The sequence below is a fragment of the Nicotiana tabacum genome, chromosome 23, assembly GCF_000715075.1.
Source record: "Nicotiana tabacum cultivar K326 chromosome 23, ASM71507v2, whole genome shotgun sequence".
Taxonomy (NCBI): domain Eukaryota; kingdom Viridiplantae; phylum Streptophyta; class Magnoliopsida; order Solanales; family Solanaceae; genus Nicotiana; species Nicotiana tabacum.
In genome coordinates this window covers 55,271,627-55,343,715 of record NC_134102.1, presented here as the reverse complement: position 1 = coordinate 55,343,715, position 72,089 = coordinate 55,271,627, and the positions used below count along the sequence as shown (strand labels likewise).

The following is a 72,089-nucleotide window of genomic DNA, read 5'->3' as shown; positions in this document are numbered from 1 at the left end:
ACAAATAGAAAGCATGAATAACTAACGTGGTAGAAGGCTTATAAAAAAGTGCAACAAATGAGAAACGGTATGGATGTAGATATAACAACAAGAAGGAGAGCATGATATTTGCAAGTTAAATAGATAGAAGGCATGGACAACACAACAACAACTAAGTTAGAGGACAAAGACAGAACAACAACGACAAGTCACATAGAAAACATAGGTGCAACAGTAACAACTCAAGGTAAAGGCACGAATGTATACACAAGGAAGCGATATCACAACATAATGCATGTCCCTCATCCACGCCTGCACGGAAATACCCTCCGTGCCATGAACACGTGATAATATAAAAATATGATAGTGTAAATGAAATGGCACGACGTCACCCTTTATTCTTTTACTCTCATCCTCATATGATAATGTAAATAAAATGGCACAACATCACCCTTCGTGCTTTTACTCTCATCCTCACATGACAATATAAATGAGATCATGATAATGTAAATGAAATGGAACGGCATCACCCTTTGTGCTTTTACTCTCATCCTCACATGATAATATAAATGAAATGGCACGACAGCACCCTACGTGCTTTACACTCTTCCTCACATGATAATGTATATTCAATGGTACGACATCACCCTTCGTGCTTTATACTCTTCCTCACCAATCACATGTATGTAAATGACAAGCAAGGTAGGAAGCATGAATAACATCAAGGAGAGTGTTGCACCCTATTTTGCACTAGTCAAAACAAGATTCAACTTGTGGTTTCTCTATTGTTGATGAAAGAGAGTCACCACCTAATATTTAAAGGTATACTAGGGTCCCTTTTTTTTTTGCAAATTATACTACTGGGCGGTCTTCCCAGTAGCTAATTTATCTATAATAATAAAATAAAAAAAACCACAAAGGAAGAGTACAAGTAAGGGGTGCAAAAGCTACAGTAGTGATCTCCAAACACATATTGAGCTAGACCTTACCTTACAATTCCTATTGAGTCATGAACAACCTCATCATTTAGCAAGCATGTAAAAAATAAGAACTCGAAAGAAGTAAGTAATCTATGATCATCATAGAGTTTATAACACACTCTACGATGATATTACATATGATAATGCTTAGAAAATGATAAAATAAAACAAGGTAGAAATTGGATTCTTTCCCCTCATTCATGATACTTGTGAGTTCTTCAAATTATAGTTCCTTAAAATCCTCTTCAGCTATCTTCAATACATATTCAAAATTCCTCATTTCTTCTTCGATTGATTGGAATTTGTAGATGTGGTCGGGGCGGCCCCTTTTCTCTTTGCTTCTCTCATTGGGAGTATCCTAAGTGTTACTCCTTCATTCACTTTACCATCCCAATTATTCTCCCATGTGTGTGTCTTATTCGTTTTTCCACTATGCGTAGGAGATAAATCTCTACATCTAGAAACCTCATCTCGGCAATAATCAAGCAAATCTTCTTCCTCGCTTTCTTCCCAAATTTCAACACGTAAGTTGTTCTCTAGTTGTTGAATAGCACATTTCTGTGCAATAATATCTAATGGTTCATGCCTATTCACAACCATGATATTAGGTTTTGTTATGGAATCTTCCAATTGAGCAGTTTTGTTCTTACCCAATTTTTTTTGCCCATTTTCAGCCATCTTTGAGGTCACCTGGAATTGAACATTATTGATGATTTTCTCCACTTGAGGACTGGAAAAATGCAACTTAGGTGTACTGGACCGCACTACTTGATCAGTGGTTTTGCCTGAGTCTTGAACTCCATGACCAGGTATTTCCTCAATTATGCTAATGATGGACAGTGGTACTTGCTGCTGGGGCAAAGCACTGGAGGAATTTGCCTCCGTATACTTCTTCTTATGCTGCTGTTTTGCACTGTCTGGATTGTTGTTTTTTCCATTGATTAAGATCGCATCAACATTCAATTGTTGCACACCCTTCCCATGTTCCATCATAGAATGATTCTGCTCATTAATAAGAACATCTGGTACTTTATTTGCCTGACTAGTTTTATCATCAACAATTACGGTCTCAAGTCAATCACGTATGCCATTTGGAATATTTTGATGCTTTTCAGCAACTGTACAGCAGGTTTTTCAGCTACTGATCTTTCCTACATCATCCAGCTGCTGCAAATCCTTTTCAGTAGCTAGCTTAGACTGTTGCTGCATTTTCACACTTCCTTGAGGGGTGTTAAGTCGTGCTTTTGAGACCTCTTGGAAATCAATTAGTTCGAGCGACTTCCCAGTACCATGTTCCTGCAGTCTAGAACCTACAGTCTTGGAGTGTTGCGGCTCTTTTATACTGCTTGTGTAGCTTGTTTGGCCAAATTTTGAGTCTGTATTGGCACCCACAAATTTGGACTTCTTAGCACCATGATTCTTGTCATTCATAACCTCCACTAGATTATTATGCAGCAAAACCTCATAAGAGTTTAGAGTGCACAACGCCCTTGCACCTTCAATTTGTTCACCACGCCGCAACTTATTGCCAACAACAATATTTTGATTCGTAGTAGTCTGTTTGCAAGCTACTTAAGTCAAGCCTTGCTTCATATTTATCTCCGCATTGTTGCTCAATTTATAGGCATTCAAGTTAGCTATAGATGCACCAATATTCACAGAACTGCTCACGAGTTGTTGCTCTTGCCTATCTTTTGAACTTGTACTGACCTCCTTCTGCTTCGAAATCCCCACAGCATCTTCCTGCTCATTGTTCAATGTTTCAAATGTGTTTGAGCTTCTGATTTTCTTTAAATCATCATATCGTTCAACTGATGAACTTGATGCAATAATATGATTTGTATTCCCTTGTGTTTTTGCTGTGCTAAGTGGCGTATGAGCTCGATTAACAATTGTCCAAACTCGATCATCAACCCTTGTTTCAACTCGCTCCACACCTACTGCCCAGACTTGAGAATCCTTCACTAGAGCTGCCTCACCACTCTGTTCACGTCCTAACACAGGTCCAACACTAGGGTACCTATTTAATTACTAAAGGTCATATTCTTTATTGGTCTGCTAACCGGTGAGACTATAGGCAAGGGTTCTTATTCTTCTAAGGGGAAGGTGTTAGGCACTCCTTAAAATCTACCTAAGGTAGCTCCATAGGACTAATTGCTTGTACTATGCCTTAACTAGTGTTCAAAAGAGTGTAGCTTACCATATATTAAGGCGTAATACCTAATGGAAGAGTGTAGTTGAAAGAGGATGGATATTAAGGAAAAGCCTTGGGAAAATAATGTTAGTATATATTCTTGAAAAGGATTTTGAAAGATAGGATGTTTGTATGAAAAATGTATAAAAGAGAAACTAAGTTAAAGCACTTTGTCTCCAAGAACATGGCAGTTCATATTACTCAAATAAAGAGAAAGTGTTATGAAAACGAACCTAAGATATACCTTGGTTTTAGATAGTAGACTTAAAGAAAACTGTTTGAAAGTCTTTGTTTTGTGGTGGCAGTATTTTGATTTTAGAGAGGAGTCGATTCCTTTTAGAAAAGTTAGACTTCGTGATTCGATTCTGGTTTTTTTTTTTGAAAGAGAGACTGCCACCTTTGTTATGCCTTTAGGATTCAAAAATATTTAAGAAAAGAGTTAGCAAAGCATATTGAATTAATTACAGTTCATAACTAGCAGATGTAGAATTAATTACTAACTAATGCTTCTGTTAATCTTAGGTTCTTTTAGGCTTGCCTAAGTCACTTTATATGAGTTAAAAGATAAAATAAAGCATTCAATCCAATATATAATTGTCATATACATGTGAGATAAAATAACAGGAACATATTAAAGAGTAACGACATAGTGAAACTGTAAAATAACGAAAGTAGTAAATAAAGGAGTGAAGGGAAAGAAAGGACTCTGGGGGGGTTTGGTCCTCAAAGAGGTAGGCCTAGAAATAATAGGGACGAGCAATAGCTGGCTCTTAACCTTCTAAGACATAGCAGGGCTGGACTTGGGTCTGAGTTATTAAAGAACTCAGCAAGCCCAAATCATAGTACATGTTCAAAAAGAAAAGAGAAGGTTATTAGAAAAAATAGTACTATATACATGCCCATATATGAAATTTGCAAGCAAAGAATAGATGAAAGGAACATTGCTAGTATTTAAATACTGAGAAAGACACACTAATGTGGAGATTATGTATAGTAAATGATCCACATTGAACATATTTCGTTGTCATTAAACACCAAACCCGAGGAGAGTAATAAGTGTCAATGAATTAAGGGCTAAGGAGAGAATTCTATTCAGGGTTGATGCCCCCTTTGAATCCCCTGACACTTCAAAGTTTCCAAGTGTCTCATGGCCCAGGGCAATGCTTGTGTTGGGGAGAGCAGTCCAACCTAGATTTAAACTCTACTCCCAAATACCTCTAACCACTAACAACCCATTCATCCCCTTAGGGTTGAATGCCAATGAGGCTCTTTCAATGCAAACCAACTACTATGACATTTCCTACCACACAAGCATACTTTTTCTTAACAGGATAACATAGGAAAACACATAGAGACAGTTTGTTCTTCATGAATATACTTCCAGTATTAATTGAATGAAACACATATTAAACAGGTTTAAAAGTCAAGTTTCTAAGCACATATAACAACAATAACACTTATACTATTATTGCTAAAGACCCAAACAACTGGAGTCATACATCACACAAATAGATAAAGCACAAAGTTTAGAGCTGTAACAGCATATGCTATTTTCTTAATGGATCGATCACAGAATAGTCCTACACCAGATATTATCATGAGAATGCACATAGATTGATAACACTACTTGAATGCTTCGAAATTCTTAGCCAAGAATCAGACAGCGACATAGGCAAGTTATTGTGCTCAATCAGTAATAACAAAAGGCTTCTCCAATACCAGATTCAATCTAGATTAACAAGGGAAAGAGATGACTGGAGGCAGTTTCAAAATAGTGTTCAAAAGTATGAAGTCATGACGAATAAACAGAGATTCATGCCAAACTTCTACACATATAGAGATTTCAACCAAAGTTATGACCTCACAAGATAAGATGAGTCTCAAATATTACAAAATTAGATTATCAGTACCATTAAGGGCTTAAGAACAGGAGAAACATTATACTAGACAGGCTTAACTCATCTATTCAGACTAAGGTTAATAGCTAGGCATGGTGGAGTTGTATTCAAGTTACAGAAACAGTTAGCATTCAGCCACAACAAACACAACTGCAATCTAACTCAAAAGAGGTAGGCTGATCATAATAGAATATCATTGATGTTCACAGAAAGTTCATCCTAGTAGGATTGTTTATAACTAATAGTTAGACATCGATGTAAAGCATTGATAGAGAGGACTCAAAGAACACTTAAAGATTAATAAATATCTATGTAAGGAAAGGAAAGCATATCGGATACTCAGACTTCACAAGCCTTAACCAAGTGATGCAGGGTCATACTATGTACTTTCATGTATGTTCTAGATAGAATCATCTAACATCAACCCAAGTATAGAATAACAGAACTCAAAAGAATATGGAATGATAAGCATGAAGACTATAATACCAACCCTAAGTATATAATAACAGAACACAAAAGAATACATCATAATAAGCATGAAGATTATAACAGAACATTAGAGGAAAGTCTAAAGTCTAGGTAGATATGAGAATCATTAGCGCAAGTTATGCAGCTTAATCACATAGGATATTCAATACAGAGATTGAAGTCATTAAGATCACACATCCACTCAATCAATATTAAATAAATACTACAACTCATAACAGATCATCAGCAGGTCATGGTGAACAAAAATAAATAATTATGGTTGGTAACAAATATTATAAACAAAACAGTTAACAAGAAATAATAGCATGTTCATGATTTTCAAATGAAGCAATTAAACGAGAAAGGATGGAGGTGTACTGACCTCCTCTTGAGAAGAAAACCAAACAAAAGACTTTTATCTACCCGTATAGAATCAAGAACTCACCCTGACCAGTGGAAGACTTAGAATCAAAAAGAAATTAGAAGCTAGTTAGAACCCTAGCTTGATTTTTACCACCTAAGACTAAAATTGATATTTGCTAAGTGATTTCATGGTGTCTTTGTTGTATCTTTTCCCTGTGTTAGGTATGTTAGCTATGTTAGGTGAGAACATTAAAAGCCCTTATTTATAGTGGCTGTGAAGTATTAGGGTTCCAAATTCAAATCGATGGTAGCGAGTGACAGATTGATGGTGATGCAAGCATAATCGAGTGAAAATCTTAGAGAAATATAGGGAAATCAGGAGTTAGGGTGGATCGCCAAAGTGGAATAGAGGGTCTTTTAGACTGGGTCAGATATTGCTTGGGCTTGGGTATTTGGGCTGGAATTGAATTAATGAATAGTTACTTTGTATTTAATTAAGGAATTGCAATTTCTAGCCTTTTAGATTTTAACCCTTTTAAAATTAATTTAATTAAACTTAATTAATTTCCAATAAAATGTAGTAAAATTACAATTATCAAATACACTATTAATTATTGTAATTACTTATTTATAAAATAATTTGTTTTCTAATTATTTATTTATAGACATAGTAATCAAAATTTGAGAAGAAATTCGTAAATTAATTATAAAACCTCTATGGTGTATTTTTAAAAATATTCTTAGTAATAGTCAGCAAAGTTACATAATAATAATAATAATAATAATAATAATAATAATAATAATAATAATAATAATAATAATAATAATAATAATAATAATAATAATAATAATAATAATAATAATAATAATAATAATGCTAACCTTTTTGTGATCAAATGATATTTAATGAATTTGTAAAAATAGTCAATTACTGATAGAAAATACTTTCAAAATATTCATTGTAAATACTTAAGTATAAATAAATTAATTTTAAAGGGAGGGTCAAAATTGGCCGTCAACAGCTGCCCCTCTTTGACCAGAGACGATGAAAGAGTTTTTGGGCAAAGAAATTGAACCAAAGCCAATTTTGTCCCGACTTTAGACATACATTGTAGGAATGGCATATGGATTTAAGGAAGATTATGGATTGCATGATTGAAGATTTCGGGAAGACTCTTTGGGAAGTTGGGTCCAAATTATGGCTTTGAATTGCTTACATACCTCGGGCTTAACGAGGATCAGGTCTCATGTAGTTCTGGAGTGAGGATTTTGAGAAAGCGATACTCGCAGGAACCGCCCCATTATCGTATTATGATGATACGGCGAGACGAAAGATTGGGCACTTGTGATAACTTGAATTTTGCGGCTTGACTTGAAGGATTTGAAGATTTGGAGTTCCATTGGTCGTTTTGTGCTTGAACTTCGATCCTTGGCCCACTAATGAGTTTGTTGTCCCTCGTAGCATTGTAGATTGGTTTGCTGCTTAGAAAGAGTTCCGCGTTGCGATATTTGTTCCTGCAAAAAATAAAATACACATATACCTATATATTGCAATGTAGAGTATATTATGATGTGATGTAAATGATGCAGGAATGATGATGCATAGCTGCTAGTGAGCCGTTATTTGGGATCGGGATGATAGGATACTTGAACTTGACTCAATTTGTTAGCCAGGTTGTGTACCGTTCCGTAGCTGTCGGAGCATTGAAAAGTATCTTCCCTTGTTAGGAGAGCTTGACTTGTAGAGTGCATTTCCGCTTGCTGGGAGAGCTTTGCACTGAGATAATCTCTCCACTTGTTGGGAGAGCTTGATTTTTAGAGTGCGTCTCCGCTTGTTGGTAGAGATTTGCACTAAAATGTAAAGTAATCTCTGCTTGGGAGTGATTGACTTAAATCGTAATCATGCCTGAAGTTGCATGAGCAAAATGTCAAAATATTCAAGGTAATAGTAAAGGAAAGAAAAGCATGCCCAAGATATACACTTGACTGCGAAGCTAGGTTGCGACCATCGATTGGTAGAACGTCGGCGACAAGGTTTGCGACTTTCTATTATGGCCTCCATTGTGGCGGTGCAGATTGTTTTGCTGGCAGAATGAACAGCTTGCTATATATAAGGATTCGATTGGCAAAGCCGACATTTGATCTGTACAGGTTGCTCTGATCGATTGAGCTGATGGTTTGCTATATACAGGACACCAATTCGTGAAGCCGATGGCTCATTTTGTACAAGGTGCTCTGATTGATTTAGCAGATGGTTTGCTATATACAAGACTTCAAATTGTGAAGCTAGTGGTTCATTTTGTACAAAGTGCTCCAGTTGTTAGAGCAGGCGGTTTGCTATATACAGTGTTCCCTTTCCGCATCAGCAGTCTGACTCCAAGGTACGTACAAAGGATTCAAGGATTATCTTTAGTTGTACCAGAAAAATTTAAGTAAAGGAGAAAGGATGATAATCCTGTGAAAGTGGTGGATCCATTATTTGCCACAGTGTGGTCCCAATATTTTTCCTTGCTTCCTGTTAACCCTGCACTCAAAGAAAAATTCTTAGTAGGAGCGAGAGGGGGAGGGGGGTTGATTTGTGTCGACCACAGTGTTGGTCTGCCCCGGCCTTTGATATGGTTATGCCACGAAGTTCGGTAAGTGGAACCAATTACTGTATTTGTTTTTAGAAAAAGAAAAGCTTTGTTTTAAGACAAATGTCGCCATTCCGGATTATGACATGCTACTAAAGGTTCTCCAAACGCAAGTGTTGCTTCTTGAAAACTCTCTCTCATTGATGTCGATCCTTTGTGATGCTCTGACGTGGCATCTTGCTATTGCGACTGCACCCTAATTCGAACTATTGCATTACATAGGATTTTCCTAAGGTTATGACCGAACCCTTTTAGGTTGCCTACGTATCCAAAACGGAATCAGGTCTGAACGTAGTTCATGGATAATGATTAAAATATGATGAAGATGACCGAGCCTGACTTAGGCAGCTTACGTATCCAAATGGAATCAGTTCAAGGCTTAGTTCAATTACAATAAATGCAAAATGATGAGATTAAGAATGAAATGGTCGAGTCTGACTTAGAGTGCCTACGTTTCCAAATGGAATCAGCCCAAAATGTAGTTCAATTACAAAAGACGATCAAATCCAATAAGGATTGCCTACGTATTCCTTTCTGAGGAAAATAAGTCGGTGTAGTTCCAGAGCAACATACAAAAATGATGTTTGGAGTTTCTATTAAGATTGAACGTAGTTCAGTTACAATAAAACCTAACTCTATTTGTCTTCAAACACGGTATCTCTTGAATGCGTCTGAGTTGAAGGGCTTCATGTTGATTCTTCCATCCATTTCTTCCAAGATTAGAGATCCACCTGACAACACTCGATGAACCACGTAAGGGCCTTTCCAATTCAGTGCGAACTTTCCTTTGGCTTTCGCCTGGCGGGGAAAGATTTTCTTTAGGACCAATTGCCCCGGAGTGAACTGGCGAGGCTTCACCCTTTTGATAAATGCACCGGCCATCCTGTTCTGATATAGCTGACCATGGCATACTGCATCCATTCTCTTCTCATCGATGAGTATGAGTTGCTCATGTCTGACCCGTATCCACTCTGCATCATCCAACTTGGCCTCTTGAATGACCCTTAAGGATTATATCTCGACCTCTGCAGGTATCATAGCTTCAGTGTCTTATACTAACATATACGACATTGCCCCAGTGGATGTTCTCATGGTGGTCCGATAACCCAGTAAGGCAAAGGATAGTTTCTCGTGCCATTGATTGCGATTGTCCACTATCTTTCACAAAATCCTCTTGATATTCTTGTTGGCTGCCTCGACTGCCCCATTCATTTTTGGTTTGTAGGCTGTGGAGTTGTAGTGGACGATTCTAAACTTCTCGCAAATTTCTCTCATGAGGTCGCTATTGAGGTTAGCGGTATTGTTAGTGATGATCAACTCCGTTATTCCAAATCGGCAGACGATGTTGTTGCGGACGAAATCCACCACTCCCTTCTTTGTGACGGCCCTGTAGGTGGACGTTTCGACCCATTTAGTGAAGTAGTCGATGGATACCAAGATATAGTGGTGCCCATTTGATGCATCGGGCTCTATAGATCCAATCACGTCCATGCCCCAAGCGGTGAACGACCAGGGCAAACCCATCACATTCAACTCATTTGGCGGATCCCGGATGAAATCCCCATGAATCTGTCACTGGTGACACTTTTGTACGTAGCGGATACTATCACTTTCTATAGTCATCCAAAAGTATCCCGCTCTCAATATCTTCTTGGCTAATGTGACTCGTTTATGTGGGGTCCGCACATTCCTGCATGTATTTCTTCCAATAACCCGGTCGCCTTGGCGGCATCTACACATCTCAACAAACCCAAGTTTGGGGTCCTCCTATACAGGACTTCCCCGTTAAGGAATAAGTGATTCGCTAACTTCCAGAGGGCTCATTTATGACTGTTAGTAGAATTCTCCGGGTACTCTCTGGTTGCAAGGAATCTCCTGATGTACTGACACCATGGTTTACCATCTAGCTCTTCATCTACATGGAAGCAATAGACATGTTGATCCCTGATCCCTACCTCAATAATGTCGATGTAGTTCTTGTTCGGATGCTGAATCATGTATGATAGAGTTGCAAGGGAGTCGGCGAACTCGTTCTGAATCCTAGGGATGTGCTTGAACTCAATCTTCGTGAACTTCTATCATAGCTCTTTTACACAGCGCGGGTATGGAAGGATCTTGACATTTTTGGTGGACATTCCCCTTGTACTTGGCATATCAATAGATTGGAATCCCATATGACCAAAATTTCTTTTACGTTCATGTCAACTGCCATTCTGATCCCAAGGATACACGCTTCATATTCAGCTAAATTATTGGTACAAGGGAATCATATCTTTGCCGATGCTGGATAGTGCTGTCTGAATTTCAAATTAAGGACTGCCCCAATTCTGACTCCTTTGAAGTTTGTTGCTCCAATAAAAAAATATTCTCCATCCATGGTATGACTCTGCAATATCTTCTTTAGCAAATAATACCTCTTCATCAAGAAAATACATAGTGAGTGGCTTGTAATCCCCATCCACTGGATTCTCTGTGAGGTGGTCGGCTAAATCTTGCCCCTTGATAGCCTTCTGAGTTATGTACACAATGTAAAATTCGCTGAGTAGAATTTGCCATTTAGCTAGCTTTGCGGCAGGCATCGACTTCTGGTAGATATACTTGAGCGGGTCGAGCCGAGATATCAGATGCGTAGTGTATGCTGACATGTAATTCCTTAGTTTCTGGGCGATCCAAGTCAGAGCACAACAAGTGTGTTCTATCAAAGTGTATTTGACCTCGCATGGCGTGAACTTCTTACTTATTTAGTAGATTGCCTGCTCCTTTCTCCCAATTTGGTCATGCTGTCCTAACACACATCCGAAGGAATTATCCAAGACTGATAGATATAGTAACAATGGCTTTCCGGGCTCAAGGGGAACCAACACGGGTGGATTTGACAAATACTCCTTAATTCTGTCGAAGGCTTTCTGGCACTCTTCCGTCTATTTTGTGGCAGCATCCTTTTTCAGCAACTTGAAAATAGGTTCACAGATTACCGTGGAGTGGGCTATGAAACAACTGATGTAATTCAGTCTACCCAGGAAACTCATCACATCTTTCTTACTCTTGGGTGGTGGCAATTCCTGAATGACCTTGATTTTTATGGGTCTAGTTCTATCCCTTTTTCTATTTACAATAAAGCCCAATAGTTTTCCAATAGGGACCGCGAATGCGCATTTTGCCGGGTTTAATGTCAAGTGGTACCTCCGCAGGCACTCGAAGAATTTCCTTAAATTGTCCAAATGCTCTGAACTCTTTCGAGACTTGATGATGACATCATTCACATATACTTCGAAAAACTTTTACAGTTCCATACTACCAAGACTCTCATTGAACCAAGGATGGACTGGCAGTCCAATTCCGCAGCTCTTTTCCTGATTCAGCATCCCTAATGGTCGGTGTCTTGATGTTTGTTCCATCACAGTATTTTCCAATCATATTAACTAACAGCTTTCCCATTACATCGATGATATCATCTTTTGGTGCTAAACTCTGGCCCGTACCCGAAACATGCTCTGGCACAAAAACCTTTTTTCCAGAGCTACCGGTATTAGGTTTTCCCATCGGAGGGTGATATCCTATGCCGGCCCTTCTTTTCTGCCCATTAGGTTCAAATGGATCTGTGATCCCATCTGACCTGGCTCTTAACCCAGTTCCTGGTTTATATCAATATTTCATCATCTCCCTCATAGCCATCTTGGATATATACGGCGACTGCATGCCCAAGTTTTATTCAGTTTATTTTGATAGCCTGTATGATTTCCACTGCATGGAAAGTAACTATGTCTAGCCCTTCAATGAACAGAACGACATGCTCCAAATAAGTTGATTGTCCCTATTCGCGATGGACCATGATCTCCTGACATCCCCACTCAAATTTCATGCATTGGTGTAGGGTGGACGGGACGGCCCCTGCCATATGTATCCAGGGCCTTCCCAGCAGCAAATTGTACGAAGAAGAAATATCCATTACTTGAAACAATATGGGAAATACAACCGGCCCGATCTACAAAGCCAAATAAATTTCTCCGATAACATCCTTCTACAAAACATCAAAAGACCTTACCCTCACGTGGCATTCCTTGACTTCCCTCAAATGGATTCCTAACTCCTGCATAGTAGAGAGTGGACAACTGTTGACTCCTGACCCTCCATCAACCAGCACTCGGGACACCATCTTGTCCCTATATTTGACAGTGATATGAAGAGCTTTGTTGTGACTTACGCCTTCAACAGGAAGTTCGTATCTTCTGAAAGTGATCATATTTGCTTTGACCATTTTCCCAATTATTACGGCCAGCGCCTCACTAGTGGTGTTGTTTGGCACCCTTACCCTACTTAGTACTTTCATCAGGGCATCCTTGTGACTGTCGGAACTCATTAGCAAGTCCATGATTGATATTTACGCCGGATGTTTTTTTAGCTGCTCCTCCACGGAGTACTCTTTGGTCGACATTCTCTTCTAGAATTTTGCGGCTTCTGGGTTGGTTATGTTCCTTCTTTGAATCTGATCTATTCCCAAATTCCCTCGATTTGCATCTTCAGGAGCGTAGCATCTCCCCGACCTAGTCATATCGTGGACTGGTGTAGAGTCTGTCATCTTGGCCTTCCCCTTTTGTTGGTACGTCCATGGGACAATTTTGTATTCCCAACTCTCTTCGTCCCTTGTAGCAACGATAGGTTGTCATTGATATGTATGAACCATCACTGTAGGTCTCACTTGCATTGTGAGTATTGGAGTCCTTTGAGGTGGGATCCTTGCGGCCTCTGCATTTCCTATTGTGACATCGTTCCTTTCAAATAATATTCTTCGTCCAATGTGATCATGTTGACCCCTAGTTTCGGTGATTTAGCAGCAGTTTGCGATTCACATTGGGCGGAGCAGGAGTGCACTGAATGGATCCGCTCTTGATCAGTGTTTCAATCTCATTTTTCAGCTTAAAACAATCTTCAGTATCATGCCCAGGCATGTTTGAATAGTACACGCACCTTTTAGTTGCATCAAAATACTTAGAGGGAAACTCAGGAACCCTTTATTCCACTGGATGTATCAATCATGCTCTCCTCAATCTATCGATCAATTGGTCCAGAGGCTCAGCAATCAGGGTATAATTTCTGGGACCCCTCTCTTCAAAATTAGGATGAGGGCGTGGTGCATAAGTGGGTCAGTTTTTGTGGGTAGTGGTTTGGATAGGAGCATATGGTCGTTGTGAATTTGGGTTGTTGTGGGCTCGGGGAGGGTTGTATTGAGGTTAGGGGTGGTAGTATGGCTAGGTGTTATAGACGGGAGCGTAAGCAGGTGGTGGTGAATAGTTGTTTGGGGAATAGGAAATGTTTCCATGATGTGGTTTGGGTTAATAGTAAGGGATGACTACTGAGACTTCTTCTTTCTTCTAATTTCCGCTACCGATTAACCGTGATTGGATTGCCTTGCTGGCCGCTTGCAGTGTAGCTATGGATTGTACTTTTGCAGATTTTATACCTTCTTCCAAGAAATCTCCCATCTTGACTAGTTCGGGGAATTTCTATCCCATCATTTTTTCAAAGTATATTCCTTTCTGGCCCTGACGAAATACTTTGTTAATTCACTGTTATCCAATGGGGGTTGTGCCCTAGTAGATTCTGACCTCCACCGACGTGCATATTCTTGGAATGACTCGGATGGCTTTCTCTGCAGGTTGACTAGTGCGAACCTATCGGGAGTGATCTCCATGTTGAATCGAAAGCGATTCATAAAATCTTCTGACATATCTTGCCAGGTTCTCCAGTTTCGCAGATCTTGTCAAGTATACCAGGTAAGTGATTCTCCCGCCAAGCTCCTTATGAACAACTTCATTCTTAGTTTCTCGTTCATTCCTACTCCGACTAACTTGTCACAATATGCCCGTAAATGTGTGTGGGGATTAACCGTCTTGTCGAAGATATCAATCTTTGGAGGCTTATACCCCATTAGCATATCCACATCCGAATGGATGCACAGATTCTCGTAGTCCAAACTTTCACTTCCTCGAGTGACTTGGATGTTCTTCATTTATTTTCTCAAGATTTGTAGATGCTTAGACACTGACTCCTCTTTCTTACTCCTAGCTTCCCTCTCCATCTCAGTGTATTGGTCAATCATATAAGGCACCATGACCGTGATAGGCACTATAAAGGTAGGTTTAGAAATGGCATATACAGGAGGAACATATCACTCATTGGCGGCGGTATGTGCCATGGGTATGTGCTGATTTGGGTGAGTGGTAAAAGTGACTCCATCATGAGGAGGGTTGTGAGTTGCATTAGTGGTAATATGAGGGTTTTGTGGTGTTTGAACGTACTATTGTACATAGGGAGTGTGGATAGGATGATTTGGTGGGTTTGCGGGGTTACTGGATGTATGACTTGAGTAGTGGGAACTAAAGTTGGGGTGTTGTTGGTTTGGCATGACGTGGAAGGAAAGTAGTCGGGGATTGAATCCAAAGAAGAAAAGCGAGGTGCTTGAGGGAGCATTGTCACAGCCAGATGTGCTAGTTCCCTGATATGTTGTACCTCCTCCCTTAAAGACTCCATCTACTGGGCCATCGTGGCCATGTGTTCTTCATTCCTGGTATCGTCCTTCTCTCCCGATCGCCTCGAGCTATCGGCTATGACCAGAGCATGTTCAGTTTGGTTTTCTATAGCAGACATCTTTCCTTTTGATCTTAGATTGTACGGTGGTTCCGCTAGTTTCGGGTCGACACAAACCAACTTTTCTTTTGGGGGAGTATTAATAAAGTACGAAACAAGAAGAAAGAAAAAGAAAAAGAAACAGAAGCCAGTTTCTTCATTTATACAAGCAGGAAATCACATAGAGCAATTAATTCACATATTCAGGCTAGCACATTTTCCTAGAATTCATGGGAACTCTCACTGCTGAAGGTAGGCCTAAGTCGCGAATGTTTGACAAATAATTATACTTTACACATTTAGATCCGAAGCAAGTTTTGTTTTTATTGATAATGTTTGGACTGAGATAATTGGGAAAAAAGGTTAGATCATTGTTTATGATATTTATAGAACTGCATGGGCTTAAACAACTCACCCTTTAGGAAAATAAGAAAACTGGGGATAAGGGTACAAAGTGGGACAGAAGGGGAAATCAACCAACTTCTAGTAACCATCCCCGGAATCATTCCCCATCTCCTCTTATTCTTCTAGCTCTTCCTCCGGATCTTCTTCAAACTCATGTTCGTCATCGTTGAACTCAGACTCCTCTCCCAGATCTCCTTCCGGCTCTGTCTCAAATCCTATCTGGATGCATTCCACTATTCGGTCATCATCTTCAGCAGGTGGCAACATGTGATCGATGGATCCTAGGACCACTTGATGATACATTGAGGTAGTCACAAGGTACTGTGGCAGGATCTCATGGTAGATTTGCAAAGTAGCCATTGTATCCTCCAGCTAGGTTATACCCTCTCTACTTGGTCGGGCTAGCTCATCTTCCTCGTTGATCCAGACATTATACTCCGGAGTGCACCACGAGTTTTGACCCATCAGCACTGTGACCAGATCGTTCCATTCTTCTTGGAGCCTTATTATCCTATGGATTGGAATATGTCTATTGTACTCGTCCTCATATAGTGTTGTCCTCGTCCATAGAGGCACATCCTGGATCATCTCGAAATGACTGAGAACCCGCCAAGGTAAGTATGGTTAGATGCCCTTAAGTCCGATCAGCTCAATGAAGTATTTCTTAGGAGTCCTTAAGATTTCCCTCCTACCTAACCATGACATCTTCCAATTGACCCATTCTCCACTTAGATTAGTCAGCATTTCCCACCACTCTTCTTGTCCATTTGGGGAGACCTAATGTCTCATCCTCTCGTTGTAGATGTGGATCATGTTGATGACGCCCACAAAGTAGTCAATGTTGGCCTCTCGCTGGAAGAAATGTTATGTGGCCCAGATCTGAGATAGGAAGTTACATCCCATAAAGAAATCATACCCCCGTGCACAGGCATACAAATCCCTTAGAATATGAGCTAGCACTATCGGCACCAGAGTAGCTTGAAGGTTACCATGAAAGATCGCCAGAACCACGGGTAGTTAGTTGATGTTGATCCGACCCCTTCTCTGCGGGAAGACCAACAATCCCAACAATGCCAATGAGAAAGTGATAGGCCTGAGACTCTCCCATGTTGCTTGATCACACTGAAATTCTCCTGTCTCATAGCTTTCACGATGTACAAATCTATCGAACAACTGATCAAGGCTCACACATCCATCCTCTATATTTCTCAGACCTCGACTGTTAACTAGACCCAAAGCATCCAAGAACTTTTAACCGGGCAAAGTGACTGGTAGTATCGGTTTCCTCCCTATGAATTGCATCTTCATGAAACTAGTAACTGATCCACGTCCAATCCGCACTCAATAGTGAGTGGAAACGGTAGTTGGAAGAATAATACCCCACAAGAGCCGAGGTCGATTTCCATAAGGAGTTTAATATGGGTGTTAGGTGTATACACTTGACGAAAGCAAATGGAACAACTAGATTGCACTTCCAAACAAAGGGTTTTGATTTCTACTTCTAATATTACTCTTAACAATTATAATCTAAGAGAAGAAACTAGAAAGCGAATGATTGTTTTTGTTGCTTTTCCAAATAGTTAAAAAGCCTAGAGATGTGACCATAACCTAAGTATTCTCCTAATGGGTTAAATACGTTAACATTTGTTTGTTGATTGGGGTGTATTATAGCTCTCAACTCTAAGTTACCCACTAAATACCTCTCGGTCATAGAGTGATTTTGCCCAATTTGGCTTTCTCTGGCCCAAATGGGTATCAAGCTAAATAGTTGATATGAGCTCAAGTTGGGTTCTCCCTATCTCTAGTTTAAACCTTTTAATTAGGCTAATCGAACCCTTAATTAGCCTAATTCCTTGTTAGCCAAGTTATCCTAGACTAGGTCCCTTTTTCTCAAGTAAAGACCAAGTCAAAAAGGAATAATCAATGTTTGCAACCATTAATTCTAAAATTAAAGTATAAACTAGGTAAATAATCAACAACCAATACTAAACAAGTATTAAATTAACTACCCATAAGGTTTACATTCTAGGGTTGGGTCACAACCCTAGTAAGAATCTAGCTACTCATAGTAAAAAATGAAGAAAACAAAGAAGAAATACTAATTAAACTCATAATCTAAGATTAAAATGATAAAATATAATGTTTAAATCCTAAAATAGTCACAAACTTCCTAAAATAGCAAAATACAACGGCTACAGCAGCTCAAACTTCGAAACTTGACCTAAATATATGATTCTCGTCTATTTATAGTGGCCCAGAATTCACTGACAAAAATACCCCTCGGGAGGTTCTGTGGCTGCACAATTTCATGTGCGGTATGCAGATTGCTTCAACTTGCAAGGACATGGATTCTACTGTCGTACAATTTTGCTCTGCGGCTACAAAGCCTCTTCTGCGGCCGCACAATTCTTGTGTGGTCCGCACTTCAGGCAAGGCTTCAAGTCTTGGTCATTTGCACACTCTCTGAACTTTGAATCCTTTGCCAGTGCAGACCTTGTTCTGCGGCCGCACAAATAATGTGCGGTCCGCACATCAACTAAAACTCTGCTGGGCTTCTTCACTTGTTCTGCAGCCGCAGAGGGAATTTTGTTGTCCACACATTGTTCTACGGCCGCAGAAATCCTTCTGCGGACCGCACTTTTAATGTCCTACTCCCTTTCTTTCCTTGTGAGTCGGAACACTCCTTTTTGAGTTGGATTTCATCGTGGGAGCCCAAACATCCAAATTTCCTACAATTTGCACACTTTCATTAGTTTTGGGAACATAAATCAATACTTTCGGACTAAAACAAAAGCAAAAAGGTGCTAATAAGTGGTCAAAATCCACACTTATCAACTCCCCCAAACTTAAGTCTTTGTTAGTCCTCAAGTAAATAAATTAGTTCCCACCTCCTCAGAGTTAAAGGTCATTTTAGCGAGTCAATGGTATGCCATTCATACATCAGTTGGGACAAACAATTACCCACACTATTCATTCATTATCAACAAGGTCACAAGTCAAATATTCATGCACATATAGTTCTAATGTGACATTTGAGCTTCAAGATTTGACTTTACTCATCAAGGACTCTTGTTCTATCATGTGGGTCATGGTGGACTCCAAACTCCTCCTCCTCTACTTTCCATTTGCCAAGCTCACTTAAAAAAGTTGGCACTCAATCTTAAGATTCATGAAAGGTTCACTCTTCTCTCACAAGAGAATGTCACAAGTACGGCTTCAAGTACCATAGGCTTGGCCCCCAAGTAGATCACCACTAATGTAAGCTCACTCGATTTGAAATCAACTAGGACTTCTTTCAGGTTTTATTGAAGGATTTTGGATTAGGGTAGGGTACCATATGGGTAAGTGGTTACTCATTTCCTTAAGCACTCCACATTTTCATTTCTCGGCTCACAATTACCAATTCTTAGAGGCATTTTCTTTTCATCAAGGGCTAGAGAGACTTGACATCACTCCTTCTTGTTCACTCCATTCTTTTTCTCCCTTTCATATTGCTCATGTTAGGGATCATTACCTCTTTTTGAATCCATCAACCCTTCCACTTATTCACTTTATTGTATTTTTTTTTTCTTTTCTTTTCTTGCCTTCTCTTTTCATAGAGATCATTTCTTTTCTCTTTTTGTGCCTTGATACATTTTTCAAATTCCTCATATCCCCCCAAAAGTTTGTCACGCCCCAAACTCGAGGACCGCGACCGGCGCTCAACCGAGTAAACCCAGTCGAGCAAGCCTAATTTACATTAACCTCTCATCATTACTCAAGCATGATTTACCATAACATAATTAGATCTTGAACGGTTTAGGAGCGTTAGAAACTAGACTCAAAGATATTTAATTTGATAGGTCAGACATCACATAACACCTTATATATATGTAGATATGATTGTCCAAAATTTGGTCTTGTGCATACGCATTTGGAACTTTTAGTCTATCATGTAATTTCCAACTTGACTTGTACTTGAGGCTCTCCTTATACCTCACATCACTTATAATATGCGCTGTACACTTATTATCATATCCAATTGATATCCATTATATTAAGGTCCTCGTCTGCACACAAAATAATATAATTAGCACACATCAGCTTTCTTACTAGCGCTTAAGTACTTCAAAATTTTTCGGAGTGTTACATTCTCCCACACTTAAGAACATTCGTCCTCGAATGTTTTACAAGTCACTTCTAAGAATAGAGTTAGCATCATTTTACCTCCAACCATTATACATAGGCACGTATGACTACCCCGGTCTCATACTTCCTTTCATAAAATTTAAACTTACTTATGGCCCTTAAAATTCGGCTAACTTTACAAATTCTTATAAATTTTGACAGAGTTCCCCCTGTAACTGGGCCTATCCACCTGTCAGAGAATCCCAGAAATCAATCCTAAACAACATATAGATAACACCATATTGCACCATATACATGAAATCAACAACCATGACTCTCGAGGCCAACTCTATGACCTTGCTTACCTTGGTCGTATCCTTGACTTTTCCTTCCTCAATTACGAGGACAATTGGGCACCTCACACATTATGCCTATTATGTGTGTCATTCCTTTAATCCTTAGGCCTTTCTTATTTCGTAGCACGATGTGCAAACATTCCTTGATATTAACAAGGGAACTCTGAGACTAACTCGGAACCTTAACGCACGATCGAGGATAGAATAACATAAACATTTCCTAAATGTCGTTGTAGCCTCCCTTTTATAAGTGTGGCCGACAACACACCAATAAGAGGGACTCTACTGACACAGCTCCATGACACCTTAGGACTCCTAAACCATGCTCTGATACCAAGTTCGTCACGCCCCGAACTCGAGGAGCGCGACCGGCGCTCAACCGAGTAAACCCAGTTGAGCAAGCCTAATTTACATTAACCTATCACCATTACTCAAGCATGATTTACCATAACATAATTGGATCTTGACTTTCATATTAATTACACTTGGCTCAATGGCTCATATTTTCTTGCTCGTGGTGGTTACACAACTCTATAAATAGCTGTAAATATTATGAACATAAATACATGACAAAACTCAAATATTTAATTACATGACCCACAGTGTACATGGAGCTTCTATGACAATGGATACCTATATACATAAAATGAACTAGACCCAAACACCCACTAGAACTGTAGCAGGCTCACCATAAGCTGAGTAGTGAAGAAGATCCCTATCCAAGATCCATATCATCCTGTAGAAGTATACCTGCATCGATTAAAAGATGCAGCGCCCCCGGCAAAAGGGACGTGAGTACATGTGAAATAGTAATCGTATGTAAGGTAGTTAAAACAACATATGAAAAAATGGTAACTCAAATAAGAGGCAAATAAAGTACATCAAGAAACTACGAAACATTCCATAGAATCATATTTCAAGTCTTATTATACTTGCATCATTCTAAACTTCTTTTAGGATCAACTGAGCCATATGAACTATACGTGGAATGCATAATATAATGTAATTATAACAACATGTATAAACAAGGCTAGTGAAAGTGGCACCTTCCTCTCTTATTTTACACATATACATTTCATAAACCGTCCTTAGTGTTCACATATCATATTATACACCTATGCGTCTCATAGACCGTTCACAGTATCACCTATACAATACACCTGTGTGTTTCATAGACCGTTCATAGTGTTTACTTACACAATACACCTGTGTGTTTCATAGACCGTTCACAGTATTACCTATACAATACACATGTGTGTTTCATAGACCGTTCAAAGTGTTTACTTACATAATACACCTGTGTGTTTCATAGACTGCTCACAGTATCACCTATACAATACACCTGTGTGTTTCATAGACCGTTCACAGTGTTTACTTACAGAATACACCTGTGTGTTTCATAGACCGTTCACAGTATCACCTATACAATACCCTGTGTGTTTCATAGATTGTTCACAATGTTTACTTACACAATACACATATGTGTTTCATAGACCGTTCACAGTATCACCTATACAATACACTTGTGTGTTTCATAGACTGTTCACAGTGTTTACTTACACAATACACCTGTGCATTTCATAGACCATTCACAATGTTTACTTACACAATACAAATACACCTATTCAAGGGCTTGAAATTACATAATGAATACGATGAATCATGGTAATAATAAAAGGGCTTAGATAGCCATACAAGTCAAACATATGTTATTAAGAGCTTCCATTAACTTTTATAGATATTAAGTCGGGGATCCTCTATAACCACCTTTACACAAAGAGGCCCTGCCGCCTCACCCCAACATATGCGGCTGGAGGTGTATCACGATACCACAATATCTACACAAAGAGGCCCTGCTGCCTCACCCCAATATATTTGGGTGGAGGTGTATCACAATACCATAATCTCTACACAAAGCGGCCCTGCCGCCTCACCCCAATATATGCGGGTAGAGGTGTATCACAATACCACAATCTCTATACAAAGCGGCCTTGCCGCCTCACCCCAATATATGAGGGTAGAGGTGTATCACAATACCACAATCCCTACACAAAGCGGCCTTGCCACCTCACCCCAATGTATGCGGGTGGAGGTGTATCACAATACCACAATCCCTACACAAAGAGGCCTTGCCACCTCACCCCAATGTATGCGGGTAGAGGTGTAATCCCAATCACGATACCATATATAAACTCAAAGCGACATAGTTTGTCATTACATTTAAGGTCATAATTTCTCATATCATTAGAATAATTCATGCTCATTCTCATCATGGATAAACACAACTCATTACATTAGCACATGTATGGTAAATCAATAAGTCAATTTCAATGGCACATGGGCCCAATTTCGTTTCTTAAGGTTCATCATCATTTAGCATAGGCCATCTCCCTTTCATCTCGTTATTCACTCACTTGACATCTTGAGGCCATTAGCTAAGTATATGGCTCTTGGGGACTTAACATCGAAGTAATTTACATTAATTATTTTAGTAGCATACATACTATGATTGAAACCATAGGGACATACAACACCTCATAATTCTCATTTTGGCAAATGGCCACATTTCATGTTCATACCATCACTTACTTGTACTTGCCATGGGTGATCATAGTATATCAAGAACATTTAAAATATTTAGGAACACCATAGCCTCTCCTCATGAGGGCGTAGGAGCTTATAACATATTGAAAACATAAGTACAAATACGTTCATCTCATAACCTTTCACACCATATGTCACTTCACAATTACTTTCAACTACGTACAACATCATTATTTCATTGACTCCCTTGGACATACATATTATTCTTCATTTATGGCACAGTGGCCATATATCATATACCCAACTCATACTTTGAACATATTCCCGAAGGATAACATCATATGATAAGAGCATCCGGAACACATTTTGAATATATACCTTTCAACACAAAGTTTATTCGGAATAGTTGATTTATAAAGAATTACACGGGACTTACAAGAACATCATGGGATTCAATTATAGGAAAGAGGTTTATCCAACATACCTCGCTTTGAGCTTTTCTTAAATTACTATAACGTTCCGGAAATTCTAGCATTCCCAATCTATTTTGAGACATAAAAAAATTGAATCATAATTAGGAAGATATTCATGGTCTCAGCTCATTTGAGCATTTTATGCAAATTTAACTAAAAGGTTCTTCTACAAGGTTTCCTTCACTCCTCAACCTAATCTTTACCCTATTGAGCTCAACAATTTTCTCACAAACCTTATTGGTACATGCATTATAAATAATACTCTCATACCCAAGAATCATACTCCTAATCAACCATCTTCTACCCAAATTTGAAATTGAAAACTAGTGTATGGAACCTTACCTCTTAGATGAAGAACTCGTGAGATTTCCTTGTTGGATTTCAAGGCTTGAACAATGTCTTGGTGAACAAAACACTTCATCTACTTCCTCTCCCTAGAACACTCTCACTTCTCTCTAAAATTATCATATAGTTTCCCCAAAATAAGCCCCAAAGTATATTTATCAAAATGGGGTCGGGTTATGATAATAGAAAAATTAACCCTCTGAACTCAGGTCTGCGGTCGCAGAATGGACCGCAGAATGGGTATGCGGGTCGCACAATGGATCGCAAAACTGATGCCTAGAGCGGGGCTGCACTAATCAATTCTGCGACCATTCTGCGGTCCGAAGACCACTTCTGCGGCCCGCAGAATAACTCTGCGGTCGCAGAATTGGCCGCAGAATCACATTCTGCCAACCTTTGGTAATTATGTCATAACTTCTTGTAGTAGTGTCCAAATGATGAACGGTTTGAAGTGTTAGAAACTAGACTCGAAGATATTTAATTTGATAGGTGATACATCACATAAATCCTTATATATATCTATATATATGCTCATCCAAAGTTTGGTATTGTGCGTACTCATTTGGAACTTTTAGTCTATCATGTAATTTCCGACTTGACTTGGACTTAGGGCTCTCCTTATACCCCACATCACTTATAATATGCCTCGTACACTTATTATCATATCCAATTGATATCCATTATATTAATAGTCCTTGTCTGCACACAAAATAATATAATTAGTACACATCAACTCTCTTACTAGTACTTAAGTACTTCGAAATTTTTTGGGGTGTTACACTTATGCATTAAGCCACTTATTTAACAAGAGTGTTAAGGAAAGTCCGGGTGCCAAGAGAGGGTCACGACAAAATGGGTAAAGGCTTATAACATAGTTATCAAATGTGAAAGGCTAGAGGCTCAAAGGGGGTTGACTAGGGATAACGATATTGGTTGGCAATAAAAAGCTCAAACGGGCCAAGGAAAGCCTACAATCACTTCTCAAACCAAGCAAAACTTAAGATTTCACTTTGAAACACATTCAGGGAAAATTCTAGACCATTCGCATGGATACTTGGAATAGCAACAGTTCATCTCACCCCTCATGTAACTAGATTGTAAAAGAGGATAGAGTCGAGAGCCTACAACAACCACATTCAAGTTTAAAGATCACTATGGCCCGATAAACCACTCGATGATCACCAAAGTCTACTCAAGAGTCACAAAGTCACTAACTAGAGCTATTTCTTTCAAAATCCTTGTCTCTAACCATAAGCATGTAGTTAAGTGTGTTGGTACTAAATGAAGTATGATTAACTCTTCGAGATTGACTTGATTAGGTCTTTTTATTCATTACTACTACTACTATTATTATTATTTAAACACAAAAATGGACTCATTCCCTTAAGAAGGTTGTCACGCCATCCATCATTGGGACGAGTCACCCGGTTCACACAAAAACTACCTTTGAAAAGAACAGTGGCATTAAGAAAACCAAAGACTTATTATCTAATAAAGCATAAAAAGAAGCTACTTAACAAAACAAGAACTAATATGGAAAAAATAAAGAAGCTAATGAGCAATAACTACTAAAGATAGATAAATATACATAAGAAAAGAGAGAGAAGATAGATAAATACAAATAAGAAAAGAAAGCGTATCATCAAATTATTACAGACAAATGTATCCAAAGTGTACCAATGTATCAAATAAACTCCACCCCCAAACTCCACCCCCCAAATAAAACTAAGCATTGTCCCCAATGCTTAGCAAAATAAGAGTAAAAGAAAAGAGGGTGAAGAAAACTCCCTAAGGATCCTTGGACATCTCAGTGTCCCCAACAATGTCATCTCCCTCAAGATCAGCCAGCTGAATCTCATCATCATCAAATCTAGGTGTGGCTGGGTTGTCGAACATCGCATGCACTGCCTCAGCAATGTCGGCAGTAAGGTCTGGCTCGTCAGACTGGCCAGCTGGTGCCACCGGTGTAGATGGTGCTGGAGGATCTGGGGCAGACTTGTGCGGGTCAAGCAACATATGAAAAGGAAGGTCTCCAGCTGTAGCAAGTCTAGTGACCTCCTTCCGGAGCTTTTCCACTGATTTCTTGCTTACCTAGGACTTTCTCATCTACTTTACTTCCTCTGCTAGCTCCTCAATAAAAGACCCGTACTGTACCAAGGTGTCCATAATTGTCTTCTGGTTCACTAGAATCTTCTTCAGTGTCTCATCAATGTAAGAAGGAGCCTATGGTGCATGAGTAGTAGACTGTACTACAATAGTAATAGACAAGTCAAACAACTTAGAAGTAGCTGCCTACATCCAGTTGTTGAGACTCGCCAAAGTCTGGGAGATTCGTAGAACAGATAGTGGAACTGTGGGCATGGTCACTAGCTTTAGAGCTGCTCTAGGGGCTATGGTAGTAACTAAGGATGATGGCGGAGGCATAGCAGCGGCACTGGTAGAAGGCTCAGCAGAGGTGGATGGAAGATCAGCAGTCTCAGAAGCTACCATTGTTGGCTTATCAAACTGGCATGTGGTGGTAGAAGGCTGGACTTTCTTCTTTAGGTCGCTCGCATCCATCAGTGAATACCAATCGAATGCTTTCTTCGGATTCACCTTGGTGTTAAAATCTCTCTGCTCTACCTTTGTATCAGTGAGGTACTCTGTGATAGTTTTGGGATAAGGGTATGCCGAGCTATCCTGTCGTGCAATCACTGAAATATTGGCCGATATCATAGCACCCACATTGATTGGGTACCCAGCCATGATGGAAGCCACATGAACTGCCCGGAGAATAGGAAGGCGAGTCTCGTTCTGGCATGGATCCAATCTGCTACTAATAAATGTCTGCCACCCCTTTGCCTAAAAAGTCAAAGTGCTCTGCTGTATGGGAACCCCAGCGGTAATCCATGGTGGTGGTGGCCCTGGTGGTGCTAAGATCTCAGCCAGCCAAGGTCGTAATTCTTACTTCAGCTCACACTTCTCCAGATACTCCTTTGGCTCAAAATCCTTGAAGCCCATGTACACGTTTAGCGTATGCTGGTCAAACCTCACCTTCATCCCTTTCTTTATATGAGCAACATTGGCATAGAACTCCCGGATAAGGTATTCTTTCGCATCCTCCACTCTCTCAGTGAACCACATCTAACCCTTTCATGCCCTGAACTATCTCAATATTGTTGGGTTGTATGTCTCCAAATCTTTCAATAAGAACTGGTGCTCAAGAGTCAACGACCTCACTGGCCACCACATACAAAAACTAGTGAAGGCGACCAAGGTGACAAATCGATCCTCCCAGGCCTCCTTCTTCTTTGATCTCTCTACACCTGTAGCTGTAGCATCTCCCCCTCTACCATCATTGGGGATGTCATACATAACCTGTGCCTCAGGGACTGGTGTAGCTGATGGCTCAGAAGCCTGGCTAGCACTATCCGATGCCTCGGAGTTGCTGTGAGATAAAGAAGGCTCATCCCTGAGCTGGTATCTCCCATGTGGCCTCGATTGTGTGGCCGTCTGCTTCTCCTGAATAGAGGTTGAGTTGTCGTATGACACCTCCCTAGATGGGACATAGGCTCTAAACTCAGAGATGTCTGCACCTCTCCCTCTGCCGGCTGTGGTTTTCTTTCTGATTGTCTTAGGTTGGCAAAGGGGCAAGGTACCTCTACCTTGACCCCGAGAAGATTCCCCTCTTCCTTTTGACGTGTCGCCTCAGCCTCTTGATCAAACCATTATCTGTATCAAAGTAGAGAAGATTGTTAGTTGCAATTCATCGTTAAACACATTCATCACTTATGTAGGTAAGGGATAAACACTTGGACACAGTGGGGTTATAAAGTTAATACATGTCTGCAGGATAAAGGGTCTGCGGTCTGCATATTTTTTATGTGCGGCCACAGAAGGGGGTCGCGGGCTGCAGAATTTTGTTGTGCGGCCACAGAAGAGAAGTGTGGTCCGCACATTTTAACTTGCTGCCACACTTCTGAGTCTCCAAAAGGTTAACTCTCTAATGACAGAGAAATGGACAATCTGCAGACGTAAAGGAAAATCTACGGTCCACACAATTTAACTTGCGGCCGCAGATTCCTTCATCACTGAGTTGCCAATTTTGCTGATCTGTAGACCGCACAATTTCAAGTGCGGCCGCAGATTTCAAAATGTTACGAACAGACATATTTTTTTTATCTACTTAGGTTTTTCAATTTCTTGCACAAATAAGCATGGCAATATGGTAAAAACATGAAATTACACTAACCCAACCCCATTAGAGCATGATTTAAGTTTACCCAGTTCATATCTACCCCACATGGACACATAATTGAACTCTAATAACAAATGGCCTAAAAAGAACTAAAAATCTAAAAATTAAACTAACACAAAAATTTAACATGAGATTGAAGCATACCAGATGGAGTGAGTGCAATGGATTAATAATCAAGGTGGTTGTGTATGAGGACCGTCAGAAATCTCCAAGAAAATTCAACAGAGCAACAGTGTTTTGTTCAGAGAGAGAAAGGTGTTGAATGATCCCTATTGTTCTATTTATACCAACTATTTTGATAAGGGAAAAGAGTCGAGTGCAGGCGCACATTTTCATGTGTGGCCCGCACTCTTTCACCTGGGGGCCTCATCTCAGAACTCTATCTGTGGTCCGCACATTTTCAGGTGCAGTCGCAGATCAACCTCCGCACTAACAAGCTCAAACTTCAGAGAGTTGGTATTTTTGACATTTCAATTGTGCGGTCTGCAAGAGGAATGTGCGGCCGCAATGCTCTTCTGCTATGGCACATAGAAATGTGCGGTCCGCATTCTTTTGAACACTTAGCCATATTTTGTCCACCTTTCTTGTAAGTCGCACTCCTCCCTGTAACACACTTCAAATCAAGTTAGAACACAAATAATACCTAACTACAAAAGAAAAAGGAAAAGAAACATGGGTTGCCTCCCAAGAAGCGCCTGATTTAACGTCGCGGCACGACGCTAAATACGCTCAAGTGAAATGAATGACCTACACCACGTGGCTATCTCCAACCTTTCCCAAATAATGCTTCACCCGGTGACTCTTGACTCGAAATACTTCATTGTTTTTATTCTTCAAGTCTAATGCACCAAAAGGTGACCCGGTGACTATTGTTTTTATTCACACCAACAATTTCAAAAGGACCACTCCACTTGGATTTTAGCTTCCTGGGAAACATCTGCAACCTTGAGTTAAACAACAATACAAGATCGCCCACCTTGAACTATTTGTTCCAAATGTATTTTTCATGAATATATTTCATCTTTTCTTTGTACAAAGACGAACTCGCATAAACATGGTACCAAAACTCATCCAATTTTTTCAAATGTGCAACCCTCAAGTTAGCGGCTATATCCCAATCAAGATTCAACTTTTTTAGAGCCCGCATTGCCTTGTGCTCTAGTTCCACAGGAAGATGACAAGCTTTTCCAAACACCAGCCGGTATGGCAACATTCCGATAGGTGTTTTGTAAGCCGTCCGATAAGCCCATAAAGCATTATCAAGCTTCTTGGACCAATCCGTCCGATTAGCATTCACCGTTTTTGACAAGATACTCTTTATCTCCCGGTTGGAGACTTCCACTTACCCACTAGCTTGTGGGTGATAGGGTGTCGTGACTTTGTGAGTAACACCATACTTGCTAAGTAAAGTGTCAAAAGCCTTGTTGCAAAAATGTGACCCCCCATCGCTTATAATTGCACGTGGAGTACCAAACCTTTTGAAAATATTCTTCTTCAAGAAAGCCACTACACCTCTCACCTCATTGTTGGGTAAAGAAACAGCCTCAACCCATTTGGACACATAATCCACCGCGACCAAGATGTAGGTGTTTCCACAAGAACTCACAAAAGGGTCCATGAAGTCACTGCCCCACAAGTCGAATATATAAATCTCCAAAATGGTTGTGAGAGGCATTTCATTTTTCTTTGAGATTCCACCGTCCCGTTGACATTCATCACATCTTTTAACTAACTCACTAGCATCTTTGTAAAGAGTAGGCAAATAGAAACCACAACTAAGCACTTTGGTTGGCTTCCGTTCTTGCTCCCCAATGATGACCACCATATGGCGAAGAATGACAAGCCCCAATAATATCACCTTGCTCTTCTTCCGATACACACCTCCTAATCACCCCATCTGTGCAAATCCGGAAAAGGTATGGTTCATCCCAATAATAATCTTGGCAATCCCTTTTTGGCTTCTTTCTTTGGCTTGAAGAGAACTCAACCGGAATGATTCCACACACAAGAAAATTTGCTAAGTCTGCGAACCATGGCATCTCTTTTATTGAAATTGCCAGAAGTTGCTCATCGGGGAAGAAGTCATTGATTCAAGGCCATCATGCGGCCTCCCCTCCTCCTCCAAACGAGACAAGTGGTCCGCCACTTGGTCTTTACTTCCTTTTCTATCTTGGATGTCAATATCAAATTCTTGTAACAAGAGCACCCATCCCATCAACCGAGCTTTGGAGTCCATTTTGCTCATAAGATAATGAAATACCGCATGATTCGTGTGGACAATAACTTTTGCACCCATCAAGTATGGGCGGAACTTCTTAATTGCAAACACAATAGCAAGGAGCTCTTTCTCCATAACGGTATAGTTGACTTGGGCACTATTCATGGTCTTACTAGCATAGTAGACCAGATGGAAAATCTTGTCGGTGCGTTGTCCCAAAACAGCCCTAACCGCTATGTTACTTGCATCACATATGAGTTCAAAAGGCACACTCCAAGTTGGAGCGGTGATGATGGGAGTAATTGTCAACTTGAGCTTCAACAATCCAAAAGCTCTAATGCAGTCATCATTGAAATTAAACTTAGAATCCTTCTCAAGAAGCTTGCACAACGGGTTTACCACCTTAGAGAAATCTTTGATGAAGCGCTGGTAAACACCCGTATAGCCCAAGAAACTCCGCACATCCTTCACCGAAGTTTGGGGGTGGAAGGTTAGAAATCGCCTTAATCTTTGCCATGTCAACTTCAATTCCATTCCTTGAGATTTTATGGCCAAGGACAATGCCTTCCTTGACCATGAAATGGCATTTCTCCCAATTGAGCACCAAATTGGTTTCTTCACATCTAGCCAACACTTTGTTCAAATTTGCAAGATAATCATCAAAAGAATCTCCAACCACCGAGAAGTTATCCATGAAAACTTAAAGGTAGTCCTCCACTATGTCTGTGAAAATAGCCATCATACACCTTTGAAAAATCGCTGGTGCATTGCACAAACCAAATGGCATCCGCTTGAAAGCAAAAGTACCATAGGGACATGTAAAGGTTGTTTTCTTTAATCTTTCGGAGCAATATGAATTTGGTTGTAGCCCGAGTAACCATCAAGAAAGCAATAGAATGCACGACTGGCCAATCTATCGAGCGATTGATCTAAGAGAGGAAGTGGAAAGTGATCCTTCCTTGTGCCTTTGTTGAGCTTGCGATAATCCATACACACCCTCCAACCGGTCACTGTTCTTGTAAGAATCAACTCATTCTTTTCATTAGTGACCACCATCATGCTCCCCTTCTTTGGGACACATGAACCGGAGAAGTCCATGAACTACCAGAGATGGGGTAGACAACCCCGGCATCCAACCAATTGATAATATCCGTCTTGACAACTTCTTGCAAAGCCTCATTGAGTCTCCTTTGATGTTCATGTAAGGCCCCATAAAATTTTGCAAAATAATACTAATAATGTTTCGTGGTGCCGAATTGGTTTTACGTGTTGTGTATTATAGAAATTCTTCGCGGCTCGCAAGCTCGCCGTGGTTCGGGTTTTTAGGTTGGACAATGCATCGAAAAGTAAAGGAAAATATTTGGCAGTGTTACGTATTTCTGCAGTCCATTATGCGACCACAGAATCACTCTGCGGACCGCATAATGGCCGCAGAGTGAGGCAGTTATTAGTCCAGTTTGGATGAGTTTTGCGGTCGACTGTGCGACCACATAACTGTTATGCGGTTCATTATGGGACCGCAGAATAGGTCTGCGAACCGCATAGTGACCGCAGACACGGACAGGTTTTTGGCTATTTGGTCACCGATTATGCGACCGAGATGCGGTCCGCATATCGGTTATGCGATCGCAGACCTTGTTCCGGAGCTTCATTTTTGGGGTTTTTAAACCCGATCCTATTTCGTTAAAACACACCCCATGGACCATTTTGAGCATATTTTCTGATATTCTTAGAGTGAGAGAGAGGGTCCTAGAGGGAGAAGCGATGATCTTCATCAATTGTTCTTCAATTCTCACTTAAATCTTGAAGATTATCAAGAGAGGAATCTAGGTCTTCTTCCTAAGAGGTAAGATTCTATCACCCAAACTCTTTATTTCAAAGTGTAACTAGATTGGGCCATTAGTGAGGTGATTCATGGGGATGTGAGTGCTTACCTTGCATGCATGTATCCTTGTAGTATGTGGGGAGATTGTGGGCTAATAATGGTAGATAGTGGGTTGGGAAATGATGGAATACTCCACAAAAGATCCTTAAAACATTGATGCACACCTAGTGTTTGATAGTATGCTCAAACGAGCTAAAACCATGTTCATCTTTCTAATTTTTGGTTCAATTTTTATATTGCTTAAATAGATTGAAGTTGTTAATATTCTGGAACATCTTAGAATTTTAAGAAGCTCAATTGAGGTATGTTGGCTAAACCCCCTTCTTCTTAGAATCGAATCCCACGGTGTTCATGTAATCGGAGTAAGTTCTTGATCATTATCGAATTGGCTTTTCCTAATGTGGTTGTGTTGGAGGATGTTTGTTCAATGTTTATGCTAAATGCTTCATCATGTCATCTTGCCATTTGAGAATATGTTCAAAATGGGGAATATGTGTTAGGGATGTTAAGACTTCATGTCAAGATTGAAATAAAGGTTGTTATGCCAAATTGTATGAAAAGCCTCTATGTGCCTAAGATTCCCAAATTTCTCATACGTGAATTTAATGTCATGAATGGGGAGCCTTATTGATTTTGATAATGATATTAAATGTGGAAAAAGGGGTCTGGAACTATGAAATACGGCCAAGCGCCAAGAATGACTTTGTAATCGTAATCACTAGTGTCAATGAATCGAAAGTATATGAAAGAAGTGTGATGTGAGATGATTGGCTAAAAAAGGTAATGTCTCAAATGAGATGGCCTAGCCGATCGGGCCGAGATCGGACTCCGTGTAAGAACACGATGGTATTATGAATGAGATTGTGGTAATGTCTCCAACGGGATGGCCTAGCCGATCAGGCCGAGATCGGACTCCGTGTAAGAACACGGTGGTATTATGAATGAAATTGTGGTAATGTCTTCAATGAGAAGGCCTAGCCGATCGGGCCGTGATAGGACGCCATGCCGCACACATGGTGGTACTGTGCTGGAAAGTTATAATGAAATTGTGGTAATGCCTCAGATGAGGCGGCCTAGCCAATCGGGCCGAGATCGGACTACGTGTAAGAATACGGTGTTATTGTAAATTGTGGGATAGTAGTGCTAAAGGTCACCCAACCTAGTAATATGGAAATTGTCTTGAAAATGTATATGATCCTTAACTTGTTGTTTTACTATTATTTGAAGCCCTTATCGAATTCTTGACTGTTCTTCTTGTATTATTATTCATTCTATTGAGTTGGTGTTTAGCTATACATACTAGTGTTATTCGACGGTACTAATGTCCCTTTTGCCGGGGGCGCTGCATCTTTAAATGAATGCAGGTGGTTACATAGCAGACATTGCGGATCACAGATAGTGTTGTATCCTCTTTTCAGCGGACTCGGTGAGCCCCATTTCATTCCGGTGTCATGTATTGTACCTCTTATTTATATTATGGTCACTTTTTGAGGTATAGCCGGGGCCTTATTGCCGGCACCATCTTTACTCACTTTTGTATCTTTAGAGGCTCCATAGACACTATGTGGGTTGTATATGAGTGTTGGGAATGTTAAACAGGATATGTTATGTTTGATCACTTGTTCCACTTGAACTTTAAGAAATGTGTATAATTAATGAAATCTCGTCTTCTCTTGATCATGGGTTAATTGGGTAGAAAGTATCTAACAGGCTTGCTCGGCCGGGTTCACTCGGTTGAGCGCCGGTCGTGCTTCCCGAGGATGGTGCATAATAGTTCAATAGATGATTTTGCGCCATCCTCCAACTTGATCTTATGCATGCAAAATGTGGGGCTTATACCCCGAATATCCGACAATGTCTACCCAACAGCCTTCTTCCTCTTTTGTAGCACTGCCAATATGGAATCTACCTGCACGTTAGTCAAACAAGAGGAAAGAATAACCGGTAAAGTAGAACAAGGGCCAAGAAATTCATACCGAAGATGTGGAGGCAATGGCTTCAACCCCAAGATAGGTGGCTCTTCAATAGAAGGTTTTGTAGGAGGAGGAATCCTATTTTAAAGATCCAAGGACAATTTCTGCGGTGCAAAGTTGTACGACCCCATTCCTTGTAAAGAGTTCACACATTCCATGAAGACATCCATCTCGTCATCATCAAAGTTGAGAAAAATGGCCTCCAACAAATCACCAACATTGATTGTAGCACTTGTTTCATCCACAATAACATCGGTCACCAAATCGACAAAAGAACACACGACATTGCTATTTGATTGCCGCATGGATTTACACACATGGAATACCACTTTTTCATCACCCACCCAGAAAGTGAGTTCTCTAGCTTCAACATCACAAAGAGTCTTACTCGTATCAAGGAAAGGTCTCCCAAGAATAATTGGCACTTCATAATTAACCTCACAATCTAGAATGAAAAAATCCGCTGGAAGAATGAATTTATCAACACTGACCAAAACATCTTCAATCACACACAACGGCCTTTTCATGGTATGATCGGTCATTTTCAATCTAACAGAGGTGGTTCTTGGTTGCCCAATTCCCAATGTCTTGAAAACCGAATAGGACATCAAATTTATACTTGCCCCAAGATCACAAAGAGCTTTAGCAAACTCGGCACTTCCAATTGTACAAGAAATCGTGAAAGCACCAGGATCCTACACCTTAGGAGCCATTCAATGAACAATTGCACTCACTTGATGAGTGACTTTGATGGTCTCAAAATTCATTGACCACTTCTTTGTCACAAGATCCATCATAAACTTTGCATAACCGGGCATTTGTTCCAAAGCTTTGACCGACAGCATATCGATTGAAAGACTCTTCATCATTTGAATGAACTTCTTGAATTGATTCTCACCATTTTTCTTGGTAAGTCTTTGAGGGTATGGAGGTGGAGGTTTAGGCAATGGTGCCTTAGCCTTTTGCACTACCGGCCCCGGTATGTCAATAATGTGTTTCCTAGATGGGTTCACCTCCTCTTGAGTCTCTTCCACACTGTTATCAACATCAATCCGAACTTCCTCATTAGGTTGCACAACATTATTCAGGATCTCACCTCTTGCATCACTTGATCATCATCAACAAGTTTCCTTCCACTTGAGGTGGGTGCATTCCCGCCTCTTCCACTTCTTGTGATAACCGCCATGGCATGCCCCGTATTATAACTGCCCTTTGGGTTTACCACCGTATCACTTGGTAGTGCCCCCTTAGGACGAGAATTTAGATCTTGAGAGATTTTCCCCATTTGAACTTCTAATTTGTGGATTGATATGTTGTGTGAGGCAAGTTGGACATCCGAATCGGCATTCTTTTCCATCATTTGCTTGAAAATACTTTCAATATATCCCATCTCATTGTTTGAAGAACTTGAACCATGGGAAGGATAAGGAGGTGGGTTGTTCAGTTGTTGGTATATCGGGGGCCTTTGAAAACCCGACCCCCGGTTGCCTTTATTGTTACTCCATCCACATTGATTGTTGCCTCCCCAATTTCTTTGGTTTTTTCCACTCCAATTTCCTTGATTGTTAGAATTCCAATTGCCATGATTGTTTTGTGGTCGCCATTGTTGTTGGTTTTGGCCTTGGAAGTTGTTTCTTTGCCCTTGAAAATTGTTCACATATTGTACTTTCTCTTCTTGTTCATTATAGGAATCATCTTTCTCAAAACCACCACCATCTTGCACATAGTTCTCCACTCGAGTTTGCACTTGTGGACCCTTGGTCCTCCTCTTGTTCTCCATCATGTTCACTCCCTCCATAGCATTGACTTGCTTGGGGTCTTACACTTGATTTAGTTGGGCCTTTGCTAGTTGATTCGTGGTAGTGGTCAATTCGGCAATGGCTTGCCTATGGTCTTGTAATTCTTTGTGAAGGTGGATCATATTCAGATCACCTTTTGGAACATTGGCCCGAGATTGCCAAGTCGATGACGTTTCCACCATCTCATCCAAGATTTCACACACCTCCGCATAAGGCGTAGTCATACAGTTCCCACCGGCTAGTTCATTCACTACACATTGGTTGGTTGTGTTTATCCCATGATAGAAGGTTTGTTGAATCATGTTTTCCGTCATATCATTGTTGGGACATTCTTTAATCATTGTTATATAGCGCTCCCATATTTCGTGCAGTGGTTCATTAGGCTCTTGCTTGAATGCCAAGATCTCATCTCGAAGTGTAGCCATGTGCCCGGGAGAGAAAAACTTAGCAATGAACGTTTCCGCCAACTCATCCCAAGTGTGAATTGAATGGTTCGGCAATCGTTCCAACCAATCTAAAGCTTTCCCCCATAGAGAAAAGGGAAAAAGCCTTAGCCTCAATGTATCCTCGGAAACATTAGTTTCCTTGCTCCCCCAACATGTATCCACAAAACCCTTCAAATGTTTGTAAGCATTTTGAGTTGGAGCACCGGTGAAAAAACACCATTGTTCAAGCAAAGTGAGCATCACATTGGTTATTTGGAAGTTGTCCGCCCTAATACAGGGAGGGACTATTGTACTAGCATAACCTTCGTCGGGAAATATCCGATGTGGAGCCGCTCGTGGTAGAGGTGGGGGTAGCACGGGCACATTGTCATGAGGTACTCGGCCTCTCTGGTTGGCTTAAGGCTCAAGAGGTACCTCTTCTACTTGCTCCTCCTCGCCGTCCAATTCCCCCAAGGGCAAATTTCCGAGATCATTGTTCGCCATGTTTGTACCTATAATTTCCCACACAAGTTAATAACACGGAAGGGAAAGAAAATATTCCAAAAACAAAGTCAAATATATAGCTAACACCATTTTAACTCCCCGTCAATGACGCCAAATATTGATCCACGTCCAATCCGCACTCAATAGTGAGTGAAAATGGTCGTTGGAAGAATAGTACCCAACAAGAGTCGGGGTCAATTTCCACAGGGAGTTTAATATGAGTTTTAGGAGTATACACTTGACGAAAGCAGATGGAACAACTAGATTACACTTCCAAACAAGGGGTTTTGATTTCTACTTCTAATTTTACTCTATCAATTAGAAGCCAAGAGAAGAAACTAGAAAGCGAATGACTGTTTTTGTTGTTTTTCCAAATAGTTAAAAAGCCTAGGGATGTGACCTTAACCTAGGTGTTCGCCTAATGGGTTAAATACGTTATCACTTGTTTTGCTAATTGGGGTGTATTATAGCTTTCAACTCTAAGTTACCCACTCAATACCTCTCGGTCATAGAGTGATTTTGCCCAATTTGGCTTTTTAAAGCCCAAATGGGTATCAAGCTAAATAGTTGATATGAGCTCAAGTCAGGTTCTCACTATCTCTAGTTTAAACCCTTTAATTAGGCTAATCAAAACCTTAATTAGCCCAATTCCTTATTAGCCAAGTTATCCTAGACTAGGTCCCTCTTTCTCAAGTAAAGACCAAGTCAAAAAGGCATGAATCAATATTTGCAACCATTAATTCTTAATTTAAAGTATAAACTATGCTAAATAATCAATACCCAATCATAAACAAGCATTAAATTAGGTACCCATAAGGTTTATACACTAGGGTTGGGTCACAACCCTAGTAAGAATCTAGCTAATCATAATAAACAATGAAGAAAACAAAGAAGAAATACTAATTAAACTCATAATCTAAGATTAAAATGATAAAATATGATGTTTAAATCCTAAATAATCACAAACTTCCTAAAATAGCAAAATACAACGGCTACAGCAGCTCAAACTTCGAAACTTGCATAAAAATATGATTCTCCTCTATTTATAGTGGCCCAAAATTTGCTGACAAAAATGTCCCTCGGAAGGTTCTGCGGCCGCACTATTCAATGTGCGGTCCGCAGATTGCTTCAGCTTGCAAGGACTTGGATTCTGAAGCCGCACAATTTTGGTCTGCAGCTGCAAAGCATCTTCTGCGGCCGCACAATTCTTGTGCGGTCCGCACTTTAGGCAAGGCTTCAAGTCTTGGTCATTTGCACACTCTCTGAACTTTGAATCCTTTGTCAGTGCAGACCTTGTTCTGCGGCCGCACAAATCATGTGCGGTTAGCACATCAGCTAAAACCCTGATGGGCTTCTTCACTTGTTCTGCAGTCCGCACTTTTTTCTGTGGACCATACTTCTTATGTCATGCGCCCTTTCTTGCCTTGTGAGTCGGAACACTCCTTTTTGAGTCGAATTTCATCAAGAGAGCCCAAACATTGAACATTCCCGCAGTTTGCACACTTTCATTAGTTTTGGGAACATAAATTAATACTTTCGGACTAAAACAAAAGCAAAAAGGTGCTAATAAGTGGTTAAAATCCACACTTATCAGTAACCTCTTCCAATGTTGTCACTAACTTACAATGAGTAAACTTTAACACTGCCTTAGCCAGATCCCAGAACTCAATCAGCAGGCGAGTGAGCACCATGTCTGCTTGGATGTTTAGCAAGGCGTTCCGTGCCCCCAGGTTTGTCCGAATCTCATCTCCCTGTTCACGATAGATATTCTTCCACAACTGCTTCAACTTGTGTGGCGCTCCCATCACCATGTTAATATCGGGGATGTTTTGGTTGATTTCTATTTTTTAAGTAGGTAAAGAAAGGTTTTGGTAAGTGTTTGCTTCGGATATTTAGATGTTTCATCAGGTTTGTTCATCTTTCCACAGAATTCATGTGGTTGGGTGCATGACTCGTTGACATTAGGGTGGTTTCCTAATTGTGTGTCGATGCCAAGGATCGACTCACCTAAAGTTTATGCAATATGACCTATTTTTGCTCGAGTAGAGTGTTTCCTACTTTTGAGTTGGACCGAAGACTACGAAAAGTTATATCAGTTGACCTGACAAAGCCATTCTCTGAAACTAGAGAGTTTTGAAAAGAAGGTTCGGAAGGGTGTTCAAGACAACCCTCGTGTGCCATTTGTGTGATAGTGTACGGCCAAGACTCGATAGGAAGAAATACAATGACAGTATATGTAAAGCAGTAACAGATAAGGGTGTATCAATAATAAGCATGATAATAACCATAAAGAGCAAATAAAGCAGGTAAGCATGTAATTGCAAATTTAACTACAATTAGAGCAATGTACAAACAAATCTAAATGCCAAATTCAGTCTAAGTCTTCTAAGGTCCGAACCTAAGTATGAATACCCATCAGAGTCACCATGTTGTTGCACCATATTTTGCACTAGTCAAAACAAGATTCAGCTTGTGGTTTCTCTGTTGTTGATGAAAGAGAGTCGCCATATAATATTTAAAAGATATACTAGGGTACCTATTTAATTACTAAAGGTCATATTCTTTATTGGTTTGCTAACCGGTGAGATTATGGGTAAGGGTTCTTGCTCTTCTAAGGAAAAGGTTTAAGGCATCCCTTAAAATCTACCTAAGGTAGTTCCATAGGATTTAGACTCGTTTTAGGACTAATTGTTTATACTATGCCTTAACTAGTGTTCAAAAGAATATAGTTTACCATATATTAGGGAGTAATACCTAAAGGGAAGAGTGTAGTTTAAAGAGGATAGATTTTAAAGAAAAGCATTGGGAAAATAATGTTAGTATATATGCTTGAAAAGAATTTTGAAAGATAGGATGTTTGTATGAAAAAATGTGTAAAAGAGAAGCTAAGTTATAGCACTTTGTCTCCTAGAACATGGCAGTTCATATTACTCAAATGAAGTGAAAGTGTTATGAAAACAAACCTAAGATATACCTTGGTTTTAAATAGTAGACTTGAAGAAAACTGTTTGAAAGTCTTTGTTTTGGGGCAGCAACATTTTGATTTTAGAGAGGAGTAGATTCCTTTTAGAAAAGTTAGACTTCGTGATTCAATTCTGGTTTTTTCTTTTGAAAGACGGACTGTCGCTTTGTTATGCCTTCGAGTTTCAAAAATCTTTAAGAAAAGAGTTAGCCAAGAATACTGAATCAATAACAGTTCATAACTAGATGTAGAATTAATTGCTAACTAATGCTTCTTTTAGTCCTAAGTTCTTTGAGGCTTGCCTAAGTCACTTTATATGAGTTAAAAGATAAAATAAAGCATTGAGTCCAATATATAATTGTCATATAGATGTGAGATAAAATAACAGGAACACAGTAAAGAGTAACGACATAGTGAAACTGTAAAATAACGAAAGTAATAAATAAAGGAGCGAAGGGAAAGAAAAGACTTTGGGGGTTTGGGCCTCAAAGAGGCAAGCCCAGCAATAACAGGGACGAGCGATAGCTGACTCTGAACCTTCTAAGACATAGCAGAGATGGACTTGGGCCTGAGTTGTTAAAGAACTCAGCAGGCCCAAATCAGTGTACATATTCAAAAAGAAAAGAGAAGGTTATTAGAAAAAACAGTACTATATACATGCTCATATATAAAATTTACAAGCAAAGAATAAAGGAAAGGATCACTGACAGTATTTAAATACTGAGAAAGTCACACTAATGTGGAGGTTATGTATAGTAAATGATCAATATTGAACACCTTTCGTTGTCATTAAACATCAAACCCAAAGAAAGTAATAAGTGTCAATGAATTAAGGGCTAAGGAGAGAATTCTACTCAAGGTCGATGCCCCGTTTGAATCCCCCGACACTTCAAAGTTCCCAAGGGTCTCATGGCCAGGGCAATGCTTGTGCCGGGGAGAGCAGCCCAACCTAGAGTTAAACTCTACTCTCAAATACCTCTAACCACTAATAACTCATTCTTCCCCATAGATTTGAATGCCAATGAGACTCTTTCAATGCAAACTAACTACTATGACTTATAAAGTAAAAGTTTAAATTCCTAATGATAATGAATGTTGATCCTATATAGTTGATTCAATAAAAGACGAAACAGCAAAATAAAAATCCAAAATAATTATTTTTTGCTGCCCCAAATTTCGAGTTCCCAAGTGTTTTAACAATATTGTACTTTTCCATCTTTGCAGAGTACCTACATTTTGTTATTTTCTACATATAAAAAAAACTTATTAATTACCGTTGTTCGTTAATGAAGATTGCATTATGACTGTCAAACTTTGGTTAACGCTTTGTCACTACTAGAAATCCGATAAATTAACTTTGGTCGGTAATGGCCAATAACAGTTCAAAACGCGATCATTTATGTTTGGACGATATTTTAGGTGTCGGAAAGGTATACCGACTAAAGTTGGTCGGAAATTACCGACCAACTTTGGTCGGTCAATTAAATTCAAAAAAAAAAATATTGCAAAAATAACCGACCAAAGTTGGTCGGTATTTTAATTATGTAATCAAAAGATTCACCATCTTGGAATCGAACCGGGGTCTATACTGTGGCAGGATACTATTCTACCACTAGACCATTGGTGCATTTTAATTTAAGACTGTCGTTTATTTGATTTATACTCTTTAATTGTATTTTCGCACGAAAATAACCGACCAAAATTGATCGGTTTTATTAAAAAATAAAATTACCGACCAAAGTTGGTTGGTTTTTTAAAATGACCGGCCGAATTAACTGACCAACTTTGGTCGGTTTTTTAAATATTAATTTTTTTTATTTTAATTGAAAAACCGACCAAAGTTGGTCGGTTTCTTGAAAAATAAATTTTGCGGGACTCAAAAATAGTTTCCCGCATTTTTGCGCTAAAGAAAACCGACCAAAGTTGGTCGGTTTCGTAAAAAATAATTAAAAAATAAAATATTTTGAAAAACCGACCAACTTTGGTCGATTTTTTGGCCGGTTTTTTGACCGACCAAAGTTAATCGGTCGACCTTGATCGGTTCTTACGGAATTTCTAGTAACCTGTAATATGTGCCATTTACCTATATCACGCTTCACGACGCACAATTAAGGATTACATAGCTTCCAAGACTTTGATTGAGAATTCTGTTCAAATGAGCCTCAGTATCACAGTTCTATGACACAGAGACTTTGGGTAAAAACAAAAAAGAAACCCAACACGTGTACGACACTTAGTTTTAGATTATGGCACTGACCTTATTGTCATTCTAATGACAATACTCTCTGTGTGGTCGAGAAAACAAGATTTTAACTCCAGCTCATACAGAAACCACCTCATACATATTTTCGCAAGTGTCACACTAATATAGAATATTCGTATAAGTGTTATTCCTCCTTATTCTGAATAATTTCTGTTATAAAATATGAATCTCCGGCAATAAAGACCCCTAAAATAATATTAATTGTTGGCATTGTTTACCCGAAAAAAATGAATAGAGTTAAATTTATACGCAGTTCCGAAGATATGTGGTGCAACTTAATACAAAATGCAAGGATAAATAAAATGAGAATATAGACTCGGGAGAATGTAATCTAGACAAAGAAATCAAGAATAGTGAACCTTAGGATTTAACAATTAGAATCAATCTAAGAAATTGGAATAACCACTCTTTCTTGTAGAGGAAATAATACTTTCATTATAATGTAAATCTCAGAAAAAGATGTCCCGTCCAGAAATGATAACCAAGCCCTTTTATAGTGAAGGGGTTTGGCTCCAAGCATAATAAAAATAAACATTCAGTGGGAGACCCATGATAAATCAGCTTTTTCATAATTTCTGCCAAGATTTCCCTCCAGTGGGATTACAACGGCTTTTGTCTGCGAGATCGATCTTGCTTAGAATCCTTGATTTTGGTTCGAGCTTGATTTCGGCTCGAACTTGTGATCTTAGTTCGAGCCCGATAATGGTTCGAGCCCTCGAATTAATTCCAGGTCGATGTAGGTTGGTTTTTGGATTATCAGTACGATAGATCTACCCGCGTCATAGTTCGATCCTTGTTTGAGTTTGATTATGATATCGATCTCAACACGGACCGGCCTCCCCGGGTTCTAGGTTAGTTCGTGCTCCCTTCGCGACCTTACTTCGATATACCACCCTTCGAACCGTACCGGACACGCCAAGGCTGAAATCTATTTCGACCGTATACAGATAGTCCCCTCGTTTCTCAGAAAGAAATATGGCGAGAAATGATACGATTTTCAACAGCTCGGTCGGATTATATCTTGTCATTTCCATCAGGTTCGACCATGACGCATATGGTAGCTATCCCGTCTGTTTAATCTTTCAAGGTATTTAATGCATGTCAGGCGGTGGTCAGCCGCTGCTGATAATGAACCGCCGTCGCTTGAACCTATAAATAACTCTCACCTTTATCTTTTACCATTTTTACATCTTCTATCTTCTAGAATTTCTCAATTTCTTTTATACTCTCTAACTTACCAGAAAAGCTGTGATTTCTTTCCGAAAGAAACCCTCCTCAATTCTACCAAATCTCTATCACTTTCTTCTACTCCTTACCTTTGAATTCAAAAATGGCAAAAACATCGCAAACCGTTCCTCAGAAAGAGAAGGCTTCATCTTCATAGTGTGTCGCCGATGAGACACCGGCAGAACCACGGCCTGAGGAGTGTGTCCCCGGTGCGTGCGTCCTTACTTCAGATTTTAAAGTTGATAAAGGTTCATCGGTCCCTGGCCGGTGTGAGCCGGTATCGAGGTACATATGTTCGATAACCGAGACGCACCTCGATCTATTGAAGAAGGATTGCAATTGGGGCGAAAAAAAAGTAATAATACCTACCCCTGACGAAGATATCACTTCTCACGTGAAAGGGTTTTTGAACGTATATACTTACCCTTTCACTTTGGGTCCCCTCGATTTCGTCGTTATTGACTTCTGTCGACAATACCAGGTAACCTTAGGCCAGGTCCATCCTTCTTTGTGGCGGATCGTTATCCTGATTCGCTATTTCGTGAGCAAAATCGAGGGGATGTCGTTCACCCTCGATCATCTTATCTGTCTGTACCGTCCCCGACTTTTTCGGGGAGGGTTAATAAAACTCCAGCGTCGGGCTACCAAGGCTTTGTTCTCGAGTATTGACGAGGATAGGGACCGGGGTTGGATGAGCAGGTTCGTTCGAGTAAGGACTTCGGACCTGATCCCAACTGAAAAGATGCCCTTTCCCGAGGAGTGGAATATGAAACGTAAGTGTGATCTTGCTGTTGCTTCTATTTTGTTCTTTCATTTACTCTCTTATCGACACTCCTCTTTTCGTGATGTAGCGGTTCCCTGGATGCCCGGAGCAGTTCCCGACCTCAAGAATTGGGTTCGAGCTCTTGTTTTGACTTCCACATACGCCGAGGGCTCATGGCGTGATTTGTCTAGGGGTCGGTGGGAGGCAAAAAATCACGGTAAGCTTATTTCTCGGACTCTGACGAGGCGTTTCTCAAAATATTTTCTATAATGTTTACCATATGCAGGTTTGGGTAAAGACGTGGTCTTGAGGTCTCTGTCTAATGAGGAGGATGTTTCGACCTCCGTCCCAAAGCCGGTGAAGGAAAATAAAAGGAAGAGAGCCCCGTTGCCCGAATATCCAAAACCGAAGAAGAGGACGGCTTGTAAGCCGAACAAGAATGTTATTCCTTTGACCGTAGAATCCATTTTGCGCCTAAGGGATGAAGAAGAAGAAGAAGAAGAAGAAGAAGAAGAAGAAGAAGAGGACAATGAGTCCACGCTGGCGGTCTGAACGAAGAGAGTCACCGATGCTTCATCGCCGACTGGATCGACGATGTTCTATGGGGCTCCGCCTCAAACTGAAGATATATCGGAGAGAGGTTCAAATAGAGTCCCCAAACTATCGTATGTCGAAGACGCCTCTCATCGGAGTCAACCGGCAGGGGTTACAATCGAAGAGCCCCTCGAACCCCTCCGAGCCGAGGGGAATGCTCCGAGCGAGTCACTTGGGGCAGCGGCGATCGAGGATTCACCTACCTTTCTCGCTTTTTCCGCAGGAGTGATTCGGGAAGCTCAAGCTCTGGGGGCCCTCGATCTAGATAGGCCTCACGAAGAAGAGGATCCGTTCGTGATAAGTTTACCGGTATAAAGGATGTTGCCGGTACCGGTGATGAATCGGATCTTTTTCACGGTTTGCGGCAGGCCTTGAATCATGTGAGTTAAAAATCTTTTTGTTGGTACTGCCTTTATGTTCGTTTTTCATTAACTTCGCTTCTTGTTTCTTTGTAGGCTGCGGTAGTCCATCGAGAACAATGTTCTCGTTCCCAGAATAAGCTGGATCGATACGCGGCCGACCTAAACCGCACTACTGACGAGAGGAACTCTCTTAGACTTTCCTTAGGGCAGAGAGAGGAGGAAATAAAAGACCTCCGAACTGAGCTGGCCAAGGCTTATCGAGATCGGAATGATTTGTCTGAGCAGGTAATGATGCTTTTGAAAACCTATGGGTTCGATACCGGAACGATAGCTAACATTTCGGTCTCACAGCTGCAGCAAAAAATTGAGATGGTAGGGAAGCTTCGTGAGGAGGTCGATGTGATAAGGATGGAATCCTTGCAGTGGAAAGAAGGTATGGACCGCTTTGCTGCAGAAAAAGAGACTGCTCGAGCCCAGTTATCGTCGTCTGAAACCCAACTTCAAAAAATGAAGGAAAAAGGCTTGGTTCAAGCAAGAAGGATTGAGGAGCTTGAGGCTCGGTTGGCCTCAGTACTTGCCAAGGCCAAATCCGATGCTGAAACGGCAAAGGCCTCTGCGGATGCGCTCGTGGCCGTCTATCGGGCCGATGCTGAAGCTGCCCAGGTCCAGGCAAGAGAGGCAGCCGAATCCGCCGATGGTCGGGCGCATTGGGTCGCCGAACTTGCTAAGTAACAATCCAGAAGGGAAACTCTCTAGGAGATTCATGCTCGCGGCTTCGATCTCACGGAAGAGATAAAAGGGGCAAAAGAACTCGAAGCTGATGCTGAAGCTCTGGTATTCGATGATGATGACGATGACGATGGGAGCAAGAGCGGATCCAAAAATGGGGGGGGGAACTGATAAAGAAAAGACTTCTCCCATTCGAAAATTTTAGTTCTTAGTTTTTACGTTGTAATCACCCATGCAGATAAATTTGTGTATAGGCATATCTTCTCTTTCGCCGACTCGCTTTTGTTTTTTTTCCTGTGTTGCGAGGACTTTATTTGCCTTGTGAATATTTCCATAATGTTTTAAACCACTTAATCAAACTTGGACATTGTAGTCTATTTGGTCGAGTGAGTGTTTGCTCGAACTCGAAATAAAAAATAGCCCGTAGGCTTGATCGAGTGAATGATTCAAACTCGAAATTAATGTATCCCGCAGGCTTAATAGCCGAGTGAGTGTTTGCTCGAACTCAAAATAAAAAATATCCCGTAGGCGTGATCGAGTGAATGATTCGAATTCGAATTAATGTAGCCCGTAGGCTATTTGGTCGAGTGAGTGTTTGCTCGAACTCGAAAATAAAAAATAGCCCATAGGCTTGGTCGAGTGAATGATTTGAACTCGAATTAATGTAGCCCGTAGGCTATTTGGTCGAGTGAGTGTTTGCTCGAACTCAAAATAAAAAATAGCCCGTAGGCTTGGTGGAGTGAATGATTCGAACTCGAATTAATGTAGCCCGTAGGCTATTTGATCGAGTGAGTGTTTGCTCGAACTCGAAATAAAAAATAGCCCGTAGGCTTGGTCGAGTGAATGATTCGAACTCGAATTAATGTAGCCCGTAGGCTATTTGGTCGAGTGAGTGTTTGCTCGAACTCAAAATAAAAATTAGCCCGTAGGCTTGGTCGAGTGAATGATTCGAACTCGAATTAACGTAGCCCGTAGGCTATTTGGTCGAGTGAGTGTTTGCTCGAACTAGAAATAAAAAATAGCCCGTAGGCTTGGTCGAGAGAATGATTCGAACTCGAATTAATGTAGCCCATAGGCTATTTGGTCGAGTGAGTGTTTGCTCGAACTCGATATAAAAAATAGCCCGTAGGCTTAATGGTCGAATTATATCTTAATTCTTCGCACGTTATTACACGCCTGGGTTCGGGCCAACCTATATGAGCATGGCTCGCTTCGACCATTTGGCTCTTTACAGTTTTCCTATCGGGACCCTGTTGCTGTGAAATAACTCTCTTTCGGGGCCTCGGATATTATTGTAAATGCTGCACGACCAGTGGTTGCCTCATTAAAAACCTTGCCGAAAAACCTATTTGGGATAAAACCGGTCTAAGGGAAAAAGAGTGCAACGCATTCTTTCTGGCGAGAGATCCGTCCCTTGTTCGGACTTCTGCAGGGGTCAGTTTCAAGATATAAATGAATATGGAGAGGTTGTACCTTAACAGTAGTATCGTTTTAGATGTGATACATTCCAGTTGCTTGATAACTGTTCGCCGTTTATAACGCCGATCCTCTACGACCCCTTTCTGATGTCCTCGAGTACTTGATATGGTCCTTCCCAATTCGGTCCTAGCTTCCTTTCATTCGGATTTTGGGTATTGGTGGTAAGTTTTTTCAATACTAAATCCCCAGGCTTGAAATGGCGGAGCTTGGTTCTTCAATAATAATATATTTTGATTCGCTGCTTCTGGATGGCCATTCGGACGAGGGCAGCTTCTCGCCTTTCGTCCGATAGTTCGAGGCTTGTGTTCATAGCCTCGTTATTTGATTCTTCCATCGAGAATCGAAATCTGGCACTGGGTTCACCAACCTCGACTGGTATCAATGCTTCGGATCCATATACTAAAGAGAACGGGGTCGCCCCCGTACTGGATTTTGATGTTGTCTGATATGCCCAAAGGACTTCGGGTAGGATTTCTCTCCATCTCCCTTTAGCGTCGTTCAACCTCTTCTTTAAGTTTTGAATGACAGTTTTATTTGTTGATTCGGCCTGCCCATTCCCACTGGGGTGGTATGGTGTCGACAGTATCCTTCTTATCTTGTGGTCTTCGAGGAATCTTGTTACTTTGCCGCCAATGAATTGCTTTCCATTGTCACATACTTTTTCGGCGGGAATCCCGAATCGGCATATGATATGATCCCAAATAAAGTCTATAACTTCTTTCTCCCTTATTTTCTCGAACGCCTGCGCTTCAACCCATTTAGAAAAATAGTCAGTCATAAACAAAATGAATTTGGCTTTACCTGGAGTCGATGGCAGAGGGCCGACGATATCCATTCCCTATTTCATGAAAGGCCATAGGGATAGGACCGAATGGAGTTGTTCTCCGGGCTAGTGGATCATTGGTGAGAACCTTTGACATTTATCGCATATACGAACAAATTCCTTCGTATCTTTGCCCATATCAATCCAATAATACCCTGCTCTGATTATTTTTTGGACTAATGTGTCGGCTCCAGAGTAATTCCCGCAAATACCCTCACGCACTTCCCGTAAGACGTAATCGACATCCCCCGGACCCAAGCATACCGCCAACGGTCCATTGAACGTTCTTCGGTACAGTGTTCCGTCTGAAGCCAAAGTGAATCGAGCAGCTTTGGTCCGTAGGGTTCTGGAATCTTTAGGGTCCAATGGGAGTTTTCCGTTTTTCAAATATTCGATATACTTGTTTCTCCAATCCTAGGTTAAGCTTGTAGAATTTATTTCGGCGTGTCCTTCTTCGATTACCGATCTTGAAAGTTGAACAACATTCCCCGAGCCCGTGTCATCTACCTCGACCGACGACCCCAAATTCTCCAGTGTGTCGGCCTCATTATTATGTTCCCGTGGCACATGCCGTAAAGTCCATTGCTTGAAATGGCGCAAAGTGATAAGCAGTTTATCTAAATACCTCTGCATTCTACCTTCTCGAATTTCGAAAGTTTTGTTTACTTGACTCACCACCAGCAAGGAATCGCAGTTGGCTTCAATGATTTCTGCTCCCAAATTTCTAGCTAGCTCGAGACCTGCAATCATGGCTTCATACTCGGCCTCGTTGTTAGTCAATTTGATAGTTTTAATAGATTGCCTAATAATGCCACCCGTGGGTGGTTTCAAAACTATGCCCAGCCCGGACCCCTTTACGTTCGAAGCCCCGTCCGTAAAAAGGATCCATACCCCCGATGATGTACCTGATTTCAACAGTTCTTTTTCGACTTCGGGTACGAGGACCGGTGTGAAATTGGCCACGAAGTCTGCTAAGACTTGAGACTTGATGGCCGTGCGGGGTTGATATTCGATATTGTATCCACTGAGTTCGACGGCCCATTTGGCCAGTCGGCCTGATAACTCGGGTTTGTGCAAAATATTATGAAGCGGGTAAGTGGACAGTATGCATATGGGATGACACTGGAAGTATGGCCTTAACTTCCTCGAGGCGCTTATCAGTGCAAGCGCCAACCTTTCTAGGAGCGGATATCTAGTTTCCGCCTCTCCTAAGGTTCGACTTGTATAATAAACGGAGAATTGCGTACCTTGCTCCTCCCAAACTAGGACACCACTTACGGCGACTTTCGATACTGCCAAGTACAAACAAAGTTTCTCGTCCTCTTTTGGAGTGTGAAGCAGTGGTGCGCTTGATAGATATCGCTTTAATCCTTATAATGCTTGTTGGCACTCCGGGGTCCAAGAAAAATCATTCTTCTTTTTGAGTAGAGAAAAGAATTTATGACTTCGATCAGACGATCTCGAGATAAACCGGCTTAAGGCGGCGATTTGACCCGTTAGACGGCCTTGATTTTATCGGGGTTAATCTCTATTCCCCGATGTGACACCATGAAGCCGAGGAACTTGCCCGAACCGACCCCGAAGGCACATTTTTCGGGGTTGAGCTTCATTTTTTATTTCCTCAGAATCTCGAACGTTTCCTGCAAATGAATTAAATGGTCCTCTGCGCGTAGGGACTTGACCAACATGTCATCAATATAAACTTTCATTAATTTTCCTATTTGTTCTTCGAACATTTTATTCACTAGGCGTTGGTAAGAGGCCCCTGCATTTTTTAGCCCGAAGGACATCACATTATAACAATACGTTCCATATTTGGTGACAAATAAGGTTTTTTCCTGGTCCTCCGGGTTCATCTGTATTTGATTATACCCGGAATAGGCATCAAGAAAAGTGAGGATCTCGTTGCCGGCCATGGCATCGATCATGCGATCGATGTTGGGCAACGGAAAAGAATCTTTAGGGCATGCTTTGTTCAAATCCTTATAGTCCACACACATTCTAAGTTTGTCCCCTTTTTTAGGGACTACAACTACGTTGGCTAACCATTCGGGATATCTTACCTCCCGAATGGATCCTACTTTGAGAAGTTTGGTTACCTCGTTCTTTATGAAGGCGTTCTTTCTGTCGCACTGGGGTCTTCTTTTTTACTTTACCGGTCTGAACCTAGGGTCCAAACTTAGCTGATGCGTCATTATGTCCGGCGGGATCCATGTTATATCTAAATGGGACCAAGCAAAACAATCGATGTTATTGATAAGAAATTGAACGAGTTTCTTCCTGAGTTCAGGGATCAACCCCGTTCCCAAGTATACCTTTCGCTCGGGCCGGCGCTCGATCAATATGACTTGCTCTAGCTCCTCGATCGTCGATTTTATAGCGTCGGAATCATCGGGAATTACAAACGATCGAGCGACCCTTTGGTCTCCATCCTCTTCGATTTCCTGGTTGTCTGGCTGGGTTGAAGCCGATGTCTGTGATTGCTATTTGGTGTCCCGTTCTCCTTCCGGGCCTGATCCTTTTATCGGTGAAAGTGAGGACACTGGTTTGGCTTCGTCGACGGCGAACATTTATTTTGTGGCTGGTTGTTCTCCGTACACCGTTTTGACATCTCCCGACGTCGGAAATTTAAGGACCTGGTGTAGGGTCGAAGGCACAGCTCTCATGTTGTGGATCCATGGCCTTCCGAAAAGGGTGTTATACCTCATATCGCCTTCGATCACATGAAACTTTATTTCCTGGACGGTTCTGGCCACGTTTATTGGTAAGACTATCTCTCCTTTGGTGGTTTTGCATGCCATATTGAACCCGTTTAGGACCAGAGTTACAGGTACGATCTGATCCTGTAGGCCGAGCTGCTCCACTACCTTCAATCGGATGATGTTGGCCGAACTACCTGGATCGATCAACACACGCTTAATTTTAGCTCTATTTACGAGTACGGATATTACCAACGCATCGTTGTGAGGTTCGATGACCCCCTCTGCATCTTCATCACCAAAGGACAGAGTCCCCATGGGTGCGTAATCTTGAGTCCGAGATCGCTTTTCCCTCAACATCGATGTTTTAGTGCATTTAAGCATTGGTCCCCGGGGTGTATCGATGTCGCCAATGATCATGTGGATAACGTGTTGTGGTTCTTCTTGCTCGTTTTGCTTGCCGAAATCCCTACTTCTAAAATGGCTCTTTGCCCTATCGCTCAGAAACTCCCGAAGATGCCCTTTGTTAAATAGGCGAGCTATTTCCTCTCTCAGTTGCTTGCAATCTTCCGTTCTGTGGCCATGGGTACCATGGTATTCGCACGTTTGATTGGGATTTCTTCGGGCATGATCGGTCTGCATTGGTCGAGGCCATTTAGTGTCTTCGATGCGTCCGATGGCCGACACGAGGGCGGATGCACCAACGCTGAAGTTATATTCTGATAATCGAGGTGCTTCTATAGGCTCGGCATATTTATCGAAGCCGCCCTTACTCATAAGCCCTCGAGAATTTTGTCCCCGATCAATTCTTTGATTGTTCCGAACTGCGTTGCGTGTTGAACCGTTGTTCACTCGATCGGCGACATACGGTCGATATCGGTCTCTATTCGACCTTTGTTCTCTGTCGATCTGCTTTTGATTAATAACTGTCTTGTTCTGATGAACAGATCCATACGGGGCCCCCGACTGATCATCCCCGACCCTAATTTTTGATTGATATCGGTTGTGCATATCTGCCCAAGTTACCGCTGGATACTCGATCAAATTTTATTTCAGACGATGTGATGCTGTTGAACTTAGCTCGTTCAACCCTTGGGTGAAAGCCTGTACGGCCCAGTCGTTTGTGACCGGGGGTAATTCCATGCGTTCCATTTGAAACCGAGATACGAATTCCCTCAGTATTTCTCCCTGCCTTTGCTTTACTTTGAAGAGGTCTGATTTTCTCGTTGCAACCTTTATGGCACCAGCATGCGCTTTTATGAACGAATCTGCTAACATGGCAAAAGAATCGATGGAATTCGGTGGTAAATTGTGGTACCAAATCATAGCTCCTTTCGAGAGGGTCTCCCCGAACTTTTTTAACAGCACGGATTCGATCTCATCATCTTCCAAATCGTTGCCTTTTATGGCACATGTGTAAGAGGTGACATGTTCGTTAGGATCGGTCGTACCGTTATATTTGGGAATTTCGGGCATACGGAATTTTTTGGGGATTGGCTTCGGTGCCGCACTCGACGGAAAAGGCTTTTGTATGAATTTTTTCGAATCAAGCCCTTTTATCATTGGTGGAGCCCCTGGGATTTGGTCGACCCTGGCATTGTACGTTTCCACCTCTTGTCATTTGCTTCGACTCATTTTGTGAGTTCTTCGAGCAATTTAGTAATTCCGGGAGTAGTCCCCGATTCCTGCTCGTTAGATTTCACTATGGCAGGCTCTATTCTGGGGGTGATTTCTCGAAGTGAATTGGAAACCGGCCTGCTATGTGCACGAGTTTGGCTTTGTAGCTGAGCTATCGCTACTTGTTGGGCTTGCAACATTTCGAAGATCATGCGTAAGCTTGCCCCGATTTCTCCTGGGCTTTGGGTGTCTTGGGCTATGGATCGAGCACCGCCCTGAATACTTCTTTCTGGTTCGGAACGCTGGCTTGCTTCCAAAGCAATTTGTGAATTGACATCCAGTGGTATTTCGGCTCGAATCTCGGGTGCTTGGATTCGAGCCTCGGGTGGTGCCAAGTTGTTGGTTTCATCTTGAAGGCCGGCTTCGTAATCGGTCGGTGAAGCCATTCGGTCGGTTGCTATTTGTAGTCGACCCTGAATTGAAGATGTTTTCTGAAATGAGTGACCCCTCAGCCGCACGGTGGGTGCCAAACTGTTTACCCGAAAAAAATTAATAGAGTTGAATTTTTACGCAGTTCCGAAGATATGTGGTGCAACTTAATACAAAATGCAAGGATAAATAAAATATGAATATAGACTGGGGAGAATGTAATCTAGACAAAGCAATCAAGAATAGTGAACCTTAGGATTTAACAAATAGAATCAATCTAAGAAATTGGAATAACCACTCTTTCTTGTAGAGGAAATAATACTTTCATTATAATGTAAATCACAAAAAAAGATGTCCCGTCCAGTAATGATAACCAAGCCCTCTTATAGTGAAGGGGTTTGGCTCCAAGCATAATAAAAATAAACATTCAGTGGGAGACCCATGATAAATCAGCTTTTTCATAATTTCTGCCAAGATTCCCTCTAGTGGGATTACAATGGCTTTTGTCTGCGAGATCGATCTTGCTTAGAATCCTCGATTTTGGTTCGAGCTTGATTTCGGCTCGAACTTGGGATCTTGGTTCGAGCCCTCGAATTGATTCCAAGTCGATGTAGGTTGGTTTTTGGATTATCAGTACGATAGATCTACCCGCATCATAGTTCGATCATTGTTCGAGTTTGATTATGATATCGATCTCAACACGGACCGGCCTTCCCGGGTTCTAGGTTAGTTCGTGCTCCCTTCGGGACCTTACTTCGATATACCACCCTTCGAACCGTACCGGACACGCCAAGGCTGAAATCTATTTCGACCGTATACAGGCGTCTTTCTTTTTCCTTAGTATCGTACAATAATTTTGGTATTTTTGGTAAAAATACATTGATTTATTGCATTTTCTTTTTAAGAATCCTAAACCTAAGGTGGCATTAATTGTTGATTCTTCTTTTTCCTTGTATCATAGGAAATTTGTTAAGAGAATTCTTAATCCAAAGCGATATTAGAGAATCCGACCTTTTTACACTACTTCAGCAATTTTGGTTCTTCCAACCAAAAACAAAAAAAAAAAAAAAATCATATTCACGATGACAATTTTATCCAATTCAGAATGCACTAACCAAGGATAAAAAAGGCAAATATATTTTGCTAAAGACATTCGTGATTTTATATTATTATTATTATTATTAGATAATTTTAATGTACGTGTGTTACACGTATTTTTCCGTGTAGATCATTAAAATGATATGTCAAGATAGTGAATTTTATCATGCGAAATTTCATATGTGCTTAAATATGGTAATTGAAACACATCTATTGAAACAAAATGTGATTGATCAAAATTTGTATTACAGTATAATTGTTAGCAGATTTTTCAAAGAAAGAGGCGGAACTTATATTTAAAAAAAAGAAAGGAACAGACTCCATTCGACAATATTGCCTTCAAATGTAAATTTGGTATTGAGAGATATACTTTTCCTGGCTTTATCAAGCCCTTAGTCTAGTGAGTACTAAAATTGAGATAAAGATTTTGTAAAGAAGAACCTAACAAGTTTTTATTTCAAGGTTTTGTGCTTTTATAATAACATAAAAAAAAAATATAAAGATTTATGATTAAAAAACATGTATTTTGAAATATTTTTTTGTTTCTAATGTGAACATGAAGATTTGGAACAAAACTTGTAAGGTTGGAAAGGAGGTTCACTATTTGCATTATACCACCGTACAAAAATATAATAAAATTATTCGTAAACTGAAAAGCTAATAAAAGGAAACAATAAAGTTCTTTAAAACAATTAGGTTCTTTAATTAAGTAAGAGGTCAATGATTAGTACAAGAAAATAATGAGTTTATAAAATAATATATAATTTTTTCAACTATGAATATTTGTTATTTTTTTATTTTTTCTGATATTCTTTATGAAACCTGAATGTGATTACTAAAAGATGTGTACCAATTGTCGTAATATTGGCATAGGCGAACAAACCAGTAGGTAAAATTATTTGATGGCTTTCCCTCTCGAGAAGTATTGCTTATCAAAATTAAATGAGCATAAAAAGCTGTTGAACCCCATAATAAACCTTAGAAGAAGCTCATATGCTAGGTAATTGAAAACATGAAAAATAAACACAAATTAACAACAGCATTTGAGATATGAATGGGTAATATACATCATAGACTATTTCATCTGGGTCAATGTCATCCAAACTCCTAAAAATTACAACATAAAAAGAAGAATTAGCATATTCCAGATCTTTTTATATAAAGATTACGTGCCTTTTCTTCTCAACTCAAGGATATTAAAATGTAGATTAAGTGAACTCAAACGAAATTTTCTGAAAATGTTGCTGTGTATAAAATAAAAAACTAAAACTAATACTAATAAATAAGAAACAAACAAATAGTTGGAGAATATTGAAGAACAAGAAAGAAAATCGGATACGGATACGTATTCAAGTATTATATCAAATTAACTTTATAAGATGTAAAGTGTTTGGTAAAAACGAAAAATAAAAAGTGAAGTGAAAAATTACTTATGTCGGTGGTGCTTCTACTTTAGAGTATATGAAGGTTATGAGTGAAATTCTGTCCAACTATTCCTTTATATATACACCTAGATTAGTACGTAATTTTGTGGTTCAAATAAGGAATAATTCATATAAGGTAAATTCTAAATGATTTTAATGTTCCAACTATTAGGTATGGTTTGAATAAGGGAAAACTAAAATTACAATTTTGTCTAATGTAAAATGCATATTTAAAGGGTAAAAAAGACGAACGATATTTTGTTAAAGACTTTCGTGCTTTTAATATAAAGATAGATACATGATATCATATGATAATTATGTTTTGAAAAGGCTTCTGCATACATAAAAGAGAGGAATATTTAGGGGTTTGATTCACTCGGATCGGATAATGTGTCGGGTGTCAATGACGTGGGCTTGGGTCGTGATAGTAGTTATCCTCGTTAGTGGGCGGTCACAGTTGAGTTCAACTAACTTTTCTCACATGGTTTTCTGACTACATGAGGGATTCCAGTGCTACATCTGGCCTGCAGTCTCATGATTCTGAAGCAAAAAGACATCAAATAGAAAAACAAGAGACCAATAATCATTGAAATAGGAAATTTAATCAGTACTATTTTCACATAACGTTTTGTGTTATTTAAAAGTATGTATTAACATATGTTTTTATTATTTTGGACAGCTTACTCAAAGATATCAATTCTTGATTACAGTTTTAGAGAAGTTGATATACGCAATTCATTACAACCAGTGGCAGACCAAGGATTTTGTGCAAGCGGGTCCAATCTTAGAAGTACATAACTTTAGTCATAAAATAGTAGTTGTCAAGTGGGTTCAAATAAAATATTTATATAAAATTTACGCAGCTTTAATCCTAATTTATACATATACACAGTATTATTTTTTGATTAAGCGGGTTCAGTTGAACCCGCTTGCCACCACGTGCGTCCGCCACTGCATATACACAATATTATTTTTTGACGAAGCGGGTTTAGTAGAACCCGCTTTCCACCATGTGCGTCCGCCACTGATTACAACATCCATGACCATGTTTGTAAAAACCCTCTTTACTTCCTAGATGGATAAACAACATTATTCCAGACCGACAAGCATCAAGATTGAAATGCCATTGTCGCATTTAGTTCCCCTCTAAAAGAAATATTTGCAACATAACATATGGTAGTATCAATTACCTTGTGGATCAATGCATAAAAGAGCATTCATCAACTTGAACCATATATGTTAGAGCCTCACTTGTGCTGTCATCCTAGAAAAGTTTATCTAGATTTGTTTCTCCATTTTCTTGCAAACAATAGATAGATGGCAGTGCCCAACTTTCATGGAAGGCTGTGAATCAGTAGAAGAATGAAAAAGGATACACAGAAAGCATTTGTGGTCCAACACATTGAACTCATTTTTCAGGGTAAATGCTTGTCACTAGAAAAAGATGCCAAACTGTATACTTATACAGCAGACTCAATAGTTTTAAAGATTTCCATTTTGTCTGTAGTACCACAACCTAGAACAATGGAAGGAATTCCTTTAGAAAACTCATGTTGGATCATCTCTGTCCTCAATCGATTTCCACTGCTTCACAAATGGAGAGGCAGGCTGTCCAATCCATAAATCAATCCTTGTCGTGAATCAAATGATTGAAGTACAGTTGCTTGTAGGAAATGTCCACTGCTTGTTCCACGAGGATAGGACTTCACTTGACCATATCCAAGTTGCGGCTAGCACACCGAAGAAATCATTTCACTCACAAAGAATAATGTTGTCTCATCTAATTCTCTTATCCATCAGGAAAATTGGTATATTCTGGTCCAGCATAAAAGCTTTAATGTTGTCTCCTGAAGACGAACGCAAATATGTTACCTCACAGGTGATTACATGCTTTGACATTCTCGTATGTTGGGGCTCTTCTCGTCCTCAAGCCATATTTAACCTCTAAAGATTGTCACCTTGAAAGTGTCTGATTAACATGAGCTTAGTTTGCAAATTGATACCCTCAGCTGTCGAAAGAGAGTCTAGTAAGCTGCATTTCCCAATCCAGCAAAGCCAATATTGTACTTATTTCCTGTATGTGTGAATGCCACCTGTCTCCTGAAACAAACATATGAAACTCTGTTCCAACTTGAATCCAACTGTATCCAGGTCTTTTCCTAAGACCCTTTTTTTTCATCAAATCCCTTAGTTTAGAGACTTCATCCCATCTTCCAGTTGTTGCATATGCATTTGAAAGTGAGACATAGTGTCCTGAATTATCTGGTTCCATCTTAATTAAAAAATTAGCTATATGTTCCTCTACTTCTGTCTCTCCGAGTTCTCTACAAGCCACAAGTAGTGATTCAAAAACATTTGCATCAGGTTTGAAAGGCATCTTCTGAATGATCTGCATAGCTTCATAGAGATCACCGCCCCTAGAGAGAAGACTGATCATACAACCATAATGTTCCAAACTTGGCTTCATATTATACAAAGAGACCATGTCATAAAGAACAGCTAAACCTTCTTTTACCAGTCCAGCATGACAACAAGAGGATAGGACACTAGTGAAGGTTATGCTGTCTGGTTTCACGCCTCCCTTGCATAGACGTTTGAACAACGCAAGAGCTTCTACAGCACAGCCATGCAAAGCATAACCAGATATCATAGCATTATACAAGGGTAATTCCTTTTCTGGGATCAGATTAAAAACGCATTTCGCACAATTTAGATTTCCGCATTTCGCATACATATCAACTAATGAAGTTGCCACTGGAAGAGATAATGGAATCTTTTGCCTTAAAATGTATCCATGAATGGCTCTTCCATCGTGCAGTGATGCTATATTTATAGAAGCTGAGAGGGAAGCAACAATACTTGCACTATTTGGTCGATAACCTGCTTCAAGCAGCTTTTTAAAATATGTAAGGGCCTCACTACTGTAACCATTTCGAGATAGACCACTGATAAGAGTAGTGTAAGTAACTATATTAGGGTCTAAACCAACAGCTTTCATTTGTGTAAACATGTCTATGGCCTCATTTATCTGTCCATTTCTTAAGAAACCAAGAATTACGGAATTCCAAGATATGGTATTTTGCGGTAGACCATACAGCTGCATCTGGTAAAACAATCTTAACGACTCACCACTCAAACCCATTTCTGCATAAGAAGCCAATAACGCATTCCACAAAATTAGATCTTTCTCTTTGGTGTAGTCAAAAACCCGTCTTGCATCAGGAATTTTCTCACATTTGGCATACATATTTATAATACCACTAGCCACAATTACATCCTTGTCAAAATTGTGTCTGATACAAAAACAGTGCCCCTCTTTGCCAAGCTTTAAATTCCTTAAATCTGCTGAGGCAGATAATATTGATGACAGTGTCACAGAGTCAAACCTAAAGCCTTTCAATCTCATCAAACAAGACAAGCTGAGAGCCTTGTCAGTCTGACCAGATTGTACATAACAAGATATTAACAAGTTCCATGTTACCACATCTTTCTCAATCAGCCTATCAAATATTAGCTCAGCATCATCAACCAAACCAACTTTAGCATAAAAGTTTATCAGAGAACTCCCCAAAATGTTATCTAAATCTAATCCACTCAGAATAGATATAGCATGTGCTTGCTTACCTTCTTCCAAAGCACATAAATTGGCGGAAGCTGAAAGAAGGCTTGACAGAGTTACACGAGTTGGTTCAATCCCTTCAGTCCTCATATCATAGAAGACTCCAATAGCTTCCTCATTGTATCCGTTTTGCATATAACTCACAATTATTGAGTTCCAGGCAACTACATTTCTTTCAACCATACAATCAAAAACCTTTCTTGCATCGGTCAAAACCCCACATTTTCCATACATATCAATGAGACTACTCGCTACAAATACACAACCTTCAAAACCTAATTTCAAGACATGCCCATGAACACATTTCCCAAAATCAACAAAATTTAGGGCACCACAAGCTTTCAGAACATTTGGGAGAACAAAATTGTCGCCTAAAACGCCATTTTCTAGCATTTCAACGAATCTCCACAAAGCTTCTTCTGACAAATTCATCCTGCAACCTAGTCCAATAATTGCCGCCCAAGAAAACACATTCTGTTTTCTCATTCTGCAAAACAGATGGTTGGAAACGTCAAAAGCATCACACTTTGCGTAGAAAATCACAAGCTTTGTCTCAATGTACTCATTCTTGGCAAAGAAATCACCATTCTTCAGAATCTTTGAATGAATTTGCTGACCCAATTGAAGGTCTCGCTCGTAGACACAGCCTTGGAGGAGTTCACCATAGAACTCAGGTCCAACGTACAGACTTCGGTACTCCATTTCGTTGAGAAGGTCCGCAGCTTCTTGAAGTTGACCTTCTTTGCATAGAGACCCAATGCGTTTGAAGTAAGATTTATGGAGACGTTTATCGTTTCTGCCATCTTCTTGGTAAGTTATGAAATGAGTGTGTGGGAGGTTGAGAGATGTTTTCCGTTTAAGGGTAAGGGTGTGTGGGTTTGTGGTGGGGTTAATGGGCAGTGAAGCCATGCATGTAGCAGCTGCTTAATTGTATCGTCTGAACTCTGAAAAAGAGTACAAGATGGATATGGTGATCATTTAGGCCATACAAAACACTTACGGTGTTTTTGTCATTTTAGCACCTACAACAAAGAGTACAAGTTTCTTTCATCTTGTTTTCTCCTCTTCTCGTAATACTTAGTGAAATTTCTATTTGTATGTTTAGCTTGAGATTTATTTCTAGTCGAGCTAAAAGCTCACACACTACTCCATTGCATTGCGTTCAAAAGAAATGGGAATTTGTACGTGTAACGATCCGACCGATCGTTTTGATTACTAGCTTTTCTTTTTGTGTTTCGAGACTTTTCACGGCTCTATTTTGATGATTGCATATGTGGTCCGTGTCGAAATTCGAAAAATATAAATGTGAATTTTTAAAGAAACTGAGATTTTTGACTTTAAAAATGACTAGAGTCACGGTCAACGTTTTTGGTAAAGGACCTCTGATCGATTTTTTGACGATTTTGGTAGGTTCGTATGATGATCTTGAACTTGTACATATGTTTGGTTGGGGTCCTGAGTGAACTGAGCGCATTTCAGCGCATTATGTGAAAATTTGGAAATTCGGTTTTAATATTGAAAATCTTAAGTTTTGATGATCGATTTGTGATTCTAGATGTTATTTTGATGATTCGAGGCAACGGGCAAGTTGGTATGATATTATTACTTTTGTGAGAATATTTGGGTTAGAGCAAGAGGGGCTCAGACGAGTTTCGGATGTGTTTCGGATAGTTGAGAAACAACTGGTGTGTTGAACCTACAGATCTCACATTTGCGAGGATCTTTCTGCAAATGTGAGCATCACTTTTGCAAGTGATGTCTCGCATTTGCGAAGACCGGTCTGGGTCAGGCACTTTACATTTACGAAGTTGGCATCCCAAATGCGGATAGGGGTGGGCTCACATTTGCGGTGAAACAGTCGCATTTGCGACATTGTGCTTAGGAGGGATCTTCGCATTTGCGAAACTTTTCTCACATTTGTGGAGTGCCGAGTGTTCGCACTTGCGATATTAGTAGCTTAGGGAATGATTCACAATTGCAACCAGTTGCGAACGTCGCATTTACTTGTTCGCAATTGTTATATCTGCAGCTGGGTAAGATGTGGGGATTTCGAGATTAGATCATTTTATACCATTTTCAACCCTAAATTCCATAGAGGTGATTTTTGAAGAGCATTTCCTTTCTAAAATCATTGATAAGCAACTCTAACTTATTTTCAATTAATTTCAATTACTTTTTCATGAATTTTAACATCAAATCTATGAATTTCAAAGCAGAAAATGGGGGGTTTTGGGTAGAATTTAAGAGTTTTGTACAATTGAGATTTAGACCTCAAATTGAGGTCGAATTTTGAAATAAATCACATATCCGGACTCGGGGGTAAATGGGTATCCGAGATTTGGTCCGAATCTCGGATATCGACCATGTGGGCCTGAGTTGACTTTTGTTGACTTTTTTAATTATGGTCAAAATCGATTTTTTTTTCATTCGTGGTTAGTTTCTAAAGCTTATTTTGAATTTTTTGAATGATATTTGGCTAGATTCGATTGGTTTGGAGGCTGGTTCTAAAGGAAAAGTCATGGTTGATAGTTGATTGTGTTCCGGAATAAGGTAAGTATTTTGCCTAGCTTTGTTGGGGAAATTTTTCCTACTAAATAATATTGTTTGCTACATGCGAGGGTGGTGCATATATGAGGTGATGAGCGTATATGCATGTGCCAGGATTTTCATGCTCGGGAGGGGGAATTATATGTTTCTTTGTGACTTATTGAACTTGGTGATCCCTTGACTTATGCTTCATTTAATTCTATGACTAATGAACTTAATTATCTGTGTTAGGAATCATGTTAGAACGTATGGCATCTTAAAGGGATTTAATGTGTTGTCCTTGAGACTGTTTTCATACTTAATTTGACTGTAGCGTCATGAACACCCATCTATACATGTTATTGTCATGCCACTTGAGCTTCTTTATCTATAATATGAGATGATGATTAGGGCCTTAGGACTATGTTTGTGTCACGACCCCAAAATTCCACCTAAGGTAGTTGTGATAGCACCTAGTTTCTGAGACTAGGTAAGCCTAACATTCATGAATAACTTAACAGAATTTAACAACTAGATAATATGATAATTCAAAAAAAAAATCATAATAACTCAAAACAGAACATTTGTATTCAAATTCCCAAAACCGGTGGAACTGAGTCATAAGCTCTACAGAGATAGTCTAAAAAACCTCTAACATAACACTGTATGAGTAGAAGATAAAAAATAGTAAAAGTAATGATTGAAGATGACTCCGAACCCTGCGAGCACCAAGCAGGTATACCTTGAAATGTCCGGAATGTATAGCCAAATCACTAATGCCTAGCATGGGATGAAGTACCTGGATCTGCATAAAAATATGCAGAAGTGTAGTATGAGTACACCATAACGGTACCCAGTAACTATGAAGCCTAACCTCGGTAGAGTAGTGACGAGGCCAAGTCAAGACACCTAATAGGATAAGAGAAACTAAACAAGGTATAACATAAACGAATAATGGAAGATGGGGAAATAATTAGATATAAGATTGTTCAATAATGTAAGCTAACACGAAATTTAAAGAAATAAAGGCAACAAGGAGTGATCACATGAAAGAATTACAAGTAATCAGTACGGACAAATGCAAGTAAGGCAAATAAAGAGACAACAAAACTGTTCAACCAATAAACCTCTTTAACATTGAATAACAACAAAAATAACAACCGAGGTACCGTCTCGTCTACATATTTCTGAATTTAAATCACAACCTTTCATTATACCGCCACATGAGCCTTACATTAAGATATTTTTGAATAAAATATTTTTCCTGAAATAGCTACACACACTTTTTCCCCTTATATCGCCGCGTGTCTTCAATTAATTCCCTTACTAGTAACACGCACATAAAATTCCCATCTTATATCGCCGCATGCACATTAACCCCTATCCTTATACCGCTACATGCGGATCAATATCACAACACAATAACAACACGCCCCACAAGTGCCCATATGCCACAACTTTCAAAAATCAACAATACCGAGGATACAACAAAATATAGCCCACGGCTCAACCACGATACGAACAAGAATCTGAACAATAAAAAAATTAAGTGAGAATTTCTCAACAAGGAAGATATCTCAATAACAAAAAACTTCAAACAAGAATAAACCGACAATAAAGGAGGTAACATAACAATAAGAGAAATAACAAAGGCAATTAAGGCATATAAGAGCATGTTTGACAATAAAGGATAGAGCATGTGATAACAACATCAAGTAAAGCATGTAAGAGAAATTTAACAATGGAAGATCAAACATGATATTTTAATTTCTAATTAAATGCATGAAAGAGTCTAAGAGCCTAAACCAGTCAAAATACCATATATAAGCCCGTGTACACACTCGTCACCTCATGTACACGACTTTCACATAATCTAAACAACACAATTCAACCCAAGTCCTGAGGGGTAGTTTCCTTCACACAAAGTTAGACAAGATACTTACCTCAAACAAGCTAAATCAACCCACTAGTAAGTCTTTCCCGCGTAAATCCAACTCTGGACGGCTCGAATCTATCCAAAATAACTTAATACCATAAATATAAACTATAAGAAATAATTCCGGATAATAAAGTTGCAATCTTTAGAGAAAATCAAAAAATCAACCCCGGGCCTGCACCTCGGAACCCGACCAAACTTACAAAATTCGAATACTCATTCAATAACGAGTCCAACCATACCAAAATTATCCAATTAAGACCTCAAATCACCTTTCAAATCCTCATTTTTTTTTGCTTTAGGAAGTTTTACAACGATTCCCCCATTTCTTCACTTCAATTTACTAAATAAATGATAATAACTAAGATGGAATCATGAAATATTAACAAATCCGAGTCAAAAATATTTACCCCAATCCAAACCTTGAAAATCCCCTTCAAAATTGCCCAAAACTGAGCTCTCTACCTCAAAATGTGATATAATAACTCTAACCCTTGAAGTGGGGTTTTAACAGTCTGCCTAGTGATTTGCCTTATGCTATCGCAGACAAACCCACGCTATCGCAAATAACAACTACCTGTTCCACCAAAAATGCCTTACGCGAACGCGATACTAGAGTCACGAATGTGAGGAACACATGCGCCAGAACTACGCGAACACATAACCTCAAACGCGATCGCGATGCCTTACGCTTGATACCTTAGTTGAACCCACTCGACTACGCGAACGCTACCGCTCAACTGCGATCCCGGAGAACACAACTATCCAAAACGTCGCAAACGTGTCACCACTTTGTGATCGCGAAGTACATTTATCCTGCTTCCCAGAACACTCTACGCAATCGCATCCTTCTCCTCGCGATCGCGAAGGAGAAAACTAGATACCAGATATCAGCAGCTCCTCAAGTCTAAAACATGGTCTGATGACCATCCGAAAATACTCCCGGGCCCCCTCAGGACCCCATCCAAACACACCAACTAGTCCTAAAATACGATACGAACTTACTAGAACCTCCAAATCACATCAAGCAATGCCAAAAACATGAATCACACATCAATTCAAGCCTAATGAACTAATGAACTTCCAACTTCTAAAACCAAATGCTGAACCATACCAAATAAACTCTGAATTACCTCAAATTTTGTACACTAGTCCCAAATGACACAACGGACCTATTCTAACTCCAAAAATTGAAATCTGAATCCAGTATCAACAAAGTCAACTCTCGGTCAAACCTCTCAATCTTCCAAACCTTCAACTTTCCAACTTTTGCCAATTCAAGCCAAAACGACCTACGGACCTCCAAATCAACATCCCGACATATGCCTAAGTCCAAAATCATCATAGGAAACTATTGGAACCATGACAACTCCATTCCGGAGTGGTCTATACAAATGTTAAACTTCGGTCAACTCTTTTAACTTAAGCTTCCTACTTTGGGACTAAGTATCCCAATTCACTCCGAAACCTCTCCAGAACTAAATCCAACCACCCTAGTAAGTCTCGTAACTATAAATAAACATATAAAAAATGATAAATAGCGGAACAGGGCTACAATATTCAAAATAACCGGCCGGGTTGTTACAGTTTGGTACGATGGTTATTTCTGTGCAAATGATATGATGTTGGCACAATAAGTATTATCATGCAGTGTGAAATAAGATTGGACGATTGGCTTTTACCATGTGAGAATAATGGAAGTTAGATTTTTGTTATGATTACTCGTTCCTTAAACACTTACATGCCCTCTACTTTGGTTTCTATTAATGTTTGATGTTTTGTATGTTACTTTCACGTTTGTGTTCCTTATGTAGTTACCTCTGTCATTTCTATTTGGCATATTACTGCTATATCTAGGTTTCTACCTTGTATGTTGCAGTTACTCCGATGCTTTTACTTGATTTACTTCTGCTACATGTCCTCTTCGAGTTCCTACCTTTACTTATTATTAGCCCGTACATGTTATATGCCTCTAATTGTTACATGATTTACTTATTAGATGCCTTGACATGTTACATGCCTTCACTTACTACATGCTTTCGCTATTACATTCCTTCACTTACTATATGCCTTTACTTGCTACCTGCCTCTACTTGTTATATTATTTCACTTATTATGCACCTTTACTTGATACATGTTTTTACTTGCCGTACATCTTTGCTCATTTTGTGTCTTACACTTTTATGCTTAGACGAATTGGGTGACTTTTAGATTGGTTAAGTGTTTATCCTTTGTGGAAGCCTCATCTTTGTATGTGGGAGACTAGCTCTGGGGTGCTGTATTGCTCATCTAATTTTGTTTGAATTCGTATTCCTAGTTGAATTTTGCGTGCTAGTTTTCTTGGTGTTACGTTGTGAATTTCCCGTATTTGGTTGTTGTAAAGTAGTTTCATATGAACTTATTATATATTATATATGGGATTGGGTTGCGTGCCGCAATATTGTTAATATTATTTGTGGGATCAGCTTGCATGCCACAACGGTATTGATATTATATGTGGGATCGGGTTGCATGCCGCAACAATATTGATATGAGATATGAGATCAGGTTACACATCGCAACGGTACTGCTATTATATGTAATATGAGGTTGCACACCGCAATGGTACTGATATTATATATGGGATCAGGTTGCATGCCGCAACGGAGAAGATCTATTATGGTTATTCTTGTCTGTTGATTTATGTTATCGTATTGTGCTGTGAGACTGAGAAGTGATGATATTCTGGGGCCCTCTGTCATTTGTAATCTTGTTTTATTTATTACGTGGTTACTCATGTCTCTTCCTCATATTGCTCTTTCTTCTTATCATTTACACAGGTAAAATAATATACGAGTATCTTCTAACTTAATACCTTTTTACTACTTTACCGAGGTTAGTCAAGATACTTACTAAGTACATGGGATCGATTGTACTCATACTATACTTCTACACCTTGCGTGCAGATCTTGGAGCTGCGTAGAGGTGGAAGACGAAGCCTTGCATTGAAGACGTATCCTTATTCCAGATTCAAGCTACCTTTTGTTCATGGTAGTTTAGGATTTTAATTCTTTTTATGTAAACTTCAAACATATATTATATTTATTCTTCATATCGTTATTGTAAATCTAAATCATAGTGGATCATGACTTTTACTACTAGTCCTTGAGAAGTTGTATAGAATTTTGCTATTTTTATTCTTGTCGTTATTGACTTTTCATTTGAATTAAATCATTCTATGTTTGGCTTACCTAGCACTCGGGTTAGGTTTCATCACGACTAGGTAGATTTTGGGTCTTGACAAGTTTGTATTAGAGCCCTAGGTTCATAGGTTATACAAGTTATGAGCAAGTGTCTGGTAGAGTCTTGGAGATCGGTATGATGACGCCCATACCTATTTTCGAGCGGCTACATGTTATTTAGGAAATTTTCCTTCTTTCTTTCCTTATTGTGTGACCTTCTTTCAGCTTGAAACCTGCAACTTTGATTCTTCCTGTTTGTCCGTATGTGATGTTGAGCACCAAGTATGATTATGCATCAACGGCTTGTGATGTTGCGGATGGGCTGCGAAGGGCTACGAAGGGCTGTGGATGATTGATGACCATCACTATATGTTTTTCGGGCTTAGACACTGATGTGTTGATATACCTGTTGGTTTTTGGGGAATAAAGATGATTCTTATATCTTGCCGACGAGTGTATACACAGGAGGATTAATTGGTTGCGTAGTTGATATACCTGTCGGTGTCTGGATTTGCGATACTTCTATATCAATATTGACTCTACATGGAAGCAATGGAGAGATGCAGGAAATGACTTCGGATTTGCTGAAGGTCCCTTTAGAGCGAGCATTTCAGGTTGAGTTACTTTCTGGTTTGGCAGCCTGGATGTCTCGGTTAAGTTAGAGGAAATTCATTTCTGAGTAATTTGATTATGTGTTAATGGGTTTCGAAGAATTCACGATGGTTATGGCCACGACTCGGGGATTGATGACTTCTGGGGGTATAAAAGGTGTGTTATGTGTGGTGATGTTCTCCCAGATTGAGTTAAATGGAAGGTTTTCGGTGGATGAGGTGTTCAACCTGCTTGTTATTCAGAGTTGATTATGAGATTTTCATATTTTCACGAGTTAGTATGATAGTTGCGGTTCGCAGTGTGGGACTGAAAGTTAAGAGTACAGGGTTGCGATTTAGTTTCGAAGGGAAGGTCATGAGTTCCATAAGGCATGAACGAGTTTAGATGTTTAAGATAATACTGGAACTATGTGGTATCGCCTAAGAAGGGTGTGCATTTTAGGAGATGCGTTATGTTTTGACTTGCGGGTTCTTGACTAGTGTTAAAGTGATCACTTGGTTTTGGGGCTGCTGAGGTTCAGGTTTTGCTATGTGGCGCTAAAGATTTATGTGAGTATTTTCCATGAGATGATTGTGTACGGGTGATGTGTTAGTCATTTAAGTAGTGTAGTTGAGATCAGATATGGAAATTCTGTTATTCTTTAGGGTTAGAGAATGGATGTTCTCGTGGGCAAACTATTCTTTGGTTGCGGACTGTGAGGATATGTCAAGAATTAGATAGCTACTAGTATGTGTTATAGATAGGGTGCTATGGACTTTTGGGAAGGGTATTTACCTATTTGGTGGTGATAGGAATATGGTGTGTGGGGCTATTTGTGGGCCTAATGATTCTATATCGGATCTGGTTTGCTTACTCTAATGCAACTGCTACTGTAGGTATATCATCGGGCAGAATGTATGTTATTTGTGCCCTGGACTATGTTGTGTGTTTCTTTTTTATGCTATGATGGGTTGTGGGGCTACTTGATTATCCGCATGCTTGTTGTAGTTCCGGTCAGGCCTTGTGGCGATATATGGGCTAGATGGCTCTCGTGATATTGATTTGCTTATTGAACCTTAGTTGTGCTTGCCTTTTTCTGTATTGTATTATGCTTATTCATCTCCCCACATTTATATTTGTGCACTTTATCGTGCTTGATGTTGACGTATATATGCTTAGTGAGCACGAGCATTATGGCTCGATAGATATCCTTATGTGGATTGATTTGTTTGGGATCGGGTTGTGCGCCGCAACGGAATTATGTGGGATAACCTACCTTGTGTTTATTTTGTGTGTTTTGTTTTCCCTTTGTGGGATGAGTTCATGAAATTAAGATTTTTGGTTATATTAGTTGCATTGTTGGATAGTCCTTGTACCTTGTTTTCTTTCCATTTTTGGATGTATCTAAGTTATTGCTTGTTAGGTGTACGGAGCGCGTTGTGTGAGGTTCCATGTGGTGTTTGGTGTGAATTGTTGGTTGAGCTACTTGCACTGGGTGAGACAAGGTTTTTGGACCTGGAATTTGCACTATCGTGTTGGGATAAGGAATGTTTGGAAGGATAATACCATTGTTCCGCTAAGAATTTGGCAATGGTCCTTGCTGGGCGAGAGAACTCCATGACTTGTTGATTTCATGGGTGGTTATGAGTTTCTACATGTCCCTTTTATCATTATCAGTGTTGCGAAGGTTTGGGATAAGGTTTTATTTGATATGAAGTATATTACCAGTATCGGGTTTGGAAATGAGCAGCTATTATGGTCAGAAGTTATTGCTGTGAGTACATGAGTTGTATGGCACATTGTGTGGTTTGACCCGGGCAGTGTATTGACGGTCTGATGGAGCTTGTTGAGATTGATACAGTGTATATATACAAGGATCAGATCTTATAGGGGGGTTTCAGATGTTGGAATGTGGTTCCATGCCTATTAGGGCTAAGGTCGAAGGAAGAATCTTCAGTCGGAGTCATGTTCATGGACTTATATGGACCTAGGTGGTAGGGGATCACTCATGGGTATGAGTATGATGAGTTCATTCAGTTAAGTGACGGCTTTGGAACGACTCTTGATACGTTTGAGGGCGAATATATATTTAAGTAGGGAAGAATGTAACGATCCAACTGGTCGTTTTGAGTACTAGCTTTCCTTTCTATGTTTCGAGACTTTTTACAACTCTATTTGATGATTTATGACTTGCGGATGTGGTCCGTGTCAATTTTTGAAAAATGTAAATGTGAATATTTAAAGAACATAAATTTTTTTACTTTAAAAATGACTAAAGTTGACCACGGTCAACGTTTTTGGTAAATAACCCCGGATCGGTGTTTTGATGATTCCGGTAGGTGCACGTTTTGGCGCATTATGTGAAAATTGAAAATTTTGGTCTTAAAGTTGAAAATCTTAAGTTTTGATTATTGGTTTTTGATTTTGATGATTTGAGGCAGTGAGCAAGTTGGTAAGATATTATTACACTTGTGTGAATGTTTCTATGGAGCCCGAGGGGCTCAGACGAGTTTCTGAATTGTTTTGGATAGTTTTGGATAGCAGGGAAACAACTTGTGTGTTGAACTTGAAGATCTAGCATTCGCAAGGTTGTTCTCGCAAATGCAAGCATCGCTCTTTTGAGTGATGTCTTGAATTTGCGAAGATTGGTCTGGGGCTGGCACTTCTCATTTGCAAAGTTGGAATCGCAAATGCCAACATGGGTGGGCTTGCATTTGCGGTGAAACAGATGCATTTGCAACATTGTGCTTAGGGGGCATCTTCGCATTTGCGAAACTTTTCTTGCATTTGCAGAGTGCATAGTGTTCGCATTTGCGATAATTTTATCGCTTTTGTGATGTTAGTGGCTCTAGGACTGTTTCGCCATTGCAACCAGTTGTTCGCTCTCATGACAGAAACCAGCATGTGAAACCTACATGTGAAAAATTGCTATTCTCTTAACTATAACCCTACCAGACTTCTATGATTAAAAGTTCCTAGGTCTAAAAGTCCCTTTGATTAATTCCGGATCATGCCTTATTCTCGACTTGATTTCTGGAAACTTGGCATGTGTGTGAGTTCACTATGTTAACTCAGTAGACATGCCTCTTAAGTCCTCCTAATGTGTGACTATGAAACATGCTATAATCTCTCCTTTGTTGAATAATTGCTCAATCATGAACTTATGTTGTTTTCTATGTCAAACTTGCCATGTTAAAACCGAGTCCTGTTGGTTCTCTAGAGTCTTGATCCCTTAGCTTCTAAATGCAAGAGTCAATATGTTTCTATTGTAATCTTGTCCCTATGAGTTATTAATGTTAATAGACTACAAAACTATTAATTGGGTTGCCATGTGTGTTTTGTTAACTTATGTGGTTGAGTAGTTAATCTGCAATCGATGGGTAAATGAGTCCTCTATCTGGGCCCGGTATGAGTTCATGTGCGGCCCTAGGCTGTGCAATGGACACTCTGCTATTTGAGATGCGTTTGAATCCGGGTCTGCTATTCGTGTGAAAAGTGAGCATGTTGAAGGCCCAAGCAATACTGGATTATTTTCATTTGGGCCTGCTCTGTCTATTGGGCATGTAGTCGTTCAATGTGTAATATTTGTACTTGTATTTATTATTTTGGACATTTAATAATTTGTAAACAAAACAGTCGGGGAATTAGTGAAACGAGGGAAGCGGGTATACTTTAATTTTCGCATGAATGGGTAGAGAGCATGCCTATAGGGTTTATATGCTTTGTTTGCTATGTTGTTTGACATGATTTATTTTTACATGTTGATAGAAAACATGCCTATAGGGACCCAAGCACTTCACTTGCTTTACATATCCTCCCCATGTACTTTTACACCCTATATTTTCGCACGTAAAATTACGTCGTAAGCAAACTAATGTAGGACCAAAAATGAGATCATCTTTGAAAGTATATAAAGTAAGTTAATCATGTTACCTTGGAGGTTACAAATATTGAAGATCATGAACAACAAGTACAAAGAGGGTTGGAAGGTTCAAAAGCTAAAGGAATTGAAGAAAATAATGTTTCGTCGAAAGTCGACAAGTTGGGAATGTTATAACATGTACTTTTGGGGTGAGACTAGGGTGCTTAATATGATAAGGAGGTTATTTTATGAGTTATGTTAGTCGTATGATAGTCCCGTGTTATGTTTTGAAGTCAAGCGAGTTGTGGAACAAAAGTCGATGAAAGTCATCACAAGTTACATTCATAAGTTTTACTGAACTTCAGGACAAATGTAACTGCGATTTTCTCCCAATATACTTAGAGTTACAGGGTGTTCCATCCATAAAATTGAATATCTATGAGTCTATTTTCTAACGCATTAAACCGTTTGTCAATATGACATCGTAGTAGAGAGATATATGCATTTTTGCGAGACTGCGCAAGCTGCTAAGTGACAAGTAGGTGTGTCACCTACTTGCTTAAATGAGGGTTCGAAAATGGGCCAGTTTATGTCATCCAAAGAGACCTTTTAAAGGCCTATGTCTTTCATATAATACACTGATAAGAGGGCACAATAACTAGACCTAAACCCCTACAAACATCCTCCCAAAAATTACACACAAACCCTAATTGATTTTCTCTCCTTTTCAAGTTCTAGTTGGAGATAAAACCTAGAGTTTGAAGAACTAAGATAGGAGATGAGTTATTCAACAAATAAGGTAAGTTTACTGCTCTCTTTTATCCATTTTTTCTGCTGGATATGTATGGAAAGTCGTTTTATAATTGTAAGAACTCACGGGACGGTGATAGGAAGCCGTGAGTTCGAGTTATTCACTTGTAGCGGACTGTTTTGTGGATTGTTTTGTGTTGCTGTTGGATTGCGTATTTTACTACTGTTTTATTGAGTTTTGGAGGAGGAAGGGTGTGGATAAAAACCACATAAATTCAGGGTGGTGGGCTGGTCATTCGTCATAACATTTTCAGGCTGTTTGACACTAATACGGTGGTCGTTTTGTGTATGAAGAGATTGGGGTGTGTTGGGCTGTTTTGTAGTATTTTGTGGTGTATATAAGGTTGGAAAATAATGTATATATGTTGATATTATTGTGTTCTGGTGTTGTTGGTGTTATCTTGAATTTGGAGGAAGTAAGGATTATAGGGGATATGCTGCCCGTTTTAATACAAAATAAGCTTGTTGTTCGTTGTGCGATAGTTGTACCTTTTGTAACTTAATGATATTATTATTATCTGTTTTGTAGATTAAGGTGAAAATAGGCGAGTTCAAGTTGGTGATTGGAAAGATTGTGATAAGGTATGTTAAGGCTAAACCTTTCTTCATTTTGGCATGATCCCATAACTACATGAGTTTGAT

The 72,089-nt window shown here is 39.9% G+C and overlaps 1 protein-coding gene across 1 annotated transcript; it reads right to left on the bottom strand.

Annotated features, from left to right (window-relative positions):
• Positions 1-56,293: 56,293 nt before the first annotated feature.
• LOC107830848 (pentatricopeptide repeat-containing protein At5g55740, chloroplastic-like) lies at positions 56,294-59,560 on the bottom strand. Its single transcript, XM_016658514.2, has one exon. The coding sequence runs from the start codon at positions 59,408-59,410 to the stop codon at positions 56,888-56,890; it is 2,523 nt and encodes an 840-aa protein (XP_016514000.1). The 5' UTR covers positions 59,411-59,560; the 3' UTR covers positions 56,294-56,887.
• Positions 59,561-72,089: the final 12,529 nt, after the last annotated feature.

Bases quoted from the DNA above. Each gene is read 5' to 3' on its own strand.
- LOC107830848 (XM_016658514.2), bottom strand. From the start codon at position 59,410: ATGGCTTCACTGCCCATTAACCCCACCACAAACCCACACACCCTTACC.